This window comes from Triticum aestivum, chromosome 3D (genome assembly GCF_018294505.1).
Source record: "Triticum aestivum cultivar Chinese Spring chromosome 3D, IWGSC CS RefSeq v2.1, whole genome shotgun sequence".
Classification (NCBI taxonomy): Eukaryota; Viridiplantae; Streptophyta; class Magnoliopsida; order Poales; family Poaceae; genus Triticum; species Triticum aestivum.
This window is the reverse complement of record NC_057802.1, coordinates 86344754-86416616: the sequence shown is the minus strand read 5'-3', so window position 1 is coordinate 86416616 and position 71863 is coordinate 86344754. Positions and strand designations below refer to the sequence as shown.

The 71863-nt window shown below is 45.7% G+C and overlaps 4 protein-coding genes across 7 annotated transcripts; 1 reads left to right on the top strand and 3 right to left on the bottom strand.

The window, feature by feature from the left end:
• Positions 1-26257: 26257 nt before the first annotated feature.
• Positions 26258-27080, bottom strand: LOC123077600 (uncharacterized). The gene has a single exon (XM_044499894.1). It carries the CDS (start codon positions 26914-26916, stop codon positions 26566-26568), a length of 351 nt encoding a protein of 116 aa, XP_044355829.1. The 5' UTR covers positions 26917-27080; the 3' UTR covers positions 26258-26565.
• A 115-nt stretch (positions 27081-27195) lies between these two features.
• Positions 27196-35877, bottom strand: LOC123077599 (zinc finger CCCH domain-containing protein 13). Of its 3 annotated transcripts, none has more exons than XM_044499891.1 (13): positions 35578-35876; positions 35474-35502; positions 30491-31891; positions 30256-30263; positions 29638-29813; positions 29208-29268; positions 29034-29132; positions 28843-28937; positions 28601-28714; positions 28393-28460; positions 28089-28199; positions 27731-27974; positions 27196-27626 (listed from the first exon to the last, which is right to left on the bottom strand). In XM_044499891.1, exons 3-13 carry the CDS (start codon positions 31804-31806, stop codon positions 27516-27518), a joined length of 2403 nt encoding a protein of 800 aa, XP_044355826.1. In that variant the 5' UTR covers positions 31807-31891; positions 35474-35502; positions 35578-35876; the 3' UTR covers positions 27196-27515. The 3 variants fall into 3 exon arrangements, with proteins under 3 accessions (XP_044355826.1, XP_044355828.1, XP_044355827.1); XM_044499893.1 differs by having other exon boundaries at positions 27731-27965; XM_044499892.1 differs by lacking the exon at positions 35474-35502 and having other exon boundaries at positions 35736-35877.
• A 5547-nt stretch (positions 35878-41424) lies between these two features.
• On the top strand, positions 41425-43057 carry LOC123074214 (uncharacterized acetyltransferase At3g50280). Its single transcript, XM_044497108.1, has one exon. The coding sequence runs from the start codon at positions 41520-41522 to the stop codon at positions 42927-42929; it is 1410 nt and encodes a 469-aa protein (XP_044353043.1). The 5' UTR covers positions 41425-41519; the 3' UTR covers positions 42930-43057.
• A 1426-nt stretch (positions 43058-44483) lies between these two features.
• On the bottom strand, positions 44484-51134 carry LOC123077598 (O-fucosyltransferase 1). Of its 2 annotated transcripts, none has more exons than XM_044499888.1 (9): positions 50972-51134; positions 50704-50842; positions 49565-49646; positions 49380-49456; positions 49175-49263; positions 48102-48225; positions 47695-47978; positions 47127-47256; positions 44484-45569 (listed from the first exon to the last, which is right to left on the bottom strand). In XM_044499888.1, the coding sequence occupies exons 1-9, from the start codon at positions 50977-50979 to the stop codon at positions 44949-44951; spliced, it is 1554 nt and encodes a 517-aa protein (XP_044355823.1). In that variant the 5' UTR covers positions 50980-51134; the 3' UTR covers positions 44484-44948. The 2 variants fall into 2 exon arrangements, with proteins under 2 accessions (XP_044355823.1, XP_044355824.1); XM_044499889.1 differs by having other exon boundaries at positions 50704-50830; positions 50972-51130.
• Positions 51135-71863: the final 20729 nt, after the last annotated feature.

Here is a 71863-nt window from a genome sequence, read left to right as displayed (position 1 = left end):
TTATGGATGTATCATATTACCATCAATATTCATAACATACATCCCATCTTGGATGGAAGCATGGCCCTTCATGTTATTCATAATACTTAACAACAATTGTTGTTTTTATGAACAACTCTTTTGCAACAAACATTGTGCAATGGGCTAGAGTGTATGAAACTCTAAAATGAATTATGAAAGTAAACCCAGAGGTATTGTATTATTATCAATATTCATAACATACATCTCATTCATAATGAAAGTATGGCCCTTGTGTTATTCATAACATCGAACATAAAAAGTTCTCTTATGAACAACCTTCTTGCAAGATACCTTATGCAATGGGCTAGAGTTTGTAAAACTCTAAATGAATTATGAAAATAAATACAGACGGCAATACACCGATGGAAGGTATAGTAACATTTACTATGTTCCCTGTGTATACCTTAACCTCATTTCTGGCTAGTCTTTTTAGGCCATAGTAGCTCTTACAATGATTCGCAACTGAATGCAATCGAGCGGGTATCTTTGTGATTAACTCACAATACCCAAGAATTAGTGATTAACATGTTTAACCATAATTCCCAAGAACTATATCTTTGACCAGCCTACTATACATCAAAAACTTGTATGACATTCATACATGAGCTGGATATTCCAGTCATCTTTCTTTCTGCCTTTATACTTCTAACAGTTTAACTTTTAGTATTTCTCCTACTCGCAAAAGAAGCACCCAACTTAAGAGTGGCGTTAGCCCCGGACTTCCTAGGTGTGTAAGTCATACTAACACCCTTTGGACACTTCCTTTCTCTTTAAGTTGTTGTTTTATTCACCTTTCATTATATGACAGGCGTTCTTCTGGATCCCTTTCCCAACAGTCAAATGCATAGTAAACACTTTTACTAATACTTGCAAACAAACATTGCTTTGTTTGTATCTGAAAACAATTTTCAGTTCCATGAATATCATATAACTATCCCAACTTTCGAAGTTTGGGTTTCATGGAAGCAAACATATTCCACTTGACCATAACAGAATTCTAGCTTTTGGATCGAAGGACGAGAGTCACATGATCCATAGCATTAGCGGGAGGATACGGAAAGCATGCGATAGGACAAAGTCCTTCTCGGCACTTTTGAGGACAATCCTCACATTACGTTACCAATCGTAAAGTTTTAACCAGATATTTAACAGCTATTCAATTTTAACAGGGAAGGTGGAAACGCGAGCCATTATTCTACAACTATTTTGCAAGAAACACTTAGACAGTGTTCATAATTAATTGCACTGAGAATTAAACATGTTAATTCAACAGTGCGCTCCCACTCAAATCAATATCTCTCATAATTAATTTAGAGTGATTCAAGATCCATATTTCTATTCGATGCCATTGACGGGTTCATCACTGATGACACGAATTTCAATCGGTAGGCCAACTTGCCGATCACATCTCTATGTGATTCTTGTTCATATTTCGATGGGCGTGTTCCGAGCTCAGGACTCTCCTGCCTGAACGTCAAAGACAACCAAGTGATCTTGCTGCGAGGTCTGACCTCACCCGCCTCATTCCTCTCGATTCGTTCGTGCTCATGTGTACATGGCGCACCCCGAAAAGATACGAATTTCAGACGGTGCTACACTTGGGTGAACACTAACTACTTTGATATTTTAAGTGAGAGATCACCCTAATAAAAAGCGACTACCGCGCAATCAAGAAGGGTGCATCATAAGGGATTAACATCTCAGGCAATTCATAATAGCAAGATATGGTATAGCCCTTTCTGACGGAGAAGTCTTTCATTTCTTCGTCTTTGGCATTCGCGTCGGTGTTCACCTTCGCAAAGATTGCCACCATAGATAATATTGCTATCTCTATAGCTAATAAAATAAGTGCATTACTTAAGGTTAACACGCAGGTCATTAAAGTGCAATCATATGGCTCCAGCCATCATGCCGAATCATGACACACAGGTCATGTTTAATCAATTTACATCATATAGTCATCTCATACATAATCAAATTATTATGAGCATTGCTATACCACATCACATGCACAAGCAAACCCTCCTGCACAACCAAGTTAGGCGTTTCTAATCGGTTCATGCAAAAACTTGTTTTTCGTGGCTTCTAAGGTTTCGAAACAAACCGAAGCTTCCAACGTCCATCATCAAGTATGATAATTCAAGCGCTAGATTAACTTATCGGGGTGTATGAAACACGAGATAATAAAATCTCGAGCCCCACACTGAACTTCGTCATACGCATGACCCCCGTGCAGATCATATCTGCATTGCCCTTTAGTCTGTGAAACATCCATCTTTCTTAGACTAAAGTGGAACCCAAAGAACTGTTAGCACTTCGTTGATCTGTCAATCAGCATGCTCAGGAGCAGCATGAAAGGATTGCGGATTGCCAGAACTTTGTCAGATTCCACAATGCTGTCAAGATCAGGACTACGCAAATTTAAGGGAAGCAACAAGAACATCGGGTAACAGATTTCATCTGCTACCCGCACAAATAATTTTCAGTAATAGAACTCATCTACTACCTAATTATATTGTGCAACACCCATACATCTCCATGTAATCTAGATCGCAACCTGCATCTACGCATAGCACGGCTCATGATGCCACTGTAGGGTAATGCACCAGAAAACAAAAAAAATCCGACCTACGCACCAGCCCAGGACCACTATGGAGACTACATACATGGTTTGATCTTTTTCGTTACCGACTCGTAGCCCAGCGGAAGTAGAGTCGATGACGAACGGCGGTGCAGATCCCCGCAGCTAGGATTTACAACCTCCCAACCGCGAGGATGTATACCCTCATCCGCCCCACGGACAGCCCTCCGGGAGGCGGTCGGACAGTCCCTCGGACGGTGTCGCGGACAGCCCTTCGGGAGGATTCACATAACTCGGACCGTCACTTGGACAGCCCTTCGGGAGGCACTCTCAAAACAGCCCCTCGGGCATAAGGATCGAAACTACGACCTCTCTACGGGGTTGCACACATATGGTGTCATCTATTCGGCAGGGCTTTGCCGTCCAGAACTAGTTCCTGCCGGAACCCAGACAGCCTTTCGGCTCTACGAAACTATTTCGTTGGGAGGGAGAGAGAAGCCAGATCATGCATGGCACTTGTATGTGAGAAAGAGTGAGTGTGGAGGGCTGCCCCTCCACCTCTATTTATAGGAAATCCCAAGGGGTAGGGTAGTTTAACACAAAAACCCAAAATGCACATGAATGAAGTCCTTCCTCAAGGGCATAAGAGTGAAACCAAGGAACAAGAGGGGCTCCAAGGTGGAGCCCCAAGTGTGGCCGGCCACACCCCTTGGGGGGCCCCATGAGGGCCTCCCAATCCATCCATGTCATCCCTAGATCTTTTGAGTAAAGCCCCAAAAGGTGGCTTTCCATAAAATATCCCAAAAAGCACTTTCACTATTCACGACGACATTTTTCAGCGTCCATTCGAACTGAAAATATTTATGTGGGCTTAGAACATTTCCAGTACCCACCATAATAATTTTCAACGCGTTCTGGAACAATTCCAGTTTAGTGATTTTCATCTGCGAAAAGCATCTGAACCGGTTCCTGCAGCTCCGGAACATTTCCGGTTTTTATTTCTAAAAATTCCAAAAAGTTTCCAGAATGATTCTGGCACCCTCCAAGAATTATCAGGCATTTGCCGAAACAATTTTGACTTAATGGCATACCCCGAAACAACTTTTTCGGTTTCCCCGAAACTCATCCGGTGACCTCTCTCTGCGGAACTTTTCCGTTGTCCGAAACTTTTCGGTGATTTTCTCTCAGACTCCCTGTCTAGTATTCAGCAGATAGATGACCCTTAAGCGTGTGACCCTATAGGTTCGGTGAAGTATAGACATGACCCGGAACCCCTTCCGATCAATGATCAACATCGGAGCCGTGGACACCCATATTGACCCCTATACCCACACGAATAAATATTCGAGTGAACCTCCAGTTGCAGTGAGCTATTCCTATTGCTTCGCGATATGTCACAAACACCCAAGGTGAGATTTATTGCATCCCCATGGACGAACAATTTGTCCATCATGCAAGTTACCTCGTTACCAGTTTTGTTCTCTTTTCTCGTTTCCGTGTTCCGGCATCCCAGTGATCAAATCACAAGGTGTCTGGCCAGACGATTATGGATACCGTAACACCGAGAGGGCCCGAGAATATCTCTCCATCGTCGGAGGAGCAAATCCCAATCTTGAGCTATCAAGTTACTTGACATACTTTTCCATGAACCCGTAAGCCGCCGTAATAGCCACCCATTTACGGATGACGTTTAACAAACCCCAAAGTTCATGAAGGAACTCGATACTCTCACGGTCTAAGGAATCATGCAAACGTTAACCATCTCTATGTTATGTACCATTAACTTGTGACGAATGAATCTCATAGCATAACATCAATCCGGGTCGATTCAACACAAATGTTCTCTTAACATTGTGCCCTCAAAGTTGCTGGCATTGACATGCCCATGATCAGGAAAACAGAACCATCATGCAACACTTGAGCTAGTCTTAGAGGCCAGACTAAGAATACTTCTTACCATTTATTATTCCACACGTGCATATGAGTCTTCCTCCGAGCCTCGTGTTATTGTAGACTCGAGAACCATAGCAGTTATAGCATGGAACATAAACATAATTATGAACTTGGAGAAAAATAATATCATTTATTATTGCCTCTAGGGCATATCTCCTACAGACTCCCTCTTGCACTAGAGTCAATAATCTAGTTAATGCTAATGCACTTTACACCTGTGGCACACCGGTGTAAATATGCTTCGCTTGTGGTATAGCCTGATATCCAACTCTGACGACTTCAGCTCCGTGTGTATCTTTGCATATCCTCGCATTTTTACGCTTTCACAAAATTTATATTTTGTGTGGACTTGGCTTGGTATGTATGTGAATCACAGGTCGAACCTGGATTCCTCAGACTGAGTTATGGAGAAACTACTTGCAGTAGTGTCCCATTGACAAAAGCCATCTTGGAACCACACTAAGTTCATGAATGAACTATATGATTCAACATCTTCTTTGTCGCTTTAAAAGCGGCAACATACTTTGCCTTTGTTATAGAATTCGCCACAGTAACTTGTTTGAACAAATTCCAACTAACTGTGCCACCATATCGATGTAAAACCCTTAACTTAAATCGAAAATCGCATGGAGAAAAGATGAACACTATATCGATGTAACATTTTACAACGAACTCTTCATGATCTCCGCTTGCGAGAAAACATATCATCAGTACTTACTCTAGTACTCAATGACATCTTTCACTGTTGTCCAACGATCAGTACTTTGATCACTTTAGTATCCATACTCGCAACACCTTGGGAGTATCGGACATATCTGGTTGTTTTACATACCATGGAATACATGATTAATCCAAACACAAAAGTGTGTGGAATCTGCATCATGTATTTTGCTCATCAGTGTTTTGGGACACCGAGTCTTGCAAAAAACTCTTCCATGTGACTCTGGCAAGAATCACTCCTTGGCGGTTTTAAATGCTAAAAGTTTGACACCCGCACACGAAAGAAAACAAGAGGGATGCGCCGGGGGAGATAGGAGCGCCGGATTGCAAAACGGACAACGGGGAAAATGCTCGGATGCATGAGACGAACACGTATGCGAATGCAAAGCACATGATGACATGATATGAAAATGCATGACATGACAAAATACAAAACGAAAGACAAAACCCGACCACGGAGGGAATAACATAACACATAGCCGAAAATGGCAAGAGTCGGAGTTACAAATATGGCAAGTTACATGCGGGGTGTTACAGGAGGGCTGCCCCTCCACCTCTATTTATAGGAAATCCCAAGGGGTAGGGTAGTTTAACACAAAAACCCAAAATGCACATGAATGAAGTCCTTCCTCAAGGGCATAAGAGTGAAACCAAGGAACAAGAGGGGCTCCAAGGTGGAGCCCCAAGTGTGGCCGGCCACACCCCTTGGGGGGGCCCATGAGGGCCTCCCAATCCGTCCATGTCATCCCTAGATCTTTTGAGTAAAGCCCCAAAAGGTGGCTTTCCATAAAATATCCCAAAAAGCACTTTCACTATTCACAACGACATTTTTCAACGTCCGTTCGAACTGAAAATATTTATGTGGGCTTAGAACATTTCTAGTACCCACCATAATAATTTTCAACGCGTTCTAGAACAATTCCAGTTTAGTGATTTTCATCTGCGAAAAGCATCTGAACCGGTTCCTCCAGCTCCGGAACATTTCCGGTTTTTATTTCTGAAAATTCCAAAAAGTTTCTAGAATGATTCTGGCACCCTCCAAGAATTATCAGGCATTTGCCGAAACAATTTTGACTTAATGGCATACCCCGAAACAACTTTTTCGGTTTCCCCGAAACAATTTCCGGTTTTGTTCTCTTTTCTCGTTTCCGTGTTCCGGCATCCCAGTGATCAAATCACAAGGTGTCTGGCCAGAAGATTATGGATACCATAACACCGAGAGGGCCCAAGAATATCTCTCCATCGTCGGAGGAGCAAATCCCAATCTTGAGCTATCAAGTTACTTGGCATACTTTTCCATGAACCCGTAAGCCGCCGTAATAGCCACCCATTTACGGATGACGTTTAACAAACCCCAAAGTTTATGAAGCAAGCATGAAGAAACTCGATACTCTCACGGTCTAAGGAATCATGCAAATGTTAACCATCTCTGTGTTATGTACCATTAACTTGTGACGAATGAATCTCATAGCATAACATCAATCCGGGTCGATTCAACACAAATGTTCTCTTAACATTGTGCCCTCAAAGTTGCTGGCATTGACATGCCCATGATCAGGAAAACAGAACCATCATGCAACACTTGAGCTAGTCTTAGAGGCCAGACTAAGAATACTTCTTACCATTTATTATTCCACACATGCATATGAGTCTTCCTCCGAGCCTCGTGTTATTGCAGACTCGAGAACCATAGCAGTTATAGCATGGAACATAAACATAATTATGAACTTGGAGATAAATAATATCATTTATTATTGCCTCTAGGGCGTATCTCCTACACTACTGCGAGCATTAGTAAGGTACACATCAATAACATGTATATCAAATATACCTTTCAATTTGCCATCCTTCTTATCCACCAAATAACATGTATATCAAATATACCTTTCAATTTGCTCCAGTGACCAGTCCCTTTGCAGTAGAAGCACTCAATCTCAGGCTTAGGTCCAGACTTGGGCTTCTTCACTTGAGCAGCAACTTGCTTGCCGTTCTTCTTGAAGTTCCCCTTCTTCCCTTTACCCTTTTTCTTGAAACTAGTGGTCTTGTTGACCATCAACACTTGATGCTTCTTCTTGATTTCTACCTCCGCAGCCTTTAGCATCGCAAAGAGCTCGGGAATTGTCTTATCCATCCCTTGCATATTATAGTTCATCATGAAGCTTTTGTAGCTTGGTGGCAGTGATTGAAGAACTTTGTCAATGACACTATCAACCGGAAGATTAACTCCCAGCTGAGTCAAGTGATTATGATACCCATACATTTTGAGTATATGTTCACTGACAGAACTATTCTCCTCCATTTTGCAGCTGTAGAACTTATTGGAGACTTCATATCTCTCAATCCGGGCATTTACTTGAAATATTAACTTCAACTCCTGGAACATCTCATATGCTCCATGACGTTCAAAACATCGTTGAAGTCCCAGTTCTAAGCCGTAAAGCATGGCACACTAAACTATCGAGTAGTCATCAGCTTTGCTCTGCCAGGCATTCACAACGTCTGGTGTTGCTCCTGCAGCGGGTCTTGCACCTAGCGGTGCTTCCAGGACGTAATTCTTCTGTGCAGCAATGAGGATAATCCTCAAGTTACGGACCCAGTCCGTGTAGTTGCTACCATCATCTTTCCACTTAGCTGTCTCTAGGAACGCATTAAAATTCAAAGGAATAGTAGCACGGGCCATTGATCTACAACAACATAGACATGCAAAATACTATCAGGTACTAAGTTCATGATAAACTAAAGTTCAATTAATCATATTACTTAAGAACTCCCACTTAGATAGACATCCCTCTAATCATCTAAGTGATCACGTGATCCAAATCAACTACACCATGTCCGATCATCACGTGAGATGGTGTAGTTTTCAATGGTGAACATGACTATGTTGATCATATCTACTATATGATTCACGCTCGACCTTTCGGTCTCAGTGTTCCGAGGCCATATCTGCATATGCTAGGCTCGTCAAGTTTAACCCGAGTATTCTGTGTGTGCAAAACTGGCTTGCACCCGTTGTATGTGAACGTAGAGCTTATCACACCCGATCATCACATGGTATCTCGGCACGACGAACTGTCGCAACGGTGCATACTCAGGGAGAACACTTATACCTTGAAATTTTGTGATATCATCTTATAATGCTACCGTCGAACTAAGCAAAATAAGATGCATAAAGGATAAACATCACATGCAATCAATATAAGTGATATGATATGGCCATCATCATCTTGTGCCTTTGATCTCCATCTCCAAAGCACCGTGATGATCACCATCGTCACTGGCTTGACACCTTGATCTCCATCAAAGCATCGTTGTCGTCTCACCAACTATTGCTATCACGGCTATCGCTACTGCTTAGTGATAAAGTAAAGCAATTACATGGTGATTGCATTTCATACAATAAAGCGACAACCATAAGGCTCCTGCCAGTTGCCGATAACTGTTACAAAACATGATCATCTCATACAACAATTTATATATCATCACGTCTTGACCATATCACATCACAACATACCCTGCAAAAACAAGTTAGACGTCCTCTACTTGTTGTTGCAAATTTTACGTGGCTGCTACGGGTTTAGCAAGAACCGTTCTTACCTACGCATCAGAAACCACAACAATTTTTCATCAAGTGTGATGTTTTAACCTTCAACAAGGACCGGGCGTAGTCACACTCGATTCAACTAAAGTTGGAGAAACAGACACCCACTAGCCACCTGTGTGCAAAGCACGGCAGTAGAACCAGTCTCATGAACGCGGTCATGTAATGTCGGTTTGGGCTGCTTCATCCAACAATACTGCTGAATCAAAGTATGACATGCTGGTAAGCAGTATGACTATTATCGCCCACAACTCTTTGTGTTCTACTCGTGCATATAACATCTACGCATAGACCTGGCTCGGATGCCACTGTTGGGGAACGTAGTATTTCAAAAAAATTCCTACGATCACGCAAGATCTATCTAGGAGAAGCATAGCAACGAGCGGGGAGAGTGTGTCCACGTACCCTTGTAGACCGAAAGCGGAAGCGTTTAGTAACGCGGTTGATGTAGTCGAACGTCTTCACGATCCAACCAATCAAGTACCGAACGCACGGCACCTCCGCGATCTGCACACGTTCAGCTCGGTGACGTCCCACAAACTCTAGATCTAGCTGAGGTCGAGGGAGAGTTTCCTCAGCACGACAGTGTGTTGACGGTGATGATGAAGTTACCGATGCAGGGCTTCGCCTAAGCACTATGACAATATGACCGAGGTGGAAATCTGTGGAGGGGGGCACTGCACACGGCTAAGAAATCAACTTGTGTGTATATGGGGTGCCCCCCTCCCCCGTATATAAAGGAGTGGAGGAGGGGGCCGGCCGGCCTCATAGGGCGCGCCCCAAGGTGGGGAATCCTACTCCTACTAGGAGCAGGTTCCCCCCTTTCCTAGTCCAACTAGGAGGGGGAAGGAAGGGGAAGACGGAGAGAAGGAAAGGGGGGCTGGCCCCCCTCCCCAATTCGGATTGGGCTTGGGGGGCGCACCCCTCCACTTGGCCGCCTCCTCCTCTCTTCCACCATGGCCCATGAAGGCCCATTAACCCCCCGGGGGGTTCCGGTAACCCCCGGTACTCCGGAAAATGCCCGAACCTATCCGAAACCTTTCCGGTGTCCAAACATAACCTTCAAATATATCAATCTTCATGTCTCGACCATTTCGAGACTCCTCGTCATGTCCGTGATCACATCCGGGACTCCGAACTACCTTCGGTACATCAAAACACATAAACTCATAATACCGATCGTCATCGAACGTTAAGCGTGCGGACCCTACGGGTTCAAGAACTATGTAGACATGACCAAGACTCACCTCCGGTCAATAACCAATAGCGGAACCTGGATGCTCATATTGGTTCCTACATATTCTACGAAGATCTTTATCGGTCAAACCGCATAACAACATACGTTGTTCCCTTTGTCATCGGTATGTTACTTGCCCGAGATTCGATCGTCGGTATCATCATACCTAGTCAATCTCGTTACCGGCAAGTCTCTTTACTCGTTCCGTAATGCATCATCCCGCAACTAACTCATTAGTTACATTGCTTGCAAGGCTTATAGTGATGTGCATTACCGAGAGGGCCCAGAGATACCTCTCAGATAATCGGAGTGACAAATCCTAATCTCGATCTATGCCAACTCAACAAGCACCATCGGAGACACCTATAGAGCATCTTTATAATCACCCAGTTACGTTGTGACGTTTGATAGCACACTAAGTGTTCCTCCGTTATTCGGGAGTTGCATAATCTCATAGTCATAGGAACATGTATAAGTCATGAGGAAAACAATAGCAACAAACTAAACGATCATCATGCTAAGCTAACGGATGGGTCTTGTCAATCACATCATTCTCTAATGATGTGATCCCGTTTATCAAATGACAACTCATGTCTATGGCTGGGAAACTTAACCATCTTTGATTAACGAGCTAGTCAAGTAGAGGCATACTAGTGACACTCTGTTTTGTCTATGTATTCACACATGTACTAAGTTTCCGGTTAATAGAATTATAGCATGAATAATAAACATTTATCATGATATAAGGAAATATAAATAACAACTTTATTATTGCCTCTATGGCATATTTCCTTCAGGAAAGGTGAGACAGTGAAAATGGCAGGCGCGAGGATCGAGGAGGCATGATGATTATCTCAATAGTGGAGGTGCCTCAATTTTCGGATGACCAATTAATGTAAAAAAGATCCGTTGTGATGTCATCGATTCTGTTCAGATTTATTTTGTGTGACGTCATGGCGGGTTAGAGTTACCCATTCAGGAATAAAGCTTTGGAAAGAATCAGAAAAGACTCGCCAACCGGAAGATGAATATTGGCATGAACATGTTCAAATCAATCTGGGGCCTAATGTTGGGGATGTAACCCTGCGGTGAGACCCGCCCAGAAGGGGTCGGGTTACATTGTTTGCAACTCAGAGATGAAGGGCTGACAACCCAGGAGTGAAGGGCCCGGAGGACGACCTGTATGATGAGCCGCCACGAGCCCAGGCCCAGAAGATGATGTGAGACCCAGCGTCAGTAAGCCGCCGGGTCATGGCTTGTCCAGAAAGGAAAGGAGATTTAGAACCCGGGTCGGCCACGTTGTGTGGTCCGACTTGGACTCTTGTAAAGCCTGGGGCCTTGACCTGTGTATATAAAGGCCAGACCCTACGGCGGGTTAAGGGAAGAGACAATTGATCAAGAGCTAGGTCAAGCGATTCCGTTCCCTTGTAATCGATACTCAAGCAATACAACACAAAGCAGGAAGTAGGCTTTTACCTCGTTGAGAGAGGCCGAACCTGGGTAAACTCGTGTCCCTTGTCCCGTTCAACCCCTTCGAGCTAACCAACGCTGCGATGCCTCCACACTTAAGTCCTTTGATTAGGACATCTGCCGTGACAAATCCACGACAGCCTTTCTCAAGTTGCTCTTTCAACTTGGCATTTTCCTCCGCATGTGCCATAAAATTGTTGAATGAGCAATATAAATATAGAACAATATGAACAGCAAAAGCCATCTATGCAATCCAAATGAACTGGTGACTGTGCTAACAGTATGTGGAAATATATCAAATACCACCATACTACAAGCTCAAATGCCAAGCAACTATGTTGGCATATCTATAAAATTGAACCAAACTGCATGTGAGAATATATCAAAGGCCACCTATGATGACAAATTTAATTACTACTGGTTTCGAATGGCTTATGCACATTAGAAAACCCGACTACTAAATTAAATATATACGGATCCATACATTTGAACCACAGCATGAATCCAGATTGTCCCCCAAACATAGGATTTAATTGGTAATGTTCCATGCATAATCAAAAATCGTAACCACCAATTTGAAATCGGGATTACTTACATGAGCAGAATGATTGATGGATCCTCCCTCCATGGGGGTGGCACCAATAACCCGCTTTCCGGCAATCTTCGCACGAACTTGACGCTCCAGTCCTTCTATGTACTGATCAATCAACTCCTTCCTTGGCTTTGGGGATGGAGTCGGCTTATCGGCCATCAAGATCCAATCCTGCACGACGGAGGCGCGTGCAGGTGGCGGCCCCGGCGGCGGGGAGTAATGGCAAATGGTTTCTCCAAAAAAGGAGGGTTCGGAGGCTAAATAGGATGCTTTCGATACCATCTAGACCCACACAGCAATGACAGAATAATGGAGAGCTAGACCGTCTGATTATTTAAGCGCCTAGCAAGATATTTTTTATTTTAGGATAAATGCCAAGTAAGTAGGTGCGGCGACGTGCCGTTATGGCCCAGAACGACTCAATCGTGCCAACTTAATGTGCCGGATGATCTGACAAGCGTAGTGCGCCCAATAGATGCGCGTGTTGTGGGAGGACATCAGACTATCCGGTATGTTAGCCGGATGCGGCTACCACGCCCACCGGTAGTTGGATATATCAGACGGTCTGATTATTGCAAGAACAACGTCTAGCGTAGAAATTCGGCTCATCCGACTGAATCACGCCTACCGGGTCGGCGGGTATGGTGGTTGCCACGCTAGCGACCGGTCGTCGGCTTCGGTCAAAGGCGTCATCATGGGCGGCCCGGCAACGTGCAAGTGAGACGTCTATCAGTCCGGCGCGAAGGGGGTCAGACGAATGAAATAAGTTTTCCCAAGAGTCAGCTGGCGAAATAGGATCCTCGAGACGTCATTTAGTAAAAATAATACTGTCCACGGAGCCTCCGGCCTGCGACGGACTAGTCACCGGTGCTTGCAGTTCCAGGCTCAGGCAGGCAGAGAGCGACGTGCGTGCGCGCCTACCTTCTTCGTGCGTCATAACGCCGCCGCCTTGGAGGTTGGAGTTGGGGAGGGACGAAGTAAACGGGTAAGCAGCAACCGACCCCATCCCGCCGGCCGACGCTGACGTGGTGGATAAGCTGCAAAGCCAACGGAGCGCCGAGTCATGCGCAGCAGCGTGGCAATTCTTCGCCGTCTCCGACTCTTTTGTTTGCTCGGGTAATTAGCCAGAAGTTTTCTAGTAGTAAAGAAAAACTTGGCCGGAAGATTGCTCGGAAAATAAGGGCCTCCAGTCCTCGTGTATCATCCTATCATATATGGGGATTCAACAAAGTAACTCGCCCACAGCTTGCCAAGGAAAGGAACCAACCTATCTTGAGCATCTACCTCCGGACTTGGCAAATCATACATCCGCGGACGCGCCCGGTCACGTCCATCGGCGCATCCGGACGGGCCCTCATACTTCCCTTTCGTCGTCCACATATCTCAAATCCGGACTCTCAAATCCATACACGTCGATCATAAAACATAATGTTGTACGTAAATAACAAATGTTGGTACGAAATATAGATAGTGTTTACATAAAATTTATTTTAAGTGCATAACTCAAGCATTAGCTGTGATGCCCCCGATTCGACCGTACACTAATCATACACGCAAATGTGTACGATCAAGATCAGGGACTCACGGGAAGATATCACAACACAACTCTAGACACAAACCAAAATAATACAAGCTTCATATTACAAGCTAGGGGCCTCGAGGGCTCGAATACAAGCTCGATACACAAGAGTCAGCGGAAGCAACAATATCTGAGTACAGACATAAGTTAGACAAGACTGCCTTAAGAAAGCAAGCACAAAAGCAACACGATCGAAGAGGCAAGGCCTCCTGCCTGAGACCTCCTAACTACTCCTGGTCGTTGCCGATCTCCATGTAGTAGTATCCGTCGGCGGTGGCATCTGGCTCCAAGGATCCACCATCTGGTTGCATCATGTGGAAAGAAGAAGGAAGGGGGAAAAGGGGAAGCAAAGCAACCGTGAGTACTCATCCAAAGTACTCGCAAGCATCAGATCTATACTAAGTCTGCATTGGTATCAAATGGAAGGGTTGTATCTGTGGACTGAACTGCAGAATGCCAGAATAGAGGGGATGGCCTAGCCTATCGATGACTAGCATCTTCAAGCAGCTCCAAGCATCTTGCAGCATGTAGAAGAGTAAAGAATAGCAGTTTAATTAACAAGCATGTTGTAACATTAATGCCCAGAGATCCTTCCTCGACTCCCTGCGAGAAAGCAATCCCGGAGCAACATATCTCAAGTATCCATTTCTAGTTGTAAAAGATCAGGATATAAGTCTGAACGTCCATTACCGTGGACACGGTATTCGAATATATGTCTTCCCTGTAGGGGTGCACCACATTTTCCAACACGCTTGATTACTCTGGCCGGACACACTTTTCCGGGTCAATGCCCGGCCTCGGAAAATCAACACGGCGTAGCCCTACCTAGGCTCAGAAGAGAGGTCCCCGCCGGTTTACATCCTAAGCACTCCGGGGTCTGGGCCCATCGCCCGTTGCACTCCGGATCGTTGCGCGCAGGGTGAATACCAGCACCGCCTCGGATGGCCAGCACGATCCGACCGTGCCACAATGCTGAACTGGACGTCTGACAAAGCTTCGGCTGATACTACGTCGTCGAGGCCCATATCTATTCTCGCGTGGTGGTTAGTGCGTAAAGGCCAAAGGCCAACTCAGAACAAATACCCAAACCATAGTGCATTATTAGCTTGCGGAGACGAGCAGAGACTCACGATAATGTGACCCTGTCGCCCCGTCTCGAGGAAATACGGCAAGGGCTAGCCCAGCCCACTCAGGGGCGGCCTGCCGGCCCGGCCGTGCCTCGTAACCATCTTGCGGGTGCTCTCCGGGCCCGCCCGACTTTCCCAAAGGTCTCAAGTAATGTCAAGGTATCCGTGTGTCCAAACATCAAGGGGAAAACCCAAGGAATCACCCTCGGAGGATTCCACTCAATGTAATCATCAAGGTGAATGTAAGAGGGACCACCCTCGAGGTTCACACTTGAGGTGTTGAACGACAGAGCCGTATCGGGAATGGTGAAAGAGGAAATCACCCTCGATGACCACGACCGAATAGCTACACTACAGAATTATCATCAGGAGTGCGTTATGAGGGATCACCCTCGGCACTCGATAGTAGCTCTGCAGAGTCGAGCAACAAAAGGGGCGTGATGTGAGGTGAGGTGTCGGGCTCTGGTCGTCGATCAAGTTGATCGAGTCATCGATGATGAAGCAAGGGCAACAAGGACAAGGTGGGGGTCACTGATGGATCACTAACCAACCTATACTAAGAAGTTTAGGATAAGCAGGTAGGTAACAATAAGCAGGTTACAAAAGCAGGCTATGCATCAGAATAGGAGTAATCAATAACAGTAGCAAAATCTAATGCAAGCATGAGAGAATGGAATGGGCGATATCGGGATGATCAAAGGGGGGGCTTGCCTGGTTGCTCTGGCAAGGAGGGGTCGTCGTCGACGTAGTCGATCACAAGGGCATCTGCAGCCGTCACGGGATCTACCGGAGAGAAGAGGGGGAAGAAACAGTAAATACATAGCAAGCAAGTGCATAACAGGACAACGGGCAGAGCTAGACGTGTTCTAACGCAGCGTTAGGCGATACTGGCGAAGGGGGAAAACATCCGGGGAAGTTTTCCCGGTTCCGGACGTCTGTCAGACAGATGAACCGGAGAGGAAAAGTTGCATGTTCGCTATGCTAGGAACGTGTGGCGGATGAACGGACCGCGTGTTCGGATTCGTTTCATCGTTCTGAGCAATTTTCATGTAGAAAACTTTTTCATCCGAGTTACGGATTATTTTATATTATTTTTCAAAGTTTTAAACATTTTCTGAAATTATTATTAATTCAAAATTGGAATTATGACGTCAGCCTGACGTCATCATGATGTCAGCAGTCAACAGAGCGTTGACTAGTCAAACTGACGTGTGGGTCCCGCTGTCATAGTCATAGTTTAATTAACAGGCATTAATTAACTAAACCAGTTAATTAGGTAAATTAAACAGAAGTTATTAAGTTAAGTTATTAATTAAACTAATTAATTAATATTATTATTAATGTTATATTTTTTAAAACTTTTTTTAACAGGGGCGTGGGCCCCTAATGTCAGTGGCCCAGGGGGCCATAGCGGGTGCGGGCTAACGGCGCGGTTGTGGGCGCCCGTTTGGTGTACGAGGCCACCAGGGGGGCGCCGGCCACAGCGGCTGGCCGGAGTAGGGCGGCGCGGCGAGTGCCGCGGAGGCACGGGCGAGCGGCGCGCGAGCCGCAGCAGCGCTAGGCGGCAGCGGGCAGAGCGTGCGCGGGACGACCAGGGGTGCGGGGAAGGGCGCCTAGCGTGCGCCGCGGGCACGGCAGTGTGACGTTGAGCGCAAGCGCGCAAGGAAGAAGGTGCGGGGTGACCACGGCGAGCAGCCGGGACCGCGGGGCGTGCACGGTGGTGACAGGGGTAAGGGAGAGACAGGAGGGGTTCTCACCCCCGTTGTAGATGAACAGGGGGCCGGTGAGGCTTGATGGAGCCGACGAGGGAGAGATGAGGAGGCGAGGCAACGCGGAGCGGCTCAGGCGAGCAGCGTCCGTCGGCGAGGTCGGAGCGTGTTGGCCCTTTGGATCCAGGAACGGGGAGGAGGATGGGGCCGCGAGGAGGACGACGACAGGGCAGCGCCGGGGGAAGGGCGACGGCGTCGTGGTGAAGGGGTCGGGGCCCTCTGCCCCAATCCAGACGGGGGAAAAGGGAGAGAGGCGTGGGGGAAGCGAGTGGGGGAGTGGGGAATGGGGTGACCGGGTTAGGGTTTCCGGTTCGGCGGGAGGGGTTATACAGGGGCGCCGGGTGGGCCTGGTGGGCCGGCCAGCTGGGCCAAGATCCAGTGAGAGGCGGGGGCCTCTCCCCTATTCTTTTTTTTCTGTTGCCTTCTTCTTTTCTTTTATTTTCTTATTCATTTTCTTTTTACTTATTTTAAATGTTGAAATTGGATCCGACTTTGAATCGATGCGAACTTAACAACGGTAAAATCGATGACACGGCACCATTAACAGTGGTTTACTGTAGCATAATTATCCGGGCGTTACATTAGCTCCTTGGTTTCCATTGTGGGTCCACATGTGCTTCACAAGATCATTGAGTAGCTGCGTGTGCACTTGATGATCTCGAAGATTCAGATGCATCTGCAGAAAGTTCATGAGTTGAGACGCATCTTGATCTTCCGGGATTTTAACTTGTTCTCCAGGTGCTTCAAAATCATTGGTTTGGACTACACCATCACCCTCATCCTCGACAATCATATTGTGCAGAATAACACAACATGTCATTAGCTGCCACAAAGTTTCCGATTTTCACATCATTGCAGCACTCCGCACAATTCCCCAACAAGCTTGAAGCACACCAAATGTCCTCTCCACATCCTTCCTAGCCGCTTCCCGCATTGTTGCAAAGTGGCTCTGTTTATTGCCATGCGGTTCTGATATGGTCTTCACAAACGCCGCCCACTGAGGATAGATACCATCTGCAAGATAGTATCCCATGTTGTAGTCTCGGCCATTGACAGTGCAGCTGCACGGGGGTGATTCTCCATTGCAAAGCCTCCTGAACACCGGAGATCGTTGAAGCACGTTGATGTCGTTGTGAGAACCCGGCATTCCAAAGAAAGCGTGCCAATTCTATAAGTCATGTGATGCCACCGCTTCTAGTATGATGGCGGCCTCTTTGGTGTGACCTTAATACATTCACCACAAACCTTTGGGGCAGTTCTTCCATTGCCAATGCATGCAATCAATTGATCTGAGAATTCCTGGAAACCCCATTGCCTCTCCAATAGCCAACAACTTCTCCGTTCCTATGCATTTGGTTCTCTGAGATAGTCAGGTCCAAACACCTCCACCACGGCGCGGGCAAACTTGACAGTAGTCTTCAAGCACGTGCTCTCCCCCATCCTGACATCTCACCAACGGCATCTGCAGCAGTACCAAGTGCAAGCACCGTCAGAGCAGCCGTGCACTTCTGCTTGGGAGAGAAAGAGAGTTGTCCGCAGCAATCCCTTGTGAGCTTGAAGAAGTCGTCGTGTGCCTCCACTCCCTCCATAATGCGCAAAAACAATGGTTTCCGCATGCGAAAACGACGACGGAACCATGGATCATCCGGGAAAGTAGGATTTAGAGCAAAGTAGTCCCTCTGTAGTAGCTTTGCTCCGGACACCCTATCCTGTTTGATCACTCTTCTCCCTTTGATAGAGCCCTTGAAGTTGAGAATATGCTCCACTTGCCGGTCCATTTCCTCTTGCATGCTCATGAGCATGATCATGTCCACTTCTTCGTCCGAATCCGAGGAATCGAAGAACTCATGTTGAATTATTTGATCAAGCTCCGTCGGTACATACTCCTCGTCTGACGAAGCATCGGAATCCATCATGTTCCTAATAAAATCACAAAAAATCCGGTCGGACAATGTGTCGAACACATCAAGCGCAAGGCAGATCCAGAGAGTTGCCGGACGTACAGTGGTGGCGTCTGGGCCGGCGACGATGTCCCCTGCGGCGAGGACGGGAGAGAGGACTGCTTGCCGGAGCTGGCAGCGTAGAGGTTAGGAACGGCTGCGGAGCGCGCACGTCGGCGGAGCTGCGAGACGGGCGACGCGGAGGAGGAAGAAGAGAGGAGATAGCAAATGGATCCGACAGGTCTTAGGGTGGATTCGGTGCAATTTACGGTGGGGTCAGGCTGCCCGGTCTGATGTGACGGACGTGCCCAGACGCCTCCATATATGTCCCATATTTAGACTGGATATGAGGGGTGCCGGCCAGCCCGGGCGTTTGAGGCCCGTTTAAGGAGCCCGTCTGGGTTAAAAAATCGTGACCGATCAGTGACCGGGCGGCCCGCCCGGACGTATGAGGCGGATTTGAGGCGCCAGGCTGTAGACGAAATCACTAATTGAGGAGTACTCGTTGCAAAGATCACTCTCACCTTCCCAGGTTGCGACAAATGGAGCGTTGCATGTCACTGTGCCACTTGTCGCAACCTCAGAGTTTTCTTTTTTTTTGCAGATCTGTTTATTCAAAACGTTTTATCTCTTAAACCGTGCGTCCAAATCTCGAACTGTTTTCACCGTTGGATTCCTCGCGTCGAGATCTTCAAAACTAGATCCCATGTTCATAGGTTTTGATGAACTTTTTTTCACGAAAAAAACGGATGAAAAAACCGAACCGGGAGCACGGGTTTTTTCGCCTCTCGCGAAATCACAACCGTGCCTCTGGTGGAAGCAAAACCATGCCTCTCGTGAAAGGAAAAAAAGAGAAAATTGTTGGAAATATGCCCTAGAGGCAATAATAAATGGTTATTATTATATTTCCTTGTTCATGATAATTGTCTATTGTTCATGCTATAATTGTGTTATCCGGAAATCATAATACATGTGTGAATACATAGACCACAACGTGTCCCTAGTAAGCCTCTAGTTGACTAGCTCGTTGATCAACAGATAGTCATGGTTTCCTGACTATGGACATTGGATGTCATTGATAACGGGATCACATCATTAGGAGAATGATGTGATGGACAAGACCCAATCCTAAGCATAGCACAAAAGATCGTGTAGTTCGTTTGCTAGAGCTTTTCCAATGTCAAGTATCATTTCCTTAGACCATGAGATCGTGCAACTCCCGGATACCGTAGGAGTGCTTTGGGTGCAAACGTCACAACGTAACTGGGTGACTATAAAGGTGCACTACGGGTATCTCCGAAAGTGTCTGTTGAGTTGGCACGGATCGAGACTGGGATTTGTCACTCCGTATGACGGAGAGGTATCTCTGGGCCCACTCGGTAATGCATCATCATAATGAGCTCAATGTGACTAAGGAGTTAGCCACGGGATCATGCATTACGGTACGAGTAAAGTGACTTGCCGGTAACGAGATTGAACAAGGTATTGGGATACCGACGATCGAATCTCGGGCAAGTAACGTACCGATTGACAAAGGGAATTGTATACGGGATTGATTGAATCCTCGACATCGTGGTTCATCCGATGAGATCATCGTGGAACATGTGGGAGCCAACATGGGTATCCAGATCCCGCTGTTGGTTATTGACCGGAGAGGCGTCTCGGTCATGTCTGCATGTCTCCCGAACCCGTAGGGTCTACACACTTAAGGTTCGGTGACGCTAGGGTTGTAGAGATATTAGTATGCGGAAACCCGAAAGTTGTTCGGAGTCCCGGATGAGATCCCGGACGTCACGAGGAGTTCCGGAATGGTCCGAAGGTGAAGAATTATATATAGGAAGTCCAGTTTCGGCCACCGGGAAAGTTTCGGGGGTTATCGGTATTGGTCCCGGGGGTCCATCGGGTGGGGCCACCTATCCCGGAGGGCCCCATGGGCTGAAGTGGGAGGGGAACCAGCCCCTAGTGGGCTGGTGCGCCCCCCATGGGCCTCCCCCTGCGCCTAGGGTTGGAAACCCTGGGGGTGGGGGCGCCCCACCTGACTTGGGGGGGAAGTTCCCCCCCCTTGGCCGCCCCCCCCCCCATAGATGGGATCCCAGGGCCGGCGCCCCCCCAGGGGGCCTATATAAAGGGGGAGGGAGGGCTGCTGTACCCTAGCCCATGGCGCCTCCCTCTCCCTCCCGTGACACCTCTCTCTCCCGCTTGCGCTTGGCGAAGCCCTGCCGGGATCCCCGCTACTTCCACCACCACGTCATCGTGCTGCTGGATCTCCATCAACCTCTCCTTCCCCCTTGCTGGATCAAGAAGGAGGAGACGACGCTGCTCCGTACGTGTGTTGAACGCGGAGGTGCCGTCCGTTCGGCACTCGGTCATCGGTGATTTGGATCACGACGAGTACGACTCCATCAACCCCGTTCACTTGAACGCTTCCGCTCGTGATCTACAAGGGTATGTAGATGCACTCCTTTCCCCTCGTTGCTAGTAAACTCCATATATGGATCTTGGTGATGCGTAGAAAATTTTAAAATTCTGCAACGATCCCCAACAAAAATATTTTTTTTTCGTTTTCGAGGAGGCACGGTCGTTTCTCTCGCGGAAGCAAAACCGTGCCTCTCGCGATTTTTTCGTTTCCGAGAGGCACGGTCGTGCCTCTCGCGGATTCACGCAAAAAAATCGAAAGGAAGATCGATGGAAAACTGAAACGTCAAAAAAAACAAAAAACATTTAAAAGGCCGAAAACATGTGCGAAAAAATAAAAAATAATAAAATCCGGAGGGAGCTCCCAGAGCGCGACACGTGGCGGACGGATAAGAGCGCGCCAAATGACGCTGATCGTTGTAAGGCTTCCGAAGGAGCGCTCGTCAACTAGTTGCTCTCGGCTGTAGATGTTTTTATACCATGAAATTCACCTTTGGGTGACTCAAAGGTGACTCGTGCATAAGTGAACTTTTTTTTTGCGGGGGGACTCGTGCATAAATGAACTTAACATGATAGCACTACGTACTCTAGTTAAAGTTTTTTCTCTCTTTCAGTCAAGCCGCTTGCTTTAAGTACTGAGAGCATCTCCAGCCATTGGCCCCCCATGCGGCGATTTTACGTGTCCTCTGGAGGCGAGCCGGCGTTAAAATCGGCACTGGGGCGAGCGGGTTCCCAGCCGCTCGCCCCAGGGGCGTCCCCAGACACGGGTTTTTTATTTTGAAAAAAAAACAAATTCGGCTAATTCGGCAAACTTGACATAATATTGGACATGTTCGGCGTTACATAAGATTTAAAAAAAAACTACGGGACGAAGAAGTCGTTGAGCGCGGCGAAGTCGCCTACGTCGCCGTCGTCCTCGTCGTCGGCGGCGGCCTTCTCCTTCTTGATGGCGCGGCCGCCCCTGCTGGACCACTGCCCGGCGTCTCCATGGCGGACCGGTGGCGGCGGCACATCGTCGTCGTCGCTGTCGTCGAGGACGACCACGCCTCCCTCGTCTCGGCCATGGCACCGAGCTTCGAAGCGCTCGTAGGCGAGGCGCTGGCGCTCCAGCTCCATGCGTGCCCAGTCATCGCGCGCCCATTTGAGGGTCGTCGCGTCGTCAAGTTCCTCCTCCTTGACCCCGCCGGCGAGCCCGAGCTCCGTCTTCACGACGGGGAGCCGCGGCTCCGTCTTGACGGCGGCGAGCCCCGGCTCCGTCTTTGGCTTGACGTAGCGCGGAGGAGCCGAGGAGGGGGCGCGCCTGCCACCCTCGTTGATGACGATGCCGGCGCTGCAGGTGCGCCGGCTGAGCGGCGTCTCCGCAGCGGGCTCAGCCTTGATGCCGAACAGTGCCGGCGAGCCGGAAGAGTGGGAGGACGACTGAGAGGAGGAAGAGGAGGAGGAGCCGAACCTCCTGGGCGCCCATGGCCTGGCGCTCCGGCGGGGGCCGCGGCCGCCGCGGCAGGGTTTGCCAGCGGCGGGTCATTGCCGCCCTCGAGGTACGCCAGCACCTCGTGGAGTGTGCGACCGGGGACGCCCCACCAGACGCGGCGGCCGTCACTGTTCTTGATGCCGCCCACCACCGGCGCCCCGTTCGTGGACGCCAGCCGTTGTGCCTGCCGGCGCTGGAAGTACTCAGCCCACGCCGCGGCGGCGTACTGGGGGAGGACACGCTGCTCGTCCGTCAAGGATGAACGCACGCGGTCGACCTCGGCGGCGAAGATGCCGGGGCGCGCGTCGACGTCGGGCACCAAGGGGATGGGGACGCCCCCGTTCCTGAGCCTCCACCCCGTCGAGCAGGAGCCACGCCTCACACTCCTAGAGCGAGCGGCGGCCGAAGCCGTTGGCCGTGGTGGCATCGCCGGGGAAGCGTTCGGCCATCGGGAAGGGAAGGGGAGGAAAAGGAGATAGGCGACGCTCGGCGACGGACGGGAGAGAGGCAGAGATCGGCGGCGGGTTTTGGGCTCGGGTTGGTGTGGCCAGCGGCGAGGGGAGCCGCTGCTTTTATAGCCCGCGCCGCGTGTACGCGTGGCGGGAGGGGAGGCGTCGCCGCGCCGCCGGCAGCCTTGCCATTGATTCCCCGCGGAAAACCGAGGCGTTCTGGGGGAAGACGAGGCGGCGTGTCGCTGACGCGGCTGGCCCGCGACTCTTTTCCGCCAAAACTGCTCGCCCCGGCGCCCCCGGGCGCCCTCCAGCGCGCCAGGTTCGGCCTGGGTACGCCAGCGCCAGTTTCGGCCCAAACCGGCGAAAACGGGCTTCTGGGGGCGCGACTGGGCCGATTTTTGGGCATCAGCGCAGAAAAAACGTCTGAGGAAGGCCTGTTGGGGACTCGGATGGAGATGCTCTGAGGGCACGTACAACGGGGGGCGCCAGGAGCCGGCGCTAGGATTCGTATCCTGCCGTATCGGCAGTTACGTGAACAAATCCTGGCGTCGTACTCGGCATCGACGCAACAACTGGAGGCGGACGCTTAGTCTTTTTTTCCGACGATAGTTTGGAGCAATGTGCCCGCGATCTGTTTTACAGTTAGTTTAGCGATTAATTAGCGCCTGTCATTAGAGCCTAGCATTGGGCGAGAAAACGCTAACCAGTCTTTTTATTTTAGATATATTTTTTGACTTTTATAACTACCAAACGTTCGGATTTTAACAATAGGCAAGAACGATCCTTACTCCACTCTGATTATATACATGCATGCATTAGAACGACTAATTTTTCTATAACATGCACTCCTTCTTCTAATTACATGCATATATGCACCAAAGGATGAAAAGTTGATGTCATCCTAGATTTTTTCTTTTTTCAAATTTTAAAATGTTGATATGTTCGAAACTAGATCCCATGTTGATATGTTCTGATAATTTTTTCCCGGACCAAAAGTTATCACATCTGGACTACGTAAATTATCACGTCTATCATACATAAGTTACCGTGTCATTTACACAAAAGTTTTCGAGGGTGTGTTTTCGATAAACTTTTATCCCAGTGTCAAAAGGTGATTATAGTGTTTGCAGTGAGTTATCAACTTTGTTGTGTATATTACCATGTTGCACAAAAGTTATTAGGTTATTTTTTCAACAGTTTTTATTAACTCGGTCAAAAAATTACCGCGATATTTGTATATTAGTTATCAGCTCTCATGTCCGTGCATTATCATTTTGTTTACACATAAGTTATTGGGAGGTATTTTTTAACACATTTTTCCCTGGTCAAAAAGTTACCACGTATGGACTACGTAAGTTATCAACTCTGTTGTATGTATATTACCATGTTATTTACATACAAGTTATCAGGGTATGTTTTCAACAAACTTTTATCCCGGGGTCAAAAGTTACCGTGGGGTTTGTAGTGAGCTATCAACTTCATTGTGTAACTTGGTATCAGGTCAGACGAATGTTTTCAATAAAAAAATTCTCTCGGGTCAAAGTTATCACGATGTTTATGCATGAGTTATCAGGTCTACGGTGTGTAAATTATCATGCTATTTATACAGAAGTTATCGGAGGATGTTTTCAACAATTTTTTCCTCTCGTGTGAAAATTATCACGGTGTTTATGCATGAGTTATCAGGTTTATGGTGTGTAAATTATCATGCTATTTACACCAAAACAAATGGAGGTGTATTATACCACAAGTAGCCCGATAACTTCAAAAATAATCATGCTGATAACTATGGTACATCTAGTCCGATAACAAAATAATAACCATGTTGATAACTATAGTACATCTAGTCATGTTACTATTTATACATAAGTTATAGGGTATATGGTATGTGTATTATTATGCTATGTACACAAAAGTTAACGTGGTATGTTCAAACCTTTTTTTTTTTTGAATTAAAATTACCACAGTGTTTGTACGTTAAGTTATCAGGTATGTCATGCGTAAATTACCGTGCTATTTACGCCAATGTTATGGAGTGTGTTTCAAACAACTCTTTTATTCTTCCATTAGATCAAATAGCTAGCGACCGAGTGATGTGGAACCTGCTCGACAGAAAACCAAGACAAATTAGTAATGCAATGTGGAATGTGTGGGGCAAAAGAAAAACCCAAAAGACCGAGTAGGGAGGAGTGTATCGAAGGATGCGAATCAACAATAAGTGAGTAATCTGTTAAAAAAAATCACATACATATTAGATAGAAAACTATAGGTCTGTACCTACATAACACAAATCTAGTTTTTGTACGTAGTATAGCAACCAACGATAGTTCAGGTGGTTTGAGCACTTGTTTTATTTCCTCTGTTGTGTTTGACAAAAAAAACTTCAATAAAGCCTCATATAGAGAATCCTGGAAAGTAATGAGCACTATCAAATCTTGGCGAGTTGGCTAGTGTGTTGTCCCACCTAGCTTGAGGTTCTAGATTCGAATCTCTTCTCAGCAGTTTTTTCTCTCGCCCAGGACAGGGGTTTGGTTGGTGCATGTGAGCGCGAGGACTGCGGGCTGTACGCATCGAATGCGATCGATCGTTCGGATCTATCGTAAATATCCGAACGTTCGGACGTTACATTTATTGTTTTTTTTATCCATTAGCACCTACTCAATCGCCTTGCATTGAAGATGCCCTGACATACTCCCTCGGTCTCATAACGTAAGCGTTTTTGTTTTGACACTACGCTAGATTCAAATAACATTTTACATCATGGGAGGGACCGTGTTTGCTCCGACCACATCGCTCTCTCCCTGACGGTAATGACAGTATCTTTTGTCCTAAACTACAAACAAGGATGAGATTAGAACAAATCACTCAGGCAGACGTCGGTCTCGACCAGTGCGAATGTCTCCGTGGGGTTATTTAACTGACAGCGTAGCTTGAATCAAATGGCGATGACGTGCGACGTGCTCCATCAAATCAGATCGCTACGGATCGATAAACACACACTGACTGGGATTACTGGCTTCTCTTGTGCTCCCTGGCCTGGACGGGGACGCCGATGGGGTCACATGCATGAATCATCGCGGAGGGCGACGTGCACTTGCGAGTCCTGAACCCCTGATGGACAAAGACTTGACTCATTTTCCGCCGGAGACAATGATACGCAAGGACGGATGATCGAGACCTGGACAAATTTTTGCAAGGTCTCACCATGCATCATTGAGTAGTGCCAGTACCCCTCGCAAAAAAAAAAGAGTAGTGCCAGAAATCGTTGATGATGGTAGCAGGAAGAACTTGTGAGCATCAGGATCTGTGCTTCATTGAACAGAGATCGGGAAACGTCAATGGCGGTACATACCATATGTGCATCCTGCAGCAGCATTATTATTATTTTCTCACAACATTCTTGGTTGCAAGTGTTGTTACAGGACTGATGTTTTTTTTTCCTTTTCTTTGATCAGTCCATCCCGATCCAGGAGGAGAGCACGGTCGCGGTCTAGAACGAACGAACAAAAGCTTCTGCTATTTATATACAAAATACACAGCTGCGCATGCATGGCTTCCCGCCGGCCGGCGAGCTGAGCTGCTCCTCGAACGGCGGTCACGTACGCCAAGGGAGCGCGCGCGTGCGTGCGTGGCCAGGCTACGGCTTGGTGCGGCGGGCGGTGTCGGGCGGGGCGGAGGCGAGGCGGGAGGCGATGGCGGAGTGGTACATGACGTCGTGGAAGCTCTCCGTCTCCATCATCCGCAGCCGCAGCTGCCGCGCCTTCTCCTCCGTCAGCACCCCGAACCGCCTCTTCCCCCGCTCCTCCTTCGGCGCCGGTTCGGCCGCCGGCTGGGGCTCGATGTAGTCGGGCTGGCCCGACCACCCCAGCAGCGGCGCCCACCACTTGGCGCCCCCGCCGGCCGCGGCGGCGCGGGCGCAGGGCCGCCGGAGCCCCGGCGCCGGCGTCCTGATGGAGAACGTCGCGGCGGTTCCTGACGCTGCTGCCATTAGCGAGGAGGCGAGGAATGGAAGGGGCTGCGGGGCGAGTTTAAGAATTGGCGGGGTGGCTTCGCGCGTCCGTTGCTAAAGGTGGTGGGATTATAAAAAGGAGGGGAGAACGAGTGGATAAGCCAGGCCCGTCCTCCACCGTCGTCGATCGGGCTCCTTCAGTTGAGCTGACGGCAGCTCTCTCCCCCTCCTCCGTTTTGTCTCTGTAAATAACCAAACATTCAAGTTAAGTCCACATGTCATCATCATTATGAACAAAGGGAGGCACCACCCATGGGCTACAACAAAGAAACATTCGATGATAAATAGTTCCAACTGACATCCAGCATTCAATAATTAGCGAATAATAATCCGGTTTTGCCTAACTCAAGAACCAAGAATTACATCTCTCAGACAGACATATAACGGTTATTGGTGTGTAACAAAGATTACAGGCACAACACGGCCTACAACAGCTGAGCTTCTCTTCTCTTTTCCCTCTTTTATACACAAACAACATGGCATGGCACGGTGGCAAAGCAGCAGCATTCAAGAAAGAAGAAAATGGTTTCTTCATAGGCTGGCCTGGCCTGGCCTGCTGCTACCGGAGTGCGCCATCGCTAGTTCGCCGAGAGGAAATGCACGCGGGCGAGCGGATACTCCTTCCCAGAAACCCAGACGCCGGTCTGCGACCACTGCACGTCCTCCCACTCCAGATTGTCCTGCAGCACCTGCGTTGCCACGGGTAACACACAACAAAGTTGAATGATGCCGCCTACGCCCAATGGAGGAAAAAAGAGAGAATGATGTGGGCTTTGCTGTAGAGGGAAATTACCTCAACTTGTTCAGCTGGCAGTGGGATACCAATAGATCTCATGGCAACCTCAGGCATGGCCTTCTTACACCGTGACCATCGGAACACGTCCCGGAGTTCATGTTCCATGGCGCCCCTGTCCCCGTTTTGCAAATGGTGGTGGCTATTGTTCTGGTGTTTTTCCGGTTCCAAATCAGATGCACTGGAATTTGATCCAATGGAGCGAGGCTTTTCCCCACTAAAGCACAGCTCATACCTGCGAGAACTTAAGGCCAACAAGACAAGATTTGAAAGACAGTGAATAACATGCAAGTGAAAGTCAACAAGAATGCCAACAAACATAAAACAGTGTTAGGACAATAAGCCAGTCATTTTGTACCTATTGAAATGTGTTTCCAAGTATATGACTTCGCCTTTTTTCAGCCTCGCAGAAGTATAAAGAGACTTCTTCAATCCCTTGTCCGCCACAATGCTTATACTGTACTTTAACCTGAAGGGATAAAAAAGAATGGATTACTAGGAGCAACCTTAGCTCAAAACAGAACAAGGCAGCAGCTTCTACAAGCAGAGCTGCAGAAGACATGAGCGCTCAAAAACACGAGAACTGCTATGACACAGAAATGGCGATATAGGTACTTTGATGAACAGAAAATGAAGGGTCAGGAGGTAAGTCAGGAAAGTACCATGGCTCGTTGCAGAGATTGTACTGGATTGTAACTTCCCGAACAAATCTTTGTTGACGTAATGCATTCTGCATGAAACATATTGATAAAACCTTAGTAGCGAATACAAACGAACGTCTGGTTGCAAGAAGAAAAATTAAAATACTGAAAATAGAACAAAAAAATTGTTAAGAGAGAGAGAGAGGAACAAAGAGTGTCAGAAAATTACAGAAGCTGCTGCTCTTGTTGTCATTGTACGCTCCACTGCAACTGGAGCCAGTGTAGGCTCCACGGCTGACGTATGGCTAAGGCGAGGCTCAAGATCAATGGCACCACCACCTTTCTGCAAAGCGTAAACCATGCTAAGCAACCAATCTTCAAACAGTGATCAATAAAAGGATTTCACGAGTTTGTAGCATCAACAGAAAGGCAAATATTATAATATTCTGTACAGTTTTACAGTCTTAATACCTTAACAATGCAGCAGCGTTCTATGCGGAAGCTACAACCAATACCAGCGCCCCAAGCACGCGAACGGACATTGTTCCTTAGTGTTGAAGTATAGCCTGGGAGATATACCATGTTTTATAAGAGTACTGATTCAACAATCTGACATTTTAAGCATGTCCAACTGAATTGACACAAAATTAGTTAAGGCTTACTGTCTTGTGGTGGTAGCACACGAACAGTTGCACGCAGTTCTTGGATGGCAGATGGTGGAGGTGATGATGTAGGGGAGCAGTAACCAGTATGCATTAACACTAAAAGAAACGGTCATTAGAACACCAGCTTTCTGAGCTACTTTAGAATATTGAAAAAAACAATGAAGCACCTACCAGCCACAAGGTCTGAATCATTTGTATAAACATCTGTTCCCCAAAGCTGAGCGCCTTTTACCTACAAAACAGAGGTTTTTAGTATTTAACAAGTGGATAAAGTAGCTAATGGAAGAAGTTCGCTACAAGTGTTAAACAACACTAAAAAAGGAGCGATGCAATCTTCAGCCTACGTGATGTCAAAAAGTGTAAGATAAACAGTTTGTTCGTCCATGCCTCAGAAAAACATAGTGAAATTAAAAATGAAGAAACTCCTATAGCATTTCAAATGGAAGGCGAGACAGTAATGCACTTTCAAATGTTCATCATTTATTGTTTCCCTTATGCTACTTAAGGAAAAAGAAAAATAATCCAGCAACACAGGCATGGCAATTGATTACGTGACTAAAAAGTCTAATACAGAAATCACCTAAGGAATCAGTACACTTACTTGCCGATTCGTGGAAGTAACAAACTCCGCAGGTATCCGAATTTCAAGAGTAGGACCATTTTGTTGATTCTCAGCATTTCTAGCATCTGGGGTAGCTTCAAACTCTTTCCATGATTTCAGAAGCTCTTGCATGCATTCACCAGCTTTATATACAATTGCAGATACCTCAGATTTACCTGCACCGATGAGGATATTAAGATAACAAATACAAAGCTGGTGATAATGGACCATGGCAAAAAAATCATTTTATGCGGCTTGAAACTGAATCTCGTCAATAATTTCTATGTAAAAAGGATTTCAAATAAAAGGATCATCATAAGTAATCCTTTTTTGCTCCAGCTGGATTTGGCCAAATGATAGAAAAAACAAAAACATGCATGTGCACATATAAAATGGATCACCCCAAATGTGAAGGGATTTTGAACATTCAAGTGGATGTCAGAGCACTAAATCCCACAGTATGAAATGTGCAGTAAAATCTCAATGTGAACTAAAACCTTATGAGAAGGAAATGTAAAATTATCTAGATCCTAAGCTGTTGATGACTCCAGTTCCGAAAAAAGCACCACTATCCATTATTCCATTTTATTCAGCTAGGAATAAAGATAATTAACTGACCTTGAGACCTGCAAGAAGAAATAAAAGAACGTGAGATCTTTCAATGGGCTTATCACTTACAAAAAAAATTATTGCCTAGTAAACAGACGTCAGAAGGCAAACGTCTTCCATTCTCAGTGAGAGAAGTGCAAATTTCCAGAAATGGAATGTGATTAATGATAGCTATGCTCATACACACTATTATGCTATTCGAATCAAGTACAAGAAACATGGTAAGATGCAGTGTTAAGCTTACCCTTCACCATCACGCATTTTGGACCGGAATCGAGGTTCCCGTTGAGATGCTTGACTACCTCCCTTTGGACGTGCCATCCTCCTGCGCTGTATACTTCCAAAAGTATCCTTATCTTTCTCTGTATCTCCTTCAGGACCAGTATCATCAGATTCTTTGTCATTGTATTTACTCCTTTGGTCATGCCTGTCTCCTGTATCCACATCCTTCTCTCTTTTCTTGTCCTTAAGATCCCTATCATGAGATTTCCATGTGTCATCTTTAAGTGTCTTCATTTCAGCAGCTGTACTCTCATGTTCAGCAGGTTTAACAGCTCCATCAGAAGCAGTTTTTTCCAGTATTGTGTTCTCCTTGTCAACTGCTACAAATGAATCCTTCTTGGCAGAATCCTTCTCGCGGTCATTGTTTTCCTTGTCCTTCTGGGAATCTTTTCTTTCCCTGTCCCATTTTTCAGCATCCCGATCATCCCTTTGAATTTCTCTTCGTTCAACACTACCACCTGCAAGCTGAATACCAATTCTGCGATCATTTCTATCAGCGTCTCTTGCACCAAAATCTCTATATTTTTCATCTTTCTTTCTCCTGTCCTTGTCTCTAAACTTATCTTCACTTTTAGGTTCTATTTTATTCTCACCAGTAGATTCATGTGCATCCTTGGAGCTGCGCTCTTCCACAATAGTTTGAACCTTGAGAGTTTCATCAGTGCCTTGCATACCAGGACGAAGAAAACGCCATCCTGCAGTATCATCTGGCTGATCAACACATCTTTTACCTCTATGGTCTTTATTATCTTTCCAGGCTATGCATGAAGTTCCAGTAGGATGGCTATCCTTATCCGATTTGACAACATCACCTGTGAAATCACCATGCGCCCTCCGGTCAACTCTTATTTCAGTGTCATCTGCTCTGTTGTTTGTCTTCACATCAGTCTCAGCTTTATTGCCTTGAAATTCAATCCTGCTATCACTATGGACATCCCGAGCATCAGCTTTTGCCTCCCGGTCGTCAACCTTGGTGTCCCGTGCATCTTTGTTTTGTTTTGATTCTAATCTGCTGTCAGATGAGGTTGGGTGGTCAACAAAGTTGGAAGAGCCAACAGGCATCCGATGTGTCAGAGGTGGCCTCTTATCATCACGTGACTCAACACGTGGTACTTTGGCAAATCTTCCATCATGTTCAAAAGGACCATGGAAATCACTGCCGCCTGGTTGAATGAGTTTCCCAGAAGGGCTCGAGTACAAGCTGCTATCGTCCAAAGGCCGTTTCGCGGGTGTAGAGTGGCTACCCTCCTCATGCGATCTTTTTGGAGCACCACTCATTTTACCTCAAAATGTGAATCCTTCAATGTGAGCCAAGAATAACGGAAATACAAAAGAACGATCTTGAAGTCTTCGACGCAAGGCACTGCAAAAAATATTAGATTGATCAGAACATGTTAGTTAATTCTTTGTTTTAAAAGCTAGGCAGTACAATAAAAAATTCTGATGCTTCGGGTTGCATGGTTTACAATAAGCTTGTGGTACAGCAAGTATTTAATGTAATGAAGATGTCCTTCCATGATGGTCTTCACCAAAATGTTCATGTCCAAAAAGATCAGATCATTTCTAGAGACCAAAAAAGGGAACTCTTCCAGATATGTAAACAGTTAATGAATATACAGCAATCTACGTGTACCAATAACAATCCAGAGAATCAATAAATGAATTACAGAATATGCAGTATGTTATAGAAAGCAAGTGATCAAAATTTCAAGGAACAGTGTCAATCTAGGGCACGTGTTGGAAGCATGGGATTGAATAAGCGGGAAGATATTTGTAACAAACTTGTGAACTAAATTCTGGCGATCATGCAGTTTAGTCATTGTAAAACTGCGACCCAGTATTTGTTTATTCGGGAGTACTCGTATGTTGGTTGTAATAACATCTTATATTATGGGACGGATGAAGTACTTAAATACAGTAAATATATATTTACATATAACACTGTCTGTTCTGTTACGGAAAAGGTTCCAGTATGGTGTATAAGATCTTTTACAGACAGCATTGGCTGTTTAAGCCATCAGACCATTCAAGGCTCAAAACATGAGTTCTACATTCCTACTTCCCCAAGCTCCCAGCGCTAGTTGCCATAGGACACCTCGACAGGCCAGAAGATAGTAGATATCACGCTTACGTAACCAAGATAACCATGATATACCAACTGACCTGCTCTATTGCATAAGAAAAAAGGAAGAAGCTTGTAATATTTAATTCAAGTACATTATTCTTATGATGCTAGGTAAGTAGAGTGCGCCTTCAACCAGATATTGTGCGATTTTATTTTCTAATTTCGTCTCAGCTTGTGACCTCCAACGAACTTTACTTGATTGCATCGCCAGCACCTAAATACTAGGGCAAATTTCAGCTAGAATGAGTAGGAACAGGGCGGATCAAGAGCCAGAAACAGATGCAGGAATCCCTCAAATTGACTCTATCAACCTAGAGCAAGGGCGAATTCACCAAAACTCATTTCATTTGGGGTTCACACAACCCGCCAAGATCAAATCCATCAACCTAGCGCGCGCTCACAAACCAAGCATAACTGTAAGCACGACGGACCTAATTAAACCCGCAATTATCAGCTTTAGATAAAATGACAAGGACACAGCATCTTCTTTCCATTTTTCTAATGGAACAGGACAGCGGCCAGAACGGAATGGAGTTCATATGCGATATCAGAAGTAGCTGGAAAAAAAAACTAATCCAGATTGCTCCCAGTAAATAAGGGGCAGTTTGGTTGGTGTCCTCGACACCGTGCCTGAGAAAAAAGTGTGCCTGGAATGAGCCTGAAATTTTGTTGTTTACTGCCTGGCCAGGCAAGCCACACAGACCGGTTGCTTGGTTCGTGACCAGGCCTGGTGGGTATTAAAGTATGTCACATCAGCCCCCTGCATTCTCTGCCACTCCTGTTTTTTATTTGAAACATGGGATTAGCTCACCAGGCAGCTGCCCAGGCGTCCCGTTTCGGATGCCTGGACCAGGCTAATTCGATTTCCACGCTTTGAGCCAGGCTAATGATACCGTGAGATCCCCCAGGCCAGGCTAGATGTGGAATAGATGAGGACACGAACCAAACATACTGCAGGCAAGTGCCAGGCCAGGCAAGTTTGATCCAGGGCAGCAACCAAACTGCCCCTAAAGGGCACAAAAAAATTGGCCAGATTGCTCAAGCCAGCTAGGTTTCCTCAGCAACAAACTAGCAGGGGCGGATCTGGATGGTGCACACCCACAATTTGCGAAGGTAAGTTTGTGATTAAATCATCACTGGATGAGATGACTAAAATGATCAACATCCAAAGCCAGGAATAAGATTGCGGGCTCACACAGCATTTGGGCCATGCAGGGTTTGGGCAGGTGGGGAGTGAGGTGTCGGCAGTGAGCAGAGTGCATTATTTAATTCGAAGTACATTTTTTTATGATGCTAGGTAAGTAGAGTGCCCCTTCAACAAGATATTGTGCGATTTTGTCTAATTTCGTCTCAACTTCTGACCTCCAGCGACTTTTACTTGATTGCTTTACCAGCACCTAAATGCTAGGGCAAATTTCAGCTCGAATGACCAGGAACATGGCGGAACCAGATTCATAAGGGAAGACATTGAATCCCTCGAAAATTGACTCTATCACCCTAGGGCAGGGGCTTCCCACACAAAAAAAACTAGGGCAGGGGCTTCCCACAAAAAAAGCCTAGAGCAGGGGCTTCCCACAAAAAACTAAGGCGAATGGACCAAAAGTCCTTTAATTTGGGGTAGAAACAACCCACCGAGATCAAATCCATCAACCTAGCGTGCGCTCACAAAACCAAGAAACAATTAAGCCGGGGGGGCCTAACTGAACCCACAATTATTAGCTTCGGACAAAATGACCAGGAACAGGGCGGAATTAGCGGCGGGGCAGACACTGCATCCTCTTTCCGTTTTTCCTACGGAACAGGACAGCGACAAGAAGGGAATGGAATTCATCTGCTATATTAGGAGTTGCTGGGAAAAAACTAATCCGGATTGCTCGCAGTAAATGAAGGGCAAAAAAAAATTGGCCAGATTGCTCAAGCCAGCTAAGGTTCCCTAAGCAACAAACTAGCAGGGGCGGATCTGGATGGTGCACACCCACAATTTGCGGAGGTTAGTTTGCGACTAAATCATCACTGAATGAGATGACTAAAATGATCAACATCCAAAGCCGGGATTAAGATTGCGGGGGCGCACAGGGTTTGGGCGGGTGGGGTGTGAGGCATCGGCAGTGATCAGAGTGCATTATTTAATTCAACGTACATAATTTTTATGATGCTAGGTATGTAGAGTGCACCGTCAACAACATATTGTGCGATTTTATGTCTAATTTCGTCTCAACTTGTGGCCTCCAGCGACTTTTACTTGATTGCTTTACCGGCACCTAAATATTGGGCAAATATCAGCTCGAAAGAGCAGGAACATGGCGGAACCAGATTCATACGGGAAGACATTGAATCCCTCGAAAATTGACTCTATCACCCTAGGGCAAGGACTTCCCACACGAAAAAAACCTAGGGCAGGGGCTTCCCACAAACAAAAACCTAGGGCAGGGGCTTCCCACAAAAAAACTAGGGCATCTGGGCATGGGCGAATGCACCAAAAGTCCTTTCATTGGGGTAGAAACAACCCACCGAGATCAAATCCATCAACCTAGCGTGCGCTCACAAAACCAAGAACTGTAAGCAGGGCGGACCTAATTGAACCCACAATTACCAGCTTCGGACAAAATGACCAGGAACAGGGCGGAATTAGCGGCGGGGCGGACAAAGCATCATCTTTCCATTTTTCCCACGGAACAGGACAGCGACAAGAACGGAATGGAATTCATCTGCGAGATTAGAAGTTGCTGGGAAATAAAAAAAACCTAATCCGGATTGCTCGCGGTAAATAACAGGGCAAAAGGGACGGCAAGATTGCTCGAGCAAGCTAGGGTTCCTCACCAGGATACTAGCCGGGGCGGATCTGGACGCTGCACACACAGAATTTGCGAAGGTTAGTTTGCGATTAAAATCATCACTGGACAAGATGACTGAAATGTTCGTACCTTCGAAACCGATGTCTAAGATTGCGGAACGGGGTGGAGACGGCGGGGAGGAAATGGGGTGGAAAGGGTTTGGCCGGGCGATTAGCGAGGCGTCGGCGGTGGCGCCAAGGTCAACTTGCGGGGATGGGAAGGTGGAGACGGAGGAGGGGGCGCCGCACCTGCAGATCCGCCGGTGCAGGGGCCGCCTTCGACCGGCCGCCGCCGAATTGCCTGCGGCCGCCGCAGGAGAGAGGGAGGGGTGAGACGAGCGAGCAGCTGTGCGCGATAGTGTTTGGGCCTTTTTGAAGGGATGAGCGAGCGAGCGAGCGAGCGATGAGGAAAAACGCTTCGGGAGGGTGAGGTCAGGGTCAGCCGCCCACACCGAGCGGCCGCTTTGCCCTAGTCCGGTCGATTTGCTCAGGTGCATTTTCATTTTTATTTATTGAATTAAAAAAATACTATAAGAACTTACTACCATATGAATGAGAGAAAAGATTGGTTTTTGCAAATTACAAGCTGGTGAAAACTTTACCAAGGAGTTTAACTCAAAAGCCACTCGGGTTTGTCAGAACATCTCTACCAATCCATTCAAAGGTGTTGATGAAGATGTCATCGAGGTTAACCCTACCCCTACTACAAATTAGAAATGGGGTGTGTGAGAAGAAATGAGTGTGTGGTGCTCTATGTTTGAGCCCTATGGTTTATGTTTGAATTTTGGGTTTTATTTTCTAATTTGAATTTGGACATTATAGATTCAAAACGATGTTGAACCGTTTAGAGTAGAAACATAATGTTTTTGAATAATGGTGCTTGTACAAATTCACAGTGTGTTTATATGTACAAGTATGCGAAAAACACACTATGGGCCGTGGTGTCTGGTGGGGCCAATATCTGCACCACACAATCCGCTGAGATCCATCCAATAACCACACTACTATTCACGTTTAAGTCTAATCGTAGATAGAAATGAATAAGCGGTTGCCCCGTATAACACAGTGCAGTAAATGATCTGGATCAACCATATCGACTAATCAGAGATATGCTTTCATTTATGCTTACCAGCTGTCCAACGACAACGTGCGCCTAAGGATTCATTTCCTCCGCATCATTTCTCCACCTCACAACTCCCCGGCTCTCATAGGTCATGTCTCATCTCTAGTCGCTCCTCCTCCCCTTCTTATTCATGTGTTCCTCCATGTCGCGCAGTAGTTCATGAGCCCCTCCACCACATGCATAAACCGACGAGGCGGCTCCACTCCCACGAATATGTTGTCTGGAATGTAACGTTGAGTCATGTTGTCTTGTTTGTTTTAGGCACGGTTTCTCAATTCAAGGCGTTGGTCCACCTAAATTGAATAATGTGACGTTGCCCAAGATCCATGGGTGCTAATGTTGATGAAGCAAAACAACTTAATTAGCTTATCGCTGAGCCCAAATATCAATGAATAAACGATGCATTGCGCCCTATATAACAAAATACATTAAACGGTTTGGTCACACCCTATTGATTAGTTAGAGATACACTTTCATTTATGCTTATCAGTTGTCCTACCATACTCTATGCCTACGGATTTGGTTTTTCTCTACATCCTCTCTCCACCTCGCAAATCCCCGACTCTCATCGATCATGGAAATTCCTTCTAGCTACCGTACCAGACTTACTATCACCGGTTCTTCACTGCAGCCTTTCACTCTCCCATGTCCATTGCCTCTCTTGTACCGGTCTTCAATACCTCGGGTACTGGTAAATACTGCGATCGAGGTAGAGACAAGAGACAAATAGTTGTGTAAATATATATGAAAAGAATGCATACCGTCAATCCGTGTACAAGGGGTTGCGTGGCTACGCCTCGGCCCTTGGCCCAAGGGGATTACTCGCACATCATGGTAGAGTCACAAGCAGAAGACATTTTATAAATGGTTACTTGAAGATGACAACGTGATAGCCTTACAATGTAGCTAGTCGCTGTGGATTCTCGATTACAAGTATATCAATCCAATGGAGATAGTGGCTATGGCGATGGGGATGACTATGACGTCTATGGTGGCAGAGATGTGAAACGAGGCCGACGACGGTCGCGTGATGGTTGGGCGAGAGAGATATTTCTAGAAGTACCCCTCCTTTATATAGTGCAAACAGGTGGAATAGGGTCTTAGGGTCCATCTGATGCGGATTGGACTCGGCCCCCTTCATGAGAGTTGCTTGTGTTGATGTCACAGAGGCGACAAGGTGTGGAACAATCTCATGCATGGACAATGACGCTCATGTGGCACCCCATTTTATGTGAAAATGATCCTCTCTTCGATTACATCGCATATATGCTTTGGTTTCCACCTAAAGACGTCCATATTTGTAAGGAGTAGATTAAAAAGGAGGTTTGTACACACCTATGCAATTATTAGTGACTAATGAGGAAGTTGAAGAGTAAACATATAAAATACATGAGAATATCTAGTTTAAACGAGGCTACAAAAATATTGATCAGTTGCCTGGAATGCAACACAAGTCACATTCCCTGGTTTGTTTCACGCAAGGTTCTCGATCCAGGGTCTTGGTCCACCTAAAATGAAGAATGTGACACTAGCCATGATCCATGGATGCTAATGTTGATGAAGTAACACCACTTAATTGTCTTATAGTTGTGCCCAAATGGAAAGTGAGTAAACGTTGTAGCACCCCCATATAACACGATACAACAAATGGCATGGTCCCACCCTATTGACTAACCAGATATACACCTCCCTCCATTTATGCTTACCAACTGTCTCGTGACAAATTGCGCATATGGATACATTTTCGCCACACCCTCTCTTAACCGCGGCTCTTCGACTCTCATTAATCATGTCTCCTCTCACATTGGTCCTTCACCTCTTGTTCCTTCTCCTCATCCTTTTGTTCATGTGTTGCTCCATGTCACATAGTAATTCAACAACTCCTCCGCCACATGCATAAGCCGACAAGGTGGAACCACTTCCGTTGGTACGTTGTTCGAAATGCAACGCGGATCACATTCTCTGGTTCGTTTCAGGCACGATTCATGATCCATTTGTGCTAATCGACCTGAACCAAAGAATGTGACATTGCCCAAATCCATTGATGTTAGTGTGTTGATGACGTAACTCCACTTAATTAGCTTATTCTAGTCTGCTCTTGTTTTTGTGTTTAGTACCAGTGCGCTATGCAACCTGCCTGGGCCGATGGATGCTATGTTGATGAAGCAACGACACTCAATTAAGTTATCTTATTGTGTTGTCATTTTATATTTGCTGGTAATGCGCTCTGCAACACACTTTGCCTTAAATGTAAGTGTTGACATGTATTGGTCCAACCTATTACGAATGGCAAATGAGCATGGAAATGTTAAAGTGTTGATAAAATATTTGCTCATGTGTAATCTCGTACGCCCCACTATTAATGCTACATTCGAGGAGGGGCATAATTTAGATGTGGTAAGTAAAACATTGCCTAGACACACAATGACGAGCATTTGGCATAGAGGCACGGGGATCCACAAACATTAAGTAAACCCGTTTTAAAGCGTGTCTCCCAACTCCACCTTCTTATTTAATGAACATCCGCCTATCCACCTGCAACGCGAGCAAAGCGAACAATCAACATGGTGCAACAACGTCTAGGATTCTCCCAAACCACTTAGAGGGAGCAACGTGAATGAAGTGTTCTCCTCCCCATCAAGAGTTGAATTGGCAAGAGATTTATTTAAACTTACATGTCTCTGTCACGGTTGTTCTACCAAAACATACAAGCAAGTACATTTGGAACATTTTATTTTGACTCTAAAGTTTGGACTCTTGCTCTTTTTCGGTAGCAAAAGAAGGAGGAAAAGCATATGATAAGGGGGTAGGATTTACGTGATAGGTAGGTCAACTATGCCACGCTCCAATGATATTTTTGAGTGTAGAATATATATGGGTAGACATTGGCTGCGGGAGATGTAACCTCATTGATTTTTACATTTGATGTCTATGTTGGGAATGTCAGGAATATATGTTCAATTGTAAGTTATCTCAGAATGTTTGTAAATAGGTTTTCTTGTAAGAGTAATTTGGATCGGAGGGAGTAGTTTAAATTTCTGGTCCTTTGAGCAAGGTCAAGTTATATTTTTTGATGTAAATGTTGCACATGGGTGACTATTAATGACCACTAAAGGTCGGGCCATGGTGAAAGTTCAGTTTGAAAAAAAATGACACATGATTAGGTTTTTGAAATAAAATTGTTTGGTTCTTCAAGAAAGAATTACTTTACATATGTTTTGATAAAGAACTTGATAAATGCAAGTGTAACGTGAAGCATTATAGTGTTGCTTAAGAAATAATCAAGGATAACTAAATTGTTTTGGTTTGTCAATTAAAGAAATTATTAAGATATCATGGACAGCCTATGGCAAGCCCATCACACACCGTTTTAATAACTGCTTAGTATGAGTGGTTCACTATCTCAAAATGCAATAAAAATAATCAAGCACGCCATTTTAATATCCAAATAATTTTTGGTAGAACAACCGCGACAAAATGAATTTTTTGGCTGCTTGTGAACTAACAATTGCGATAAAGTATTCACGAGTGTGTAATCACATATCCATTGTTGTTAATGCAACATTCAGATGGACATAAATCAGATGTGCTAAGTAAAGCATTGCATGTACACACAATAACAAGCAACAAATGTAAACACACCACACACATCAAGTACAAACATTTAAAGCTCATCTCCGTAGCCCCAACTGCTTATATAAACAAACAATCATCTATGGGTCAGATCCAGTAGGGGTGCTATGGGTGTCATGGCACCCCCTCTAAAAGAGCAGAATAAGTTATACGTGATACTCATTGCCAAACAACTTAGTGCTATGTTAGGATTGTCTATCAGATTTCTAATGATGATTAGACTAAATTATACTATTTATAGTGTATTTTTACACTATTTGAATCATTTTATTGATCTTTTATTGTATAGATCTGCCACTAATCATCTATCCACCTGCAAACATCTAGTAAGATATTTCACCTACCTCTCGGGGGGAGGTTGGTTGTATCTAGCGCCATTTAAGAACCCGGCTCAGTGTACTGCATATCGCAATGTGCTATTGGATGATTTACCAAATTGTCTCCCCCCACATTTTCTTAATGTGGATCTAACATTATGCATAGCCAGACTAGATTTCTAGTTTATCGCCCGATCCCAAAAATTTGCCTCTCAAGTATAGAGGGAAACATAGGAGAATCAGTCATTGCAGATGAGTTATCAGGGGCTGCAAAAATATCTCCACAACAACCAGAAAATGATACCGGGGCAGTTCTAATACCGCCATTGGAATGGGATATTGGCCCTAGATGCTCTAAAGGAAACTCTAACTGATCCCCTGTAATTTAGAGGAGGATACGACCGAGTGTCCTTTAGATAGAGGAGTAAATTTGCTCCTATAAAAGTGTCATTTCTAACTGATACCCTAAATTTAATGGGGTAATTTCGTCGGGCAGTGGGGGGGGGGGGGGGGGGCGGGGACGCCCCGGACGCTGAGCCTCCACCGCCCCGGCGCCCCCCAGCGCGTCGGGTTCGGCCTGGGTCCACCGACGCCAATTCGGGCCTAACCGGCAAAAAATCGGTTCCTGAAAGCGCGACTGGGCCGGTTTTTGGGCGCCGGCGAAAAAAAAAGCCCTGGGCGGTGCGGCCGGAGATGCTCTTTTAGTTGAGTAATCAAAAGCAGCAGCAGATTTGTTAACTCTCACGTCCTGACGTAAGCTATGACGCCATTCGTGAGTGAGACTAGTTCTGAGCAATTTCCTGCAGTATTCAGACAGAGCCATAGGCAGCGCACGCACGGCACATTCACTTTTTACCCTATAAATCCAGTGCAACCACTCCTGGATTGATCACGTCGGAGAACGAGCTCGGCCATCTCAGTCCAGCCCTATACCCAGCCAGTCGGCAAGCAGAGAGCGCAATGCCGCCGCCGTCGCCCGTGCGCGTGGTGTCGTCGCGCACGGTGAAGCCGCCGGCTCGGCCGCGCGAGCGCATCCCGCTCGCCTCATGGGACGTCTCCATGATAAACGCCAACTACATCCAGAAGGGCCTCCTGTTCCCCGCTCCCCCGCCGCCCTTCTCCACCGGCGCCGCCGTCACCAGCCACCTCGCCGACGCCCTCGCCGAAGCGCTCGGGGGCGACTACTACCCCGTCGCCGGCCGCTTCGTCACCGACCGCCACCGCGATGACAGCGGGGCCGTTGTTGGGTGCTCGGTCTCTATTGACTGTGACGGCCAGGGCGTCGAGGTCATACACGCCGTCGCCGACGGCGTCGTGGCGGCCGACGTTGTCCCTCCGGACGCCGACGTTCCGAGTATCGTCGAGGACCTTTTCCTGCTCAACGACGCAATCAACTACGACGGCCACGAGCTCCCCCTCTTCGCCGCCCAGGTCACCGAGCTCGCGGACGGCAGCGTCTTCGTCGGCTTCGTCTGCAACCACGCGCTGGCCGACGGCACGGCCTTCTGGAACTTCCTCAAAACGCTGGCCGAGATATCGCGCGCTAGGCTCGCGCCTCCGGGGGCGCCGCAGTTGCCGACGTCGTCGCCCCGGCCCATGTTCGAGCGCTGGTCGCCCGACGGCGGCACGGCGGCACCGGTCGTGCTGCCGTGCAAGGATCTGTCGGAGCTCATCGAGAGACCGGCACGGGTGCCGCTCCGCGGGCGCGTGCTGCACTTCTCGGCGGAGTCGATGGCGGCGCTCAAGGAACAGGCCCGCGAAGAGCTCCTAGCGGCCGGGGACGCGGCGGGCGCGGCCGCCCTGACGCGGTACCAGGCTCTGACCTCGCTGATTTGGCGGTGCATCACCCGCGCCCGGCGGCTGGCCCCGGACAGCGAGACGGCGTTCCGCGGGGCGGCCAACAACCGCGGGCGGCTCCGGCCGGCGCTCCCGGCGGAGTACTTCGGCAACAGCCTCTACGCCGTCAGCACGGAGCCCGTGCGCGTGTCGGAGCTGCTGGCGCGCGGCGGGCACGGGCGGGCGGCGGCGGCCGTGGGCTGCGCTGTGGCGGCGAACACGAACGCGTCCATCCGGGCGCGCGTGGCCGCGTGGACGGCGGACCCCGTGGTGACGGTGCGGCTGACGATGATGGGGGGCTCGCCGTGGTTCGACGCGTACGGGTGCGACTTCGGGTGGGGGAAGCCGACGGCGGTGAGGAGCGGGAGGGCGAACAAGAACGACGGGAGGACGGTGCTGTACCCCGGGCGGGAGGGCGGAGGCAGCGTGGACGCCGAGGTGTCGCTGTCCCCCGAGCACATGGCGGCGCTCGAGCTGGACGACGAGCTCCGGGCCGCCGTGTCATCCTCACGTGCCAATTTTGTTTCGTTGTAAACATGAGTGGTATTGTTTGGTGAGATGAATAAACTGTCAAGATTAAAATATTCACAAAAGTTAAGCTAAATTTCGGGTATGAGGAGAGCATGGTCGTATACGAAATTTACCCTGAATTACGTGCTGAATTTTTTTTTATCAAAGAAGGGCTTGCCCCTTCCGATTTTCATTACTGAAAACCAAACTAGAGTAACAGAGTAGCCAGCATTACAGACCTAAAGAACTACCCACCAAAATTTCACCAGAACACAGCAAAAGGCCAACACAGGCCAATAGACTCCGTGGTGAAGCCACGTTTTAGCTGGGTAGTCAGTTGACTATCCAACTTTTCTTTAAAATCAACGTGCACATGTATGGATCCTGCAAAAAATACTACAAACTCACATATTTAACTACATAATTTTAAATTGACCACACAAGCTTAAAATTCTGGCACCGCCACTGAATAGACTCCATACCCCAACAGACTGGGGGCACAACATAGCAAGGTTTTTAACATAACATAACACGAGACAGGAGCTGATAGAAGCAAAAGGACTAAAAAACAGCAGCAGCAGCGCAGAGAGGTCACAACAGCCGGACGTCATCATAGAAGCCTCGCCACGTTAACCCTATTACGTGCTGAATTGAGAGAGAGAGAGAGAGAGATACTAAGGTATGTCGTCCATGACAGAGGCATTAGCCATGATCTGTTTGCCATGACCGAATAGTACCCGTCACTCTCACTTTGGTTGGTCATTAGCGACGGTTACATAGTTACATTGTTCACTCGCCATCGATTAATTATCATTAGTGATAGGTTACAAGTTACATTCTTCACATGTCACCAATAACTATCATGTTTAAGGTAGTGGAATCAAAGTTTTCTCACAATAGTTATATGTAAATCGCCCTGAGTTCAGAATTTGCCGGAGGGAAGGAAGGGGATCACCGGAGAAGCCCTCTGGGTTTAATTTTTTTTGAAGGTTTTTTTCTATAGTCCCTCTGGGTCTATCTTAAGATAGCAGACGACCCCATTATCTATCTTAGTGTGTGTGGGGATGAGGGAAGATGCATGTTCGCCCGATAAGAACCGGTCATCACCGGGGTTAGAGGGATGGTCGAGGGCGGTGGCAACACAACGGTTGAGAGGAGGACGAGGTGGTCACAGGAGCGCCACCAGCCGCGGGCGGCGTAGGCAGGTGGTTCAACCGACGGTTGTGAGCGGTTCAGATCGAGGTCAGGAGAAGGAAGACAATGAACAATCCGCGGGCGGCATAGGCAGGTGGTTCAGCCGGCGGTTGTGAGCGGTTCAGATCGAGGCCGGGAGAAGGAAGACGATGAACAATGTTCCATGAAGATCTGTCGGTTGCTTTTCCATTCAACGGCTGGGAACAAATCGATTGACCCAGATACTAAATTCAGTCAATTGTCCCCAGCCATCCCCATGTTTTTTTTGCACAACGGTCAATTGCAAAACCAAAACCGAGGAAGCTCCTGTACCAGGAACACATGAATCCAACCGGGTGTGTGCAATGAGGACCAGCAAATAAAGCCAATAGAACCGGAGAGGCGGAGACACAACACTAGGCTATAACATATACTACTCCCTTTGTTCATAAATACATATAAGATGTTTTGGATATTTCAATATAGACTACATACAGAGTGAAATGAGCGAACAAACAAACTAAAACGTGTCTACATACATTCAATTTAGAAAAAAGAGTTACTCATAGAACTATTTGTGAACGGAGGGAGTACCTCTGTAAACAAATATAAGATCTTTTAGTAGTGATCTAAAATCTGATTCTGACCCTCCCAGCAAATTCATAACGTTCATATGTTTTTTCTTCCCCAGAACTCTACATGACCAAACCTATCCAAAATCTGGTTCTGACCCTCCCAGGCTAACAATCTCAACAACTAAATCTTGAGTTGAACATGATCGCTTACATGGATATAGAGCCATCAATCCTTCCTCCAAAAATGCCATACCCAGGTCTGAGAAACAATCTGTCCCCAATCAATAAACCTTGGCTAAACTCCAGTTTCCATTGAGCTGTTGGAGTCAGTTTGATTAGTAGCTTCCGCTTCTACATCCTCTTTATTCTGGAACTGACTTTCAAGGACATCATTTACATTGTCGGGTGGGCACCGGTCAGCTTGATTCCCAGCTTTCATCTGGCAGAAGCACTCTGGCCATGAGTTTGTGTAGAAAGACTCTGGATGGATGCGCTTGTGGGGGGCGCCAAAATGGGTGTTGAACATGACCTGCCTGATCCTCTCCTCATATCCAGATGCACGCCCTTCCTCCATGTCCATGAATATCGGAGCAAGGGCCTTCCTGTTTGGCGTGATTGTGGTTCGGAAACCATAGTATAGGCGATGACCCATGAGGTTGTTTGCGAAGTTGCTCGGGCCATCATACGTGGGCATAAAAATGTCCGACAGGAGACAGACCATGTAGTCAACTGCTGACCTTGCTAGCCCTCGGTTATCCTCTTCCAGCTTTCCACTTCCAATCATACTATTGTTTTCTAGACGTGGAAACATAGCCTTGAATGGCTTCATGAAGCGTTCCCCACCAAAGAGCTTGCCAGAAGCAAGGTAAATCCGTGTTGTGTTATCAAATCCCATAGCACGAATGATAAGACCTACCTGCAAAACAATATAAATAGACCATTTTCCCCGTTATTTATGGAAAGAATTATTCAACAGAATAGTAGGTTATGATGACTATGATATTTATTTTTCATATACTGTTGTCCCACATTTTTGTGCTTTAAATATACTACCTCCGTCCGGAATTATTTGACGCCCAAACGGATGTATCTAGCACTTAGATAAATCCATAGTGTCAAGTAATTGCGGACGGAGGGAGTATAATATTTGAAGGAACAAGGTCTATTGTGGACCTCAAATTAACCACTGCCATGTGTGGGCCAAAAATGTACGGCTTATTCTGAGGGCCAAGTTCTCTGGTGCTCTAGTTTTGTGGTTCAAGAGGACCAAAAAGGTAGGCATGCATAGACTCCCATATTTAATATTTTATATAAGTTTCATAGTTGCTCCTAATAATCATTTTTCTTACCAATCAAAATGATTCATTTAATGGGTGCATCTAGGGTCAAAACACCCTAAAAGTGAAGTTTGGAAGCTCCATTAGAAAAGCATATTTAGCAGCTTACAAAATTTGAACTTTGGCATATCCATACTTAGATTGATATATATTCATGTCAAGTTCAAACGCAATCTGGATTTATATACAAAAATGAAAAATCCAGATTGAGTTTGAACTTGACACTTGGCATACATATATGTCATAACATGAAGCACGGTTGTACTAATTTTTTTTTTAAAATATTCCAACCATACCACCACGTCGGGTGCACTTCTCATTTATACCATCAACATACATCAATGACATACAGGACCAGACCCCAGACCCCACATGTCATTGACTAGCTTGATGGTATAAATGAGAAGTGCATCTAGTTTCGTGGTATGGATGTAAATCACCCCTTTTTTAAGCTTCTACTAGGTATGCTTTAATGGAATTTGCAAATTTCCAAGTTTTAGCGTGTGTTCACCCAAGATGCACCCTCATTTAATTCCAAGAACATGGGATGCTATATTGTGTTCAAGCAATCATGGAAACTAGAACAACATACATACAAATCATGAGCAGCAAAAACAATATGATATAGATCATGGCATTGTTTATAAGGTGTTAATGTGACCTAAGGCGAGCACCAACCGCCCTGATGCCTAAGGCAGACGCTTAAGCGCCTAAAGTGGGGGCATGATTGTAAGGGGCTGCCAGGGTGCCTAGCCGCCTAAGCGTCCAAGACGGGGACGCCTTATAAACAAGGGATCACGGATTGTATGGGTCTTACTTTTGGTGGAAGGATAAATTGTCCACCATACGTAAAGAGAAGGTACAAACAATAGCAAGTAAGCAGCAAGAAATCCATTCTACCTATATCTAGTAGCCCATTGTTGGTCACTTAAGATGAATGTGTAATATATATACAAAAACGTGCCCATAGAGCTACGCCGCAAAAAGAAGCCACTAGCATGTGCTTAGCTGACCAGGTACAGAGCCTAAATTTGTACCCCATCCAGAGTAATTCACTTTTAGTGTCGGCGCACAATTAGATTATATATTAGCACACAACAAACATCAGGAAAAATGTCTATAAGAAGAATCGGTACCTCTTCTGGAGTTAAAGGGCACTTTCCAATGAGCCTTCTTTTCTTGTAGACAAGGGTCTTATTTGCAAAATTTTCTTCCCGATACTTCAACAGGATTTCCTGTTCTTTAGGTGTGAATATGTCAATGCATCTGCAGTTTTCATTTTGGAAGTAAGGAATGTTCATATGTCAACACAAAAACGAAATTACATGGCAAGACATGCAAGTAATAACCACTGCATATACCAGATTTTCATGTATAGGTTATCAACAATAGTCAAAATTAATGAATTAAATAAGAGAATACTTCTCTAAAATTTTAGTATCAAGGACTGAAAATGGCCATTGTTACTTTATCTTAATATAATTTTATATCTATGAATGAATGAATGTTATGAGTTCCATCATCCATGTAAGGGCCATGCTTAGCCCTCGTCAAGACTTTCCTTAGCCTACAATAACGACATGCCTTTTAGTCCCAAAAGAGGTGGGGTAGGCACTTTCCTAAGCCTACCACAGAAAAAAAAACTCCATCAATGGATACACTTCAGAATAAAGCAATAACACGCTGGTTTGATCAAAGTCCTACCCGGCATATGCAAGCATATCCAGCTCAAACCGAAGATGAATCGACATGAAATGGCCTTCTGAACGGAGCTTATTCACTATATCACTGCTTGTTTTCATGATATTTGGCTTAAACTGTAGTGCGTGATAATTCACCCTGCATCTCAATCTCTGGAGCTCTGGATCATCAATTTCTTCTGCCAAACGGTGTGAAAATGGAGTTAAATATATCGCACCATACTTCCTCAACTTCTCCAGAGCAGTTGTCCTGTACCAAGTAACTGGTGCATCTCTAGGTGGTTCAATCTGTAAGGACAAAAAGTGTTCCATAAGTACAGAATATCTAGAAAATTTTGACTTTGGAAAGATAGAAAAGGTGACTTTAGTATAGCTAAATTTGGAGTGCTACTGTGCTCTAAATATATTCACCTTATAAGCTCTGAGCTTCTTGGACTTTCCATGTGCAGTGATTTTTGGAACACTCATAACAATTCGAACATCATATTTCAATGTCTTGATGAAGTGGGGAACATCATACATATCTACAAAACCACTGGTCCATACATGAATACAACAACAACGGATCATTCAACGCAAACCAGTTGAACAAGAAGGTAACTACAAAGCCAGAGAAGAACTGAACTCAATGTAGACGTCATTCTAATTACCAAGTGCAACATGCAGTGGCCACCTTATTATTTGAAAATCATATTAACACTTAGTTTTGGGTTTGTCCAACTAATTTTTCACCATAACTTCTGACATCTTCATGATGGCATTACACAAAAATGCAAATAAGGATTTCAATGTGAGTCAATAATATCCGCATTGTTACAATCTTTAACAGAAAAGTTTTGGTTTTACAACTTAGCTCGCAAATCTTTATCTAGTATACTATGAACAAACTTTCAGGCAGGATGCTGAAAAGGTTACGAACTGTAATGTACTACATAAGGGTTTGTAGACTAACTGTAAAAGTTCCTCCTGGAGTCCTATTAGAATGAACTCATCTTAAGATTCTTAACTGGAAAAGTTCCTCCTAGAGTCCTTCTGCAAGAAACTAATCTTTGCATGCAAATCCTAACACTGTAAATTTTTAATAAATTAATTTATAAAGACACCTATTCAGCATTCTAGAAGTATGATATTTTCCAATAACCTGATTAGCAGTTACGAAGTGCTAAATATCTACTATCACCAGGACTCAAATACGCCTACGAAGTTAATCAACATGACTACATAAAACACTTGGATTATGCCAATATCTTATGGTAATACCATGTACATTAGGCATAAAAAGCACTACAAAACTATATAAATCAATTAATGCAAACTGCAGAATATTTGATACGAAAAGTTCTGCAGTGAACTTTGGGGTGGGCACTGCTTTTGCTTTGTAGGAAGAAAAAATAATGCTCAAACAGAAGGAATCATAAGGAACACAGGGTTTGTGGTAACTGCATGCAATGATCTTCCTGCATGATAAGAATTTACTTACGTACCTCTCATCATGCCAGAATGAATTTGCATCTAACTCTGGCAGCACTAGTGTAGCATTCATGATTCGTGCTGCAACAACAGCATTACATATCTGCAAAAGCAAAGCAGCAGTAACCTTAAATCTCTCAGCTATGTTGCCATGAACACATAAAACATGCATGATGAGCTATGCTACTTTAGAGACAAAGTTTCATATGTTAATCATACTGCACTTCGTTGTTGGGACAAGCCGCCATTGCACCGGACACGCAAGTACCCATTGCTCTCGGATTCAGTTGGTGGGGCTGCAAGTAGAGAAATTGCATTTCAGAATTTCATTTTGCCATCACACAGAATGGCATAAGACTGGACCAGTAACTTCTGGTTCTGGGAGGATACGGAGGGAAACTCACGAGGCCAATAGGTGCGTGGTGCAGAAGACGCTCTCCAACCATTTGAATCTGCAGTTTTCCACAACTCATCTACAACAAAATCCTTGAGTAGTAGCACTGATGTCAGTACAAGATATAATTTGGTAAAAAATTAAATGACCATTGTATATTCAATTCAATTCCATACATTTAGCATAACCCAATCTATAGGTCAAATGAATTGAAACTGAAAATATAAGTGATGCACCAAAAATTTATCTAAGAAAATTGGTGCATTTCTTTTTCGGAGTAACATCATTCCTTATCCATTAAATATTATGTGCCAGAACATGATGGATAGGACCATAATTTGTGCTGACTTGATTTTAATAGTTATTTATCAATTTTCTTACTCTAGCCTTTTCATCAGGATTAATAAGCAGTGGTGATGCATCACTTCCCTAACAGCCCACAGCTGGCAAAACTGAGGTTATGAAACATCATATGTCAGCTGTCAATTTTATAAATGTCCTTATATTTATGCCATAATCTGCCGGCCAGCATGATTTCCATGTTTACAGGCCTACTCCCTCCGTCCCACAATATAAGATGTTTTTGCAAGCTGTTTTTGCTTGCAAAAACGTCATACATTGTGAGACGGAGTGAGTACTATAATGCAGTAAACTGATTCTTTACATTTCTCAATTTTCCATAGGAACATTAAGCTACATCCTTGGGTGCTGATTAAGCAAACTAATAGTTATGGAGAAGTTGGATCTTACACAATTTTGGAAAGAACTATCGCAACTTGCCACAGTCAGCAGGTAATAAGCCTATCAGTAGTAATACTCTGTACCCATATTAGGTGCTTCTGCAATGGATACAGTTTGCCATCTTGCTTAGGATCTCTTTAACAAGGAGTAAGTGTTTGTTAAATATTATAGCATTTTTTCCCCATCCGTTTCAAACATCAACATGATTATGCTCAGGCCGGCATATACGCTAGAATTAATTTGTTTTAAATGTTCCCTTAGAGATTTGCTCTGCAAAGTGCCTTGGTTATGTAGCACCGGCACCTGCATAGCCATAGCCTCCCAGCTTTCACTTTAACTCTCATGGCATTGCTATCGGCCTTCCCTACAACGCCAAGCAGAACAAATAGCACACAACTAAATAATCACCTGGACCCTGTGGGTGCCGAAGAGGACAACGGAGGAGGAGGACCAGAGCCAGATGGTGCCGGTAACCAGCGCCGCAACGGCGACCCACAGCCGCGCCCGTGCGCGGTGCCGGCGCAGCGACGCCTCGCTGCTGAGGCCCCTGCGAGCCAATCAAATCAGCAGCACAAAGTAGAGCGCAATGGGGGGGGGGGGGGGGGGGGGGGGGGGGGGGGGGGGAAACACGGGAAAGGAATTGGGGGCGGATCGCCGCTGGAAGCAGGAGGCTCACCTGCGCATTGGGATCAGGCGGTTAGGGTTTGGCTGTGCCGCGTGCGAGGTGGTCGGATCTTTGGCAGAGCTCCACCCTCAACCCTAGCTGCCACTCCGGCTGCAGGCTGCAGCGTGCTCCGTGGCGTGAGGCGACGCAGGAGGCGAATCGATTGAAATCAGACTGCGAGTCTGCGACACAAAAGGCATGATTTAGGGAAATGTTTGTGGCCGGGCGACCGGCCACGCGTCGCGCGTCGGTCCCCTGCGCGACGTTCGATTCGCCCCCATCAACGTCTCCTATCGCGCCACGTCGCACATGCTGGTGGGCCCACGGCCCGCCCGCCCCATTTTATCTCCGTCCTAGCATGGCAGCATCATCCAATCGTTTTCCTTTCATTTCTCCCATCCTCTCCGCGCGACTGCGCTCGTCCAAGCTCACGCCCCTCCCCTCTCTTTCCAGATTTCTCCTGTTCGTCGTCGGCTGCTGCCTTACTGCCTAGTCTGTACACCCACCACACACCGCTAACAACGCCATCGTCGTGGCCTATAACCTAGATGCGGGAGTCAAAGGACTTCATCGACAATGTCAACATATCCATTGCACCGACGTGTTCATCAAGGGGTACAATATCGATGCCTGCACCTTGGTAGTGATTTTTATTGGATTGTGCGTAGTAAAGAATTTGTTTTGTGGCGTTTCTCTACATTTCAAGGGGTCGCTACTGCAAGTTTTCAAGAGGATTCACAACTTGCATATTTTTCAAGGGGGCACTACTACAAGTTTCCACCAGGATTGCAACTGCAAGTTTTCAAGAGGATTCACAACTTGCAAATTTTCTGCTGGGAGAGAGGGGGGGGCTAGAAGTTTCTAGCGGGATTGCAACTGCAAATTTCAAGCGGGGTTGCAACCGCAAGTTTTGTAAGAGAGTCGCAACTGCAAGTTTTCAAAGAGGTGCAACCACAATTCTTGAGGAGAGGTTGCTACTTCAAGTTTTAAGAAGGGCGCAACTTTATGTTTTAAAAAGGGGTAGCAAGTGCGGGTTTTCAATTTTCTTCTTTTTCTCCATTTCTTTTTTGTCCACAGCATGTGTGTCACAGTCTGCGGGGTTGGCCCGATGGATGTATTATTATTCACTAACTACAAGTTTTTTATGGTGTTTTTTCTCGCCCTCCATACTAAGACAAGGGCATGCGTGCACACCAACCCGCAATTGCATGTCCATCCTTAACTTTGTACATGCTACAACTTTATTTGCAAATGCACATATTGCAAACAACAACACAAGCTTTAAGGGTACTAGGGCAGAGGGAGAGGGAGCGCATGATCTTTGCGTCCCTAGTTGCGATTGGCGCATCTGCATTTTGAGTTTTACCTATTTTAAATTTTATACGTAATACATAATGAGCATTTTTTACAGTGCATACAAGTTGATCATTTTTTCCAACACGTGGTCAACATTTTCAAATACATGATGAACATTTTTTAAATATGGAATAATTTGTAAACATTCAGTGAACATTCTGAATGCACGACCAACATTTTCAAAATGCAGTGAACAATTTTTAATACACGATTACCACTTTTTAAATTTGCAACGAATATTTTTCTAAATACTCGATACAACATTTTTCAAATACGATGTGAATATTCTTTCATATATGCGGCTGAGATCCAAGCGCGCTCTAAAGCAAATTAGAATAGGGATGCAAAAGGTGAAATAAGAAAAGAAAAACAACGTTGATTGGGCGATTACTGCTGCTCAATCGATTGAGAACATCAAAACCGCTTTACATCTTACGCTACACTCGATATCTAATCTAACATGAAGGAACCTTAAGAAGCAGAGCAGCACCCAAAAACAAGATTCTATCATATCACTACAAAAAAAAGACACATCCGTGACATTTTGGGTCGAACGAATTTTTTTTCTGTCATACTTATGACACTTCTATGACGATAATTGTGACAAAACCCGGTATTATTATAGATGTGGTGGGGTCCTACTTCTATGACAAAAAATCATGACAAAAAATGGGCTTTTCGTCCTGGGCGGGCCGGAGGCGCAGCTGCATGACATTCTTTGGGCCATCCATGACGGAAAAAACCGTGGTAGAACCGAGGGCGAGGAAAATATCGGGATGTTCCCGGTTACGGTGGGTGGTCGGGGCCGAGCGATGCGCGTTTCTCTCGTACACGCACGCGCGTGGGTGCGAGGCGTTGGGCTCTAACTGAACCCGAGCGATTGCACTGCAGGCTACGCGTTACTGAACCCGAGCGATCGATCGATGGCTGTTAAATGAACCCGATCGAGCGATTCCTTCGCTACTGCTGTTAACTGAAGCCGATCGATGCTGCCTCTGGATGAACAGTGAGCGTTGCTGGGGGGTTTGGATGAACAGTTCCTGGTGGGGGTGGATGAACAGGACCCCGTGGTGTTGCCTCTGGATGAACAATGAGTGTTGCTGGGGGGTTTGGATGAACAGTTCCCGATGGGGGTGGATGAGCAGGACCCCGTGGTGTTGCCTCTGGATGAACAGGACCCCGATCGATCGAGCCGGTTGGGGCTGGATGAACAGGACCCCGTGGAGGGCTGGACGAACAGGCCCACCCCGTGGAGGGCAGGATGAACAGTAGACGGTGGAGGGCTGGATGAACAGTAGCCCGTGGAGGGGTGGTTGAACAGGAGCCCGTGGAGAGGGCTGGTTGAACAGTAGCCGGTGGAGTAACGCGCGGTGGAGGCTGGATGAACAGGAGCCCATGGATGAACAGTCGCCGGTGGAGGCTGGAGGAGGTCGACGGTGGATGAACAGTAGCCCGTGGAGGCTGGAGGGGGTCGACGGTGGAGATGAACAGTATCCCGTGGAGTCCCGTTTTGCGGTACGCCACACCCCTCCCGATGAACAGGACCCCCGTTTCGACCGTAGCGCTCCAACACAAGTCCGTTTCCTCTGTTTTGCGGTACGCCACATCCCTCCCGATCAACAGGACCCTCGTTTCGACCGTAGGAGGTCCGTTTCCTCCGTTTTGCGGTACGCCAGACCCCTCCCGATGAACAAGATCTCGTTTCAAACGTGGCCGGTCAAACACAAGGCCGTTTCCTCCGTTCCGCGGTACGCCAGGCCTCGTTTCCATCGGCTGTTCCGTCCAAGCCCTCCCGATGAACACGACGACGCATTCCGTTCCGACCCAGCCGGTTGGCTCCCCATGAACACGACGACGACGCTGTTTCTCCGTTCCGACCCAGCCATATACACGAGCCCTGGCCGTACGTACGCGCGAGTAGGCGTTCGAGACCCCGCCCGTATGTACGTACGTGGTCGTATTTACTTTCTTGCACCCTGGCCGCTGTACGTACGTGTACATGCTACGTGCGCGCCTCTACTACGACACGTGAGCGCCTCTACATCGACCAGTATGTACGTACACGTTCGTGACCGGAATGACAACGCTACATACGCTTCGACCAGGTGGGTCCCGACTGTCAGACACTTCCTTGCGTGCGAAGATATAGCTGAGGGTCCTAGCAGTCAGGGGGGCGAATCGTTTTTTTTGCCCGGACGCACTTCCTTGCGTGCGAAGATGTAGCTGGTGGGTCCCAGCAGTCAGGGGGAAATATTTTTTTCGCGAAATACGATGGCTTGTCCGATGGGTCCCCGCTGTCAGGTGGAGGAATAATTATTTTGCGCGTAATAAGGAGGCACTTCCTTGCTACGACCGTGGACCCAGCTGTCAGCCTCTCCACGTACAGTACTCTTCCGATGGAAGTCGGTCGTTGACCACATTGACCACGCCGCGCCGAGAGCACCAAGGCGGTGGACGACGGCGAGGCCTAGGAAGGGGACGACGCGGAGCCAGGGAAGACTCGGCAGTGGATGCCCACGCGGAGAGGAGTACGAGGGTTCACTGGTTCGGCTACGGTGTGAGGCTGCCGTCGCCGCAGAATAACAGGGGGTGTGGGTGAGTAGAGGGATGGCCTGGCCAGCGGTGGGAGTAGTAGGGGCGATGAGGCCTCCGCGGCATCGCAGCCGGCCACGGGAGGCAGGAGCACGAGGCACGACCGGCGTTGGTTTGGGCGGCTGGAGCAAGAAGACCAGAGGTTGAAGAAGCACTATGGCCGTTGGATGGACATCGTACGGTCAATGGAGCTAGAATCGTGCATATTGACTAAGTTGACAAAGCCCTCCGTCCCCGTCAACTTAGTAGGCCCACAAGTCAGCCTCCCATATACTGGGTCCCAGCTAGCAGGGGGAGTATTCATTTTTTTGTGCGTAATAAGGAGGCATTTCTGGTGGGTCCGAGTTGACAGCGGGGGGAACGTTTTTTTTGCAAAATACGGTGGCCCGTCCGTGGGTCCCAGCAGTTAGGGGGGAAACGTTTTTTCGCCAAATACGATGGCCCGTCCGATGGGTCCCTGCTGTCAGGTGGAGGAATAATTATTTTCCGCGTAATAAGGAGGGACTTCCTTGCGGCTGCCGTGGACCCAACTGCCAGCCTTTCCACGACAGTACTCTTCCGATGAAAGTCGTTCCTTGACCACGTTGACCACGCCGCGCCGAGAGCACCAGGGCGGTGGACGACGGCGAGGCCTAGGAAGGGGACGACGCGGAGCCGGGGAAGACGCGGCAGTGGATGCCCACGCGGAGAGGAGTACAAGGGTTCACTGGTTCGGCTGCGGTGTGACGTTGTCGTCGCCGCAGAATAACAGGGGGTGTGGGTAAGTAGAGGGATGCCCTGGCCAGCGGTGGAAGTAGTAGGGGGCGGTGAGGCCTGCACGGGAGGTGGGAGCAGGCGGTCCCGCCGGCGCTGGATTTGGCGGCTGGAGCAAGAAGATCAGAGATTGAAGAAACACGATGGCCGTTGGATTGACATCCAACGGTTACGTCTGCTAGAATCGTTTGTTGACGTATATAATAACTAAAAAAATCTTGCATACACGTCAACTTAATAGGCCCATAAGTCAGACCATTCCCTCTTTTTTTAATAATTTATATATAGCTAATTGCGACTTCTTATGCAATTTATTGCAGTCCGTTTTTTGGTTGGCCAGGGCCAATTTCGCATATTTATGTGGGTTCCAAACTATTTTAATACCGAAATGTCGAGCCAGATTTAAAGTACTTTGAAGATATATTTAAATTAGGTTAATGCCCAGTAAAATAGGAATCTGAAAATGTGAAAAAATTCAGAAATTATAAAGTAATTGCCAATTTGTCATCTGTTTTTATATTTACAACCAATTTCATATTACTTTCAAGATTTGCAGGCGTCTTGAAAGAGTTGCAGCCCATCAGGGCGTAGAAAAATAAATAGGCCTGGATTGGGCATTCTTCAGAAAAAATAAACTAGGCTCATTTTACAGTTTGTTAAAAGTACAACCCATTTTCTAGCTAGGACAACGATTAATAATTTCAACCAACCGTTCAAGACAGAATTCAATAAAATTTTTCACATTTTGATGGGATCCGAAATATTTTTATCCCGAAATTTCTAGTCAGATTAAATATAAATTTGTATGACGTAAAAGTCTAACGAAACATGCGCGCGCAACAATTAAAAATTAAGATTTTCAAAATCCATAAATAATATTTTCTAAACTAATTTCGTGCTTGGTGCATTTTTTATAGTTACTGCCTAGTTTTTATAATTACATCCCATTTATTATTTTTAAAGCCCATTTTCCTGTTCAGCCTAATGCATCCCTCCTAGGAAAGATTTGCAGCCCAGCGGGGCGGAGAATAACAAGTTGACCTTGCCTGGGTATTCCTCAAAAAACGTATAGCTGGGCTAGCCATCTTCATCTTGAAAAAAATTAATATCTGGGCTGGATATTTGTCCTGGGCTAGACGGGCCACAGCCCGCCCAGTTAATATCCTGCTCTCCTCTGAACAACAACGAAAACATCGCCAAGAAAAACTCTGGAGTGCTCACGCCTCAAAAACATAAATACTGCTCGAGCTGCTTGGTCCCAGCTGTCGGCCGCACCTTGTGCAATTCTCTCGTTTATATTGACTACATAGGTTGACAATGGTGTGAGACCGTGATGTCAGGAAACCAGGAGGAAGCAAAAAAAATATAGTTGTACATAATAAGGAGGCACTTGCGTACGTACGGCTATGGCCCTAGTGGGTCCCTACTGTCAACCAGTCAAAATAAAGTCATCTCCTGAATCCTCATGTTCATTGACCATGTTAACAATGCTCGGCGCCACGGCGAGCGCAACAACTCGAAGGACGATGGAGAGGGCCTCGCGGGCCCTACGGATGGTCTGATACAGCGCCCGCTGCTCATTCAGGAAGCCAGGATCATCGGACACCTATGAGCACCTTCGAGAGACTGAGACGGCATGAAACGGTAAGGCCACGCTTGGGAGCTCTGGTTTATTTCACACCTGTATTAAGATACAAGTGTAATTTACTCATCATCGGAAACAACGCGTAAAATACAAGCGTAATGAAACCGAGGGCCCGAGGTGTGTAAGTAAAACCGGCGGGTTAGGCGTGTAATTTTGAGAGACCGGTGTATATTTTACTAGTCAAAATCGACCAACCAAGCGCTTCGTCCGAGACCATCTGCTTTTATTTACAAGCGTCAGTTTTTTGGTTGGAAAACGATGATCCAATCACGGCCTAAGATGATGAGTTGGTCGGAAGATCATATGGTTTCACGTCTAACCTACCCGACTTGTCGTATAGGCTATGAATGAAACATAAGACGATGAACTTCTTAAGCACGGAAACAACAAAAGAGGATGATCTTCCTAACAAGCAAATCACTGGCATTAGATCGACATGCAAAACAATACGAAGCATTATTCGCAGGAGACACGGTGAACAGCTTGTGATGCCGCATGCCACAATATTCCAAGCTCAACTTTGCAATCAAACACAAGGCCTGGCATTACATAGACAATATTCAGAACAAACTCTTAAAATATCTTACATAAGTCAACATTCATGTGACTATGTATCTTAGTAGAGTAAATATTTACTTCTGAACTGAAGACAGGAATAGGAAAAAACGATCGACGTTGCTCACAGCAAAGGGCGTCCCACTCAAAAATATCAAATGCATGTCTTCTGGCTAACATCAATGAGCAAAAATTGACAAGGTTTTCCAATTCTAATATATTAAACTAATGTCAACTTTGACAAGCTTTTCCCATTCAAAATATGTAATGCCTATGATTGTGGAACGGGTAGGGTTTGTCATCAGTTTGTCATCTGATAGTCCAGTGGCTCAAGGTGACGACGAATGATTAGAGAACCATTCGATGTATTGTGCATGATGAAGTATTATTATGGAGGACACGAACCATCTAAACATTTTGTGCAGTTCCACTAAAATCAAGATGAGCATCCTTGTGGATTTCGTATTTATATGCTGCCAGAAAACAAAGACACATCAGCACACACATGAATGTTGGCCCCAATGTCAACCCATCAATCGGTGGACTAACGAACTGAAAGTACGGTAAACAGATTACCATACCCAGATGCCCCATCATTGTTGCTTAGAATGACATTGACAGATTTGGAGTCCTGTCGTGGCTTCCTGTACTTGTTTGGGCACTTTTTGCCCAGTGCACTCCACGTGTTGTAGAGTTTCCTATGCTCTCTGCAGACTAGTCATGTCACCAGCGTCTACTAATACTCTATAAAGCTTCTCGATCATTCCTTGTATAATCTAGCACAAACAGTGGCTGCTTCTTTCTGCAAAGTGGTAAGACCAACTGGACCCACTAATGCAGCAGTTTGCCTTAGACACATTGGCTCCTTTTGTGCAGTTCAACTAAAATCAAAGTCGGAATAAAACCGAGCATTAATTTTGGTATCCCTATAAGCAACAAAAGGTATAAGGAAAACAATTACCGAGAAATAACGGTTGATGACTTGTACTCCCAGAAGAAAAAATCTACTGATCTACCTTATCTTAATGGGAAACAAAGCAGGAGAGTAGCAATTCTCAATCAGTGTGATTCATTCATATTAACTGAGACATTATCTTAACAATGCCTTGTTTCAACATGTATAAAGAACGACAAAGCAGAAAAGTATCATTCCTAAAACAATGCGACTGATTCATTTTAACAGAGACATTATCTTAACAATACCTTGGTTAAACATGTAGAAAGAACTACAAAGCAGGATAGTACCATTTGTAAAACACTGTAACTGATATATAATAACATAGACATTATCTAAACAATACATTTCTTAAACATGTACTCGGCCGATCCCTAACAGAAATGGTACTCCCGCCGATCCCTAACAGTGTTGCAGTTTTGAACTAAGATTCAGTAGTTAATTTCTGAGGGAAGTCGGGTACTGACCTTTCAAGACCAAGATTTGAAATAACTCGTGAGGAAGACCTCAGAGAGATCTCAACACATATATGGAAATCCGGTCTCATTTTGTGCAGTTCCACCAAAATTAAGCGAAGCAAAATGTCACAATAGCAATAAGTTGAATAGATATCCCTGTTTTAACATAGGCAAAAAAGGAATCAATTACTGGCCAATAAAAGGGGGATGAAACATGCGGCCACAAAAATGGTAATCCCGCCAATCCCTAACAAGTGTTGCAGTTTTAAAATAAGATTCAGTAGTTAATTTCTGAGAGTGGCATTGCTTAATTTTACCAGCGGCATTTAGATTAACAAAAAGCAATAAACAGTTCCAGGGAGAGTGGGCGCAACAAACAACATGTGCTTCCATCGACTTATAAAGGGGGGTGATGCCAGAGTTTGTTGTAATAAAGCAACAAGCATAATGTCTGGGTTGGTCCCATTTTTGTTCACTACTTAATGGGAAAAGACAGCAATACAATAGCTTCAATTCAACATTTATTTAAAACAGTACCAATACAGTAGCACAACATCTCAAAACACACTGCACGATCATGTGGATGAAGGCAAGTACCAACCTGTCATGACACACACAAGATCACGTACGAATCTGCCAACACGAATAGGAAATCCAATCTCGTTTTGTGCAGTTACTCTGAAATTCAAGTAAAGTCGCTGGTGTGACATTTAAGTTTGCTATAGCAACAAGTTGAATAGATATCCCTGATTTAACAGAGGCAAAAAGGAAACAATTACTGCCAATAAAGAAGGGTGAAACATGCGGCCACAAAAGAAGCATCTACCTTATCTTGATGGAAAACAAAGTATAGGGACAGTAGCATTTCTAAACGATTGCAATTGATTCATATTAACAGAGAAATTCTCTTTAAAATAGTTCAGTAGTTAATTCTGAGAGTGGCATTGCTTAAAATACAATAGCTTCAATTCAACATTTATTTAAAACAGTACCAATACAAGTAGCACAACATCTCAAAAACACTGCACGATCATGTGGGATGGGACATGGGGAACATGCCGGCACCATGTGGCGTCCACACGTATAAATGGGTGATGCAGGAGTATGTAGCCAAGCAGCATATCTGCGTTGGTCCCCATATTTGTTCTCTTTGAAAACTTTTTCCGATGGAGGGCAGCAAATCTAGTCCTGCACAAACTACCCGACCCCCCCAGTTTTTTTCCCTTTTCAAACAAAGAGTTTGGTTCTTACAGATGTGTGTACTGGGTTACCCCCTTTTTCCCTTTTCGACCAACAAAGCGGATGGATAGCTAGTCTATACTACTTTCCCTCCCTCCTTCCTCATTGAACCACATCCTAGATTCATGCTCCACCCCACCGCAACCCTTCTTTTCCTCTTTGAACCAAGACCTAGATTCGACTACAGAATCGAAAAAGATCAGCATGCAGCTAGACCAATTGACGGTTTCAAAGAAACTTATACCTTAGGGTCGTTGGGATGTGGCAAGGCGTTGCGGCGGGAGGTCGGATCTGCCCACACTATGTACAACAGCGAGGAAGAAGGGGTCGGTGCCCTCCCGATAGGCGCTGGGTGAAAGAGAAAAGTGCAACCGGCAGTGGATTGCCTCCCTCGCCGAAGGCGATAGAGTGAACACTGCACCTCCTCCCCTTTCCAGTGCGACGGGATCCAGACGCCTCCTTCGCCAGCTTGTGAGGGGTGTGAGAGAGACAGAGGCCACAACGCAGTCTTGTTTAGATTCTGGTGAAGAGGGTGAGAGACAGTGAATATAGCAACCCTAGTAAAGGAACGCTGAGCCTCCAGCGTGTATATATATATGTAGTGCGGCGAGAGTGTGGAGAGTGCAAACCCTAGCGAACAAGCGCTGAGGCTCCAGCTTATATATATACTGTAGTACGGACTGAGCTCCGGTGCCTTAACTGCACCTGCTTTTGGCTGTATGACAGGTGACCAGCCACATTTTGGGCCCACCTGTCATAAACCCCAAAGGCAGGTGCACTTAAAGTCAATGAAGCTGCGTCCATATAGTACTCAGTATACGACTAATATATAGTGGGGTGGGTTTTCTTATTCTCTCCATAAAAATCGTTTTAAATTGTGTAAGTATGAAACGAAACTCTTTATTTGACGTACCAGTGAAGAAAACTACTACTCCCTCTGTTCCTAAATATTTGTCTTTCTAGAGATTTCAACAAATGACTACATATGGAGCAAAATGAGTGAATCTACACTGTAAAATGATCTATATACATCCGTATGTGGTAGTTCATTTTGCAAACCATTGAAAGGCAAATATTTAGGAACGGAGGAGTACTTCCGATGAACTAACGATCCACGCGTCCTGGTCGCACTTCCTGTCCTTCACGTGCGGTACACTACCCTCCCTTAAGTGAACAACCACACATGCGCCAAATTATCAGAAACGTGTGAGAGTGTGTACAAATAAAGAATTTTAAGTTCAATTATCGGAAAGGTTTGAGAGTATGTACAGTTTGCCCTCTCTAATAATTATGGTTTGTTGTGTTCGGCCTAAACTTGGTCAAACTTTACAAAGTTTGACTTCAGTCAAATCTAATATGCGGAGTAAATAAAAATGGAGGGCTACTACGTCCATCCGGGTTTTTAGTCCACACTATTTTTTAATCAAAGTTAATAGCTGGACAAATAAAATTACAGGGGAGCTGGAGACAAAGTTGTGAGAAGGCTTAGAAATCAATACAAAACTTATGCTCTTAGTACCAACGTCGATCCTTCTTCGAGGAAACATTTGGTTCATAGCCAATTGTGTGATAAAATTGCACCAACGTGAAAGACGACTGCGTCTCCAACGCAACCAAGGTGAACTGACGAAGGATATCATCTTTGTGGGTAACAAGCAAAGAGGACTGATGGAAGACAACTTGTTTTTCATTGAAAATCGATCAGCTTCACCAGCCGACGCAACCATGAGGCGCAACCATGAGCATCGATAGGTCATCATGGTGATGCATCATCCATTTGGCATCAAGTTTGGGTGAGGCACCTATGAAGTTCGACAAATCCTCACTGTGGTCTGTTTGTTCTCAGTAGTCAAGCTCGAGGAAGGAAGAACCACGTGGCAGAGGACAGTGAGGCGAAACAACAATGGCCATCCAATTTTGTGCAGTTCCACTAAAATTGAGGAAGACATGCCCGGGTATGGAGATATGCATCGCTGTTTTCAAAAATATAAAAAAGGGATATAGTGTTGTTACTTTGTTTTACAAGATTAACAACGACATCTCAATTGTCAATAAGAATTATGAAAAGTACACCAACAAACAAAAGCATCATGATTATATTGATGGGAACTAAACCAGGATACCCGAGAAAAAAACATCTCTTCATTTAACCAGTGATAGTATTAGATTAGCAGCAGCAATAGGAGCATATGGACAATGACCGCACAACCACCATGTACTTTTTGTCAAAACAACATGTATACCTCCACCGAGGCATAAATCAGGACAACTTTTCGAGTGGCATTTCCTCTATAATAGTAGGTGATGTTGGACCAGCCGACGAACCCTAGCTACTATACATGGGGAGCTGGGGAGTAGTCGCATAGAAGAAAACCCGCATGCAACGACCTGGGGAGCTGGACCAGTACAAGAACTTATACCTCAGGTGGGCGAGATGTCGCTTAGGCGGGCGGGCGGGATCTTCCCACACGACGGCAGCGAACAAGGGCACGGAGGACCTTCGTCCGCGCCAGCGCTGGCTCTGAGAGGACGGCGCACATCGGCTTCCTCCATCGCCGACGGCGACAACGTCAACGCTGCACCTCCTCACCTCCCGCAGCGGACGGGATTCGGCCGGATCTGTGACCACCGGTGAGGAGAGAGATAGTGTGGACACTGTCATCTTGTTTTGATATGGAGAGGGTGAGAGAGCGAGACGCGAGAAACTCTATCAAACAAGAGGCTATAATGGAGTAAAACAATCTCTCCATAGCAGTGGTTTTAAATAGAATACGCGCGTTCTCGGAAAAAAGAAATGAAAACTGGCGGACAATTTTTTAACGTACCAAGAAAGAAAACTCGACCAAAAACACGCCCCCGCTTCCAGGTCGCGAGAGTCGTCGCGCACACACACATAGACATAGACATGCATATCCGTGTTTACGTAAAATTCCATTTCCATCTCCATCTCCAATCATATTTGTCCAACTGGCACATTATTTACGTTGTTAATTATATACGCGGCAATATTAACGTACAACATCTCTTGTTTGCGGGCGTCCGGACCACTGCCACGGCCGCTCCTGACCAACCCGAACCCTCTTCATCACGCGCGCGTGCTTCCCGCCCGAAATGGTCAGTGCCGCATTCATGCCCGACCAGAGCGGACGCGACCTCTCACTGGCGCCGGCATTGAAGCGGCGCGCCGGCCGAGAGAGTGTTGCCCGCGCCGCTTCCTGGTGCATGCGACTGCTCCACGTTCAAAGGTCGCAATAGCCGGCCACAACATGCATGTAAAAAGTTCTTGGGAGTCCGTGCTACAGCTAGCTGTCCTCCCCCAACTCGTCAATCTCTTCCAGTAGCACTAGTACTCCCACGATCCATGGACAAGCAGGCGGGAAAGTTATCGTATACTCGGTTTGTGGTGAGTGGCATGTCGAGCGACCGTGTGGGGTCGAGCCGTGGAGGAGGGTGAGACACGAACGCGACAGACGTGACTTAAACGTTGGTTTTTCTCGATGGCGCGATCCAATGAAACGGAATGTTGGTTTCTCTCCGTTTCCATTTTTTCTCCGGAAAAACGGAAACTTTCCACTCTATTTTCATTCCTACTCCAAGGTTGCCCCGTTACAACATTCCATCAAATACAAAGGAAAACTAACACGCATGCTGATGCATCTCAATGATTCACAGATTATAGGCAATATTTACTTCACAACTAAAGACAAAAGTTGTGAGAGCGTGTACGAAAGAAAAACTACTGATGGGGTCACTACGACTTAAACCCTAAACCCTAAACAAGATTTAATTTCCTGGCCAGGTAGAACCTGTCGAAGGAAAGATGGCTGGCACCCTCAGATCATACGATGCTTTTGTGCAGTTCCACTAAAATCGAGCTGAGCATCCCTGATGGTAAAGATATTGAAGAAGTGTGATTATAATAATAGTACTGGCACTAGTTCATGAGACATAAACTCATCACAAGTAGAAGCCGGTAGAAGTAGAGAAAGATCGACATGGAGATGGAGCTACGTGGGGAGATGCGGCAGTGGAGCAATTCGGCTCCAAAAGGAAGATGGACTACCTGGGACGTCGGGCTGTAGCTAGAAGGGCGGTTGGGACGCGGCATCGGCCCATACCGCGGTGACCCCCGATTGGGACGCACCGACTGTGGATTTTCTCCCTCGCCGATGTCGACTGCGTCTACGCAGAACATTGTTCCCTTCCCCCAGCTGCGGGATCAGGCCGGATATGTGACCAGCGGTGTGGCCACCGTCGTTCTATGCTTGTGAAGAGAGCAACCCAAGCAAGCAGGCTTGTAGCTGCTACCTCTTGAGCACTGCGTTGGTTTTCCCTTGAAGAGGAAAGGGTGATGCAGTAAAGCAGCGTAAGTATTTCCCTCAATTTTTAAGAACCAAGGTATCAATCCAGTAGGAGGCCACACACGAGTCCCTCGCACCTACACAAACAAATAAAATCCTGGCAACCAACGCAATAAAGGGGTTGTCAATCCCTTCATGGTCACTTACGAAAGTGAGATCTGATAGATATGATAAGATAATATTTTTGGTATTTTTATGATAAAGATGCAAAGTAAAATAAAAGGCAATAAAAATAGCTAAGTGTTGGAAGATTAATATGATGGAAAATAGACCCGGGGGCCATAGGCTTCACTAGTGGCTTCTCTCGAGAGCATAAGTATTACGGTGGGTAAACAAATTACTGTTGAGCAATTGACATAATTGAGCATAGTTATGAGAATATCTAGGTATGATCATGTATATAGGCATCACGTCCGAGACAAGTAGACCGACTCCTGCCTGCATCTACTACTGTTACTCCACACATCGACCGCTATCCAGCATGCATCTAGAGTATTAAGTTCGAAAGAACAGAGTAACGCTTTAAGTAAGATGACATGATGTAGAGGGATAAACTCATGCAATATGATATAAACCCCATCTTGTTATCCTCGATGGCAACAATACAATACGTGCCTTGCTGCCCCTACTGTCACTGGGAAAGGACACCGCAAGATTGAACCCAAAGCTAAGCACTTCTTCCATTGCAAGAAAGATCAATCTAGTAGGCCAAACCAAACTGATAATTCGAAGAGACTTGCAAAGATAACCAATCATACATAAAAGAATTCAGAGAAGATTCAAATATTGTTCATAGATAAACTTGATCATAAACCCACAATTCATTGGTCTCAGCAAACACACCGCAAAAGAAGATTACATCGAATAGATCTCCACAAAAGAGGGGGAGAACATTGTATTGAGATCCAAAGAGAGAGAGAAGCCATCTAGCTAATAACTTTGGACCCGAAGGTCTGAGGTAAACTACTCACACATCATCGGAGAGGCTATGGTGTTGACGTAAGCCCTCCGTGATCGATGCCCCCTCCGGCGGAGCTCCGGAAAAGGCCCCAAGATGGGATCTCACGGGTACAGAAGGTTGCGGCGGTGGAATTAGGATTTTGGATCCGTCTCTGATGGTTTGGGGGTACGTAGGTATATATAGGAGGAAGAAGTAGGTCGGTGGAGCCACGAGGGGCCCACGAGGGTGGAGGGCGCGCCCCCTGCCTCGTGGCTTCCTCGTTGGTTGCTTGACGTCCACTCCAAGTCCTCTGGATCACATTTGTTCCGAAAATCACGTTCCCGAAGGTTTCATTCCGTTTGGACTCCGTTTGATATCCTTTTCCTTCGAAACACTGAAATAGGCAAAAAACAGCAATTCAGGCTAGGCCTCCGGTTAATAGGTTAGTCCCCAAAATAATATAAAAGTGTATAATAAAGCCCATTAATCATCCAAAACAGAATATATAATAGCATGGAACAATCAAAACTTATAGATACGTTGGAGACGTATCAAGCATCCCCAAGCTTAATTCCTGCTCGTCCTCGAGTAGGTAAATGATAAAAACAGAATTTTTGATGTGGAATGCTACTTAGCATAATTTTCAATGTAATTCTCTTAATCGTGGCATGAATATTCAGATCCGAAAGATTCAAGATAAAAGTTTAATATTGACATAAGAAAAATAATACTTCAAGCATACTAACAAAGCAATCATGTCCTCTCAAAATAACATGGCCAAAGAAAGTTATCCCTACAAAATCATATAGTCTGGCTATGCTCTATCTCCATCACACAAAGTATTTAATCATGCACAACGCCGATGACAAGCCAAGCAATTGTTTCATACTTTTGGTGTTCTCAAACTTTTTCAATCTTCACGCAATACATGAGCATGAGCCATGGACATAGCACTATATGTGGAATAGAATGGTGGTTGTGGAGAAGACAAAAAAGGAGAAGATAGTCTCACATCAACTAGGCGTATCAACGGGCTATGGAGATGCCCATTAATAGATATCAGTGTGAGTGAGTAGGGATTGCCATGCAATGGATGCACTAGAGCTATAAGTATATGAAAGCTCAACAACAAAAACTAAGTGGGTGTGCATCCAACTCGCTTGCTCACGAAGACCTAGGGCATTTTGAGGAAGCCCATCATTGGAATATACAAGCCAAGTTCTATAATGAAAAATTTCCCACTAGTATATGAAAGTGATATCATAGGAGACTCTCTATCATGAAGATCATGGTGCTACTTTGAAGCACAAGTGTGGTAAAAGGATAGTAACATTGTCCCTTCTCTCTTTTTCTCTCATTTTTTTTATTTTTTTATTTGGGCCTTTTCTCTCTTTTTATGGCCTCTTTTTTTATTTAGTCCGGAGTCTCATCCCGACTTGTGGGGGAATCATAGTCTCCATCATCCTTTCCTCACTTGGGACAATACTCTAAAAATGATGATCATCACACTTTTATTTACTTACAACTCAACAATTACAACTGAATACTTAGAACAAAATATGACTCTATGTGAATGCCTCCGGCGGTGTATCGGGAATGAATCAAGAGTGACATGTATGAAAGAATTATGAACGGTGGCTTTGCCACAAATACGATGTCAACTACATGATCATGCAAAGCAATATGACAATGATGGAGCGTGTCATAATAAACTGAATGGTGGTAAGTTGCATGGCAATATATCTCGGAATGGCTATGGAAATGCCATGGTAGGTAGGTATGGTGGCTGTTTTGAGGAAGGTATATGGTGGGTGTATGATACCGGCGAAAAGTGCGCGGTATTAGAGAGGCTAGCAATGGTGGAAGGAAGAGAGTGCGTATAATCCATGGACTCAACATTAGTCATAAAGAACTCATATACTTATTGCAAAAATCTATTAGTTATCGAAACAAAGTATTACGCGCATGCTCCTAGGGGGATAGATTGGTAGGAAAAGACCATCGCTCGTCCCCGACCGCCACTCATAAGGAAGACAATCAATAAATAAATCATGCTCCGACTTCATCACATAACGGTTCACCATACGTGCATGCTACGGGAATCACAAACTTTAACACAAGTATTTCTCAAATTCAAAACTACTCAACTAGCATGACTTTAATATCACCATCTCCATATCTCAAAACAATTATTAAGTATCAAACTTCTCATAGTATTCAACACACTCATAAGATTTTTTTTACTAATCTTGAATGCCTATCATAATTAAAGCAAATTACCATGCTGTTTTGTAGGACTCTCAAAATAATCTAAGTGAAGCATGAGAGAACAATAGTTTCTATAAAACAAAACCACCACCGTGCTCTAAAAGATATAAGTGAAGCACTAGAGCAAAAACTATATAACTCAAAAGATATAAGTGAAGCACATAGAGTATTCTAACAATTTCCGAATCATGTGTGTCTCTCTCAAAAGGTGTGCACATCAAGGATGATTGTGGTAAACTAACAAAACAAAGACTCAAATAATACAAGACGCTCCAAGCAAAACACATATCATGTGGTGAATAAAAATATAGCTCCAAGTAAAGTTACCGATGGAGGTAGACGAAAGAGGGGATGCCTTCCGGGGCATCCCCAAGCTTAGGCTTTTGGTTATCCTTGAATTTTACCTTGGGGTGACTTGGGCATCCCCAAGCTTAGGCTCTTGCTAATCCTTGTTCCATAATCCATCAAATCTTTACCCAAAACTTGAAAACTTCACAACACAAAACTTAACAGAAAATCTCGTGAGCTCCGTTAGCGAAAGAAAGCAGAACACCACTTCAAGGTACTGTAATGAACTCATTCTTTATTTATATTGGTGTTAAACCTACTGTATTCCAACTTCTCTATGGTTTATAAACTCTTTTACTAGCCATAGATTCATCAAAATAAGCAAACAACACACGAGAAACAGAATCTGTCAAAAACAGAACAATCTGTAGTAATCTGTAGCTAACGCAAACTTCTGGAACTCCAAAAATTCTACCAAAATACGACGACCTAGATAATTTGTTTATTGATCTACTGCAATTGGAATCAATATTTTATCACATTCTGGTGATTTTAACAATTGTTTTCGTGAACAGAAAGTTTCTGGAATTTTCAGCAAGATCAAATAACTATCATCCAAGAAGATCCTATAGGTTTAACTTGGCACAAACACTAATTAAAACATAAAAAAAATCTAACCAGAGGCTAGACCAAATATTTATTCCTAAAAAGAAGCAAAAAGCAAAAAACTAAAAATAAAATTGGGTTGCCTCCCAACTAGCGCTATCGTTTAACGCCCCTAGCTAGGCATAACAACAAGGATAGATCTAGGTATTGCCATCTTTGGTAGGCAATTCTTTAATGAGACATCTATCACCCTTAGGAGTTTCTTTCTTTTTATTAATTATCAAACTTCTAGGCACAAAATCGAAAAATTCATTTGTAGTAAATGGTTCCTTAATGATAGCAAAAAGATTGGGATAAATACTTATAGATTTGAGATCCGCAGTTTCCTTGCTAGAGGATTCACCCTTATTTTTAGGAACATACATAAGCTTGGCAATTTTAGTTGGGGGACTTGGAGTATTCTTTACAGAAGAAAAAGCGGTTCCCAAGTTGGTAATGATACCCTCAAGTTTATCAATTCTAGTGGAATACTGATTTATTCTCTCATTAACTATGGGTTCCTTCTCCTTAATATTTTTCAAAGTGACTCCTACTTTAGATCCATATTGGGTAATTTGGTTGTGGATCTTTTTATCCAAATTTTCAATTAACTCTACGGTAGCAACTTTATTTTCAATAATTTCAAGTCTTTGCATTACATGCTCCAAAGTTAACATAGTTCCATTAACCAAAAGAGGGGGTGAGCCAAACAAATCTATCATAGCATTATAAGAATCAACAGTATGGCTACCCAAGAAATTCCCTCCGGTAATGGTAAGAATGCATCTATTCCAAGGAGTGATGCCTACATAAAAATTGTGAAGAAGAACGGAAGTAGATTGCTTCCTAGTAGATCTATTTTGCGCATTGCAAATTCTGTACCAAGCATCTTTTAGATTTTCTCCTTCCCTTTGCTTGAAATTAAGAACTTCATTTTCGGGAGACAACGGAGAAGATAGGGGACTAGCCATAACGACAAGCAAGCAATCCAACACACGAGCATACAAGAAGCACGCGAAAAAGAGGTGAACGGAAAAGAGAGGGCGAATAAAACGGCAAGGGTGAAGTGGGGGAGAGGAAAACGAGAGGCAAATGGCAAATAATGTAATGCAGGAGATAAGGGTTTGTGATGGGTACTTGGTATGTTGACTTTTGCGTAGACTCCCCGGCAACGGCGCTAGAAATGGCTCGTTGTTGGGAGTCAAATCTTGACTTGACTTGGTGTAGGCCTCCCCGGCAACGGCGCCAGAAATCCTTCTTGCTATCTCTTGAGCACTGCGTTGGTTTTCCCTTGAAGAGGACAGGGTGATGCAGTAAAGCAACGTAAGTATTTCCCTCAGTTTTTGAGAACCAAGGTATCAATCCAGTAGGAGGCCACACACGAGTCCCTCGCACCTACACAAACAAATAAAATCCTCGCAACCAACGCAATAAAGGGGTTGGCAATCCCTTCACGGTCACTTACGAAAGTGAGATCTGATAGATATGATAAGATAATATTTTTGGTATTTTTATGATAAAGATGCAAATTAAAATAAAAGGCAATAGAAATAGCTAAGTGTTGGAAGATTAATATGATGGAAAATAGACCCGGGGGCCATAGGTTTCACTAGTGGCTTCTCTCGAGAGCATAAGTATTACGGTGGGTAAACGAATTACTGTTGAGCAATTGACATAATTGAGCATAGTTATGAGAATATCTAGGTATGATCATGTATATAGGCATCACGTCTGAGACAAGTAGACCGACTCCTGCCTGCATCTACTACTATTACTCCACACATCGACCGCTATCCAGCATGCATCTAGAGTATTAAGTTCAAAAGAACAGAGTAACGCTTTAAGTAAGATGACATGATGTAGAGGGATAAACTCATGCAATATGATATAAACCCCATCTTGTTATCCTCGATGGCAACAATAAAATACGTGCCTTGCTGCCCCTACTGTCACTGGGAAAGGACACCGCAAGATTGAACCCAAAGCTAAGCACTTCTCCCATTGCAAGAAAGATCAATCTAGTAGGCCAAACCAAACTGATAATTCAAAGAGACTTGCAAAGATAACCAATCATACATAAAAGAATTCAGAGAAGATTCAAATATTGTTCATAGATAAACTTGATCATAAACCCACAATTCATTGGTCTCAACAAACACACCGCAAAAGAAGATTACATTGAATAGATCTCCACAAGAGAGGGGGAGAACATTGTATTGAGATCCAAAGAGAGAGAAGAAGCCATCTAGCTAATAACTATGGACCCGAAGGTCTGAGATAAACTACTCACACATCATCGAAGAGGCTATGGTGTTGATGTAGAAGCCCTCCGTGATCGATGCCCCCTCCGGCGGAGCTCCGGAAAAGGCCCCAAGATGGGATCTCACGGGTATAGAAGGTTGCGGCGGTGGAATTAGGTTTTTGGCTCCGTCTCTGATGGTTTGGGGGTATATACAGGAATCAGCTACTTTGCCGTCTGCCACGGCAGACGGCAAAGGAAAGGATGGCGGACGGCAAAGACCTTTGCCGTCTGCCGCGGACGGCTAAAGGCTCCGGCAAAGTAGGCTACGGTAAAGAGCTTCTTTGCCGTCTGCTTTCTGAAGCGGACGGCAAAGGGGCCTTTGCCATCAGCGGCTGACGACAAAGAAAGCCGACGACAATAAATGTGTTGTTAGTCCGTTAGGCGGCTAACGGCAGCCTTTGCCGTCCGCCGCTGACGGCAAAGAGCATCTGGCCTTTGCCGTCCGCCGAATGACGTCAGCTGGACGTCACTGCGGGACAAGCCTTTGCCGTCTGCCACTGTAGGCAAAGCCTTTGTCGTCCGCCGCTGTAGGCAAACTGACCAAATG

Excerpts from the sequence above, each read along its gene's own strand:
- LOC123077600 (XM_044499894.1), bottom strand. The coding sequence starts at position 26,916 with ATGGCAGCAGCGTCAGGAACCGCCGCGACGTTCTCCATCAGGACGCCG.
- LOC123077599 (XM_044499892.1), bottom strand. The coding sequence starts at position 31,806 with ATGAGTGGTGCTCCAAAAAGATCGCATGAGGAGGGTAGCCACTCTACA. Across the intron at positions 29,269-29,637 it reads TTACTTCCACGAATCGGCAA|GTAAAAGGCGCTCAGCTTTG; the intron begins GTAAGTGTACTG and ends TCTGTTTTGTAG. Across the intron at positions 27,627-27,730 it reads TGCCAGCTGAACAAGTTGAG|GTGCTGCAGGACAATCTGGA; the intron begins GTAATTTCCCTC and ends GTGGCAACGCAG.
- LOC123074214 (XM_044497108.1), top strand. The coding sequence starts at position 41,520 with ATGCCGCCGCCGTCGCCCGTGCGCGTGGTGTCGTCGCGCACGGTGAAG.
- LOC123077598 (XM_044499888.1), bottom strand. Across the intron at positions 47,979-48,101 it reads AGAAGCTCAGAGCTTATAAG|ATTGAACCACCTAGAGATGC; the intron begins GTGAATATATTT and ends TTGTCCTTACAG. Across the intron at positions 47,257-47,694 it reads GATATGCTTGCATATGCCGG|ATGCATTGACATATTCACAC; the intron begins GTAGGACTTTGA and ends TGAAAACTGCAG.